Here is a 72,089-nt window from a genome sequence, read left to right on the forward strand (position 1 = left end):
TGTTTGTTTTTTTGTTAATATCAGCAATTAACTTTTAATAAATTTGCAAAATTAATATTTCCTTAAAAATTGGGTTTTGCAAAGTCTATTCTGTTTTTGCAGTGATTGAAATTATTAATCTTGCATTAATAAATGGGGGTGGTTTATTATGCCAACACTTGCCGTGACACAGGGACTGCTAGAGGTTTTTATTAAAGTTTCATCCGAAGGACCCGCAGTTTTCATTTCAAAGTACCGAGCTCTTGGCGAAGGAACAATTGTTTCCATTTTAATTGACATGTCAGTGGCATCCGGGGTTTGTCTTTCTCTATTTACATGATTTACGATCGTACAAGAAAGATATCGTTTAAATACAAGTGAATTGCTTGGAAGAAATATTATAATATAAAAAGTTGAAAATCATAGTGTAAACAAATTATCAAAGAGAAAATTTGCTTACAAAGGGTCCATATTGAATTTTACTTAAGAAGAAAACTGACAAATGGTTCAAATTTTTATAATGGTTTATTGGCGGTTACATGTATGGTCAAGGCTCTACTAATAATTTCAATTGCAAAGATTGGAAACAGTTCCAAGGCTAACGTTTTTTTGGATAAATATGAACTTGTAACTTAATGTAGTATTGTGTTTAAATTAGATCAGAAATTTAATCAGTTCAAGTTTAGTTAGTAAAACAATTCCAAAATAGTCGAAAATATCTTAATGATTATTAAGCTAATATTCTTTAATATTCATTATATCGTTTTTACTGATTTAGCTGAATACAATTTTTTTTCATTTACTTAATATAAATATTGTACAGATTTCTGAACAAATTGAATACTAGTATCCTTTTCCTCTTTTTTTTAAAATTTGCATTGTTCAGTGCAGTATTTGAAAGTATGAAGTTGATCTAGAGGGAAACTGGCTCAATATTTCAGAAATTTAGCAAGGACTTTCATAATTTGCTGATGAGAGAAAACAATTCTCTGTAGGTTATGCCAGGACAAAGATAGATGGATGTAAACAGCTTAAGCAAAACATGACTGTGACCAAATATGAGGTTTGTTTTTTTTACAATGTCTACACGCGTCGTGTGTAACATGGCACATGCCTGAACACACTACATCTTGATTTTTGTTGAAGCTGTAACTACACGATGTCGTTCACGTTTTCTGTGCATGCAGTACATGTAATTGTTACCTCCAATCATGGACTCTACTTATGAACGTGCAGACATTATGAGTCATCGGATTGACGCGGTTTTACGTATAAAGAGCGTAGCACTGGTCAACTACTTAATTAGGTAAGGGGAACATGACATTTTATTTTCCTGTCGGAAAGTATTGAATATTCATTTTAATATCGTTTTGGAAAGAGTTGAATAATTCATTTGTTTTCCTCACATTTCAATATTTTAAGTGTACAAATTGAGTAAAAATGTTTAGTTTCATCACATTTGCATAACCTGTAAGACTTTTGTTATTAGTCTATATAACATTGTAACCTTTAATTTTCAGAATGGGATGTTTTGAGTTTGCCATATCCTGAAAATCAAGCTGATTGGTTAAGGAAAATAACTTATCAATATCTAACAACAACCGATGTTTGTTTGTTTCTAAATACTAGTTATATCTATATGTGATTCCTTGAACATATATTTCTAGACAACTCTGAAAATTGAATGTTCATTTTTTAGTAAAAATTTCATTAATTCAGTATATTTTTAAGTAATTATACTATTATTCTTGTAGTGTGATTTTGAAGGAAGAAGGTGAAGATAACGAAGAAGAACCACTAAACAGTTTACAGGAGGGATCAGGTGCCGAGGAGGAATAAACATGCTTTGTTGTCCGGCCACATCCGCCCTAGGTATGGATCGGGTAGAGGGGAAAGTTGATAGTCAGTTCAGTATAAGGACTAAAAAAATTACAATGATATACATAAAATACCAATATTCTGCCATACTTAACTTAATATTTATTATACCCACCCTGCATGAAAAGTTGGAGGTTATATTAATTCTGATCGGGAAGTCCATCAGTCTGTCTTTACATCCATCTGTGTGTTATGCTTTGGGGTACCCTTCTCCTATCTGCAACTGCTCTCATACCACTGAATGAAATTTAATGAGACTTCCACAGATTCTTTGTTACATACAGCCATTCTTCATCTCTTACTTTACTTTTTGAATAGACACTCATTTCGGGTTTCCAATAGCAAAACATGGACACTGCCATCCTTTCCATAATATTGCAGGGTATCCATCGCTTGTATACAACTCCTTCTGTTCCACTGAATACAATTCAATGATTCTTTCACAGACTATATAAAACATAATGCCATTGTACAACCCCTATTTTACTTTTTGATCTGACACTTATATCGGGTCTCCCAGAGCAAAACATTGAACTTTGTCATTATAATCATATGAGAGGCGGAGGTATCATTTAGCGAGCTCAGTGCTCACAGTACCTCTTAGACTAATTATTTTAGTACTCGTGTCAGTCTACAAAACGTTAAGAAGTGAATGTTACACTTCCCAGCAACCCCTCCCTACCTTCCTTATCGCTCTCCCCCCAGATACAAACACACAACAATAGAATCTATCTTTTTACGATTGGCCAAGCTGTCAACTTACAACTTTTAATCTTTTAAAGCATTTTAAGAAATTCAAGATTTTAATATAAGTAAACACGGACTCCCACCCCCACCATTAAAATAAATCTGGATCCGTGCATACATAATAATATGAGCTGTCACTTTTATGATAGATTTTGGCACATATTGTATTTATAGGTAATATATTCAATATATCTTTTTTGCTTGATGATTAATTATAAGCTCTACTGGGGTCAATGAGAGAAGGGTTAATTCTGCCATCATTAAGTGTGTCAACAGAGAAAAGTTTTTATTATTCCATTACATATCTATCGCTAGGTCTTAAACATCATTTCATTGGAGTTTATGAGTTTTTATTAAAATCATTTTTTCAAAGAACATTTTCATGACTATATCATTATATATCACTGAGGTGAAATATTCAATATGAATAAATTAATAATAAAGTAGCAAGACATCATTATGTTTGTGAGTGGAATCTCTCTCTCTCTCTCTCTCTCTCTCTCTCTCTCTCTCTCTCTCTCTCTTTCTCTCTCTCTGACATTTATGACATATACTCGCAAAAGGAATTCTAATGTGTACATTTTGCAATATCGAATTTTAAAGAATCATTTGGCTATTTAACTAGTCGGCAGGGGATATTCAGTACTCAAGGCACCTGATCCTACCTCTGATATTTTGGAGGTCCATGTTCACTCTGTTCATATTTTGTATTGTCTAATGAGCTTTTGCGTATGTATAATTTTCGTTAACGAGGCTGGGGGGTGGCAGCCATTTTCAGACTATTTCTATCTCCTTTAAAAGAAGAGCTCCATATAAAGATATAGAAAATAGTCAAATTTTAAAAATAATTTTTTTAAAATATTTCTTTGCCAAATGATAGTTGACAGCTTAAGATATCATATCTAAAAAAATAAGTTAAATCTGGTGGTTAATTTGTGATTAATTTTTTGACCTCCCAGCCTCCTTAAGTCAAACCTTTTCATGCAATAGATTCTTGAAACATTAAATATTACTAAATGTACTAGTATGTAAAGAACATATCACTAGAAAGGGGGAAGCCTTGTAATTTATATTTGGAGAGAGAGAGAACATTCCTCAAAAACCGTTAGCTGCGTGAAGATTTTTGTTTTTAGCTGTAATAGTCAAACTTTTCCTGCAATAGATTCTTGAAACATTAAATATTACTACTAGTATGCAAAGAACATAGCACTAGAAAAAGAGAATCCTCGTCGTTTATATTTGGAGAGAGAGAGAACATTCCCCCAAACTGTTTGGCCTCCGGCGTTGGTTCCTGGTGAATCAGAGCCCCATAAACTGGCCCGTGAGACAGATTAGACGGGCTCTGTGTATAACTAAGACAGTTCTGACCTGGCAGGCGACCATTACTGCCGACCGTTTTATGGCCCCGGCTAAGAGAGAAGGTGAGAAGATAAAAGTTGTCAAAGGCAATCCACACAACACTATCCTGTCTGTCCTCTGCAGAGAGTTTTATGTGTGGAGAGTGTCAACTGTATGTCTCTCTGTGTGTATCGGGAATCAAGGAATAATTAACCAAATTTAGGGGTGGTCTCTGTATGGTGCTAATTTGTACTAATTTACCTCAGGATGGAAGAGAAGTGTATTGTTTGTAAAATGCTATAAATCAATGACTGAGAAGTACTTTCTTTTCTTTTTATTGTAAGAACGTACTGTTTGCTTGCTCGGGTTTTTTAAATTTGTCGTTTGTTAAATGTCCTTTTGAGAATTGTTCTGTCGTATGTAGAGGACAACAGTGGTCAAAGGAGGGCTACAAATTTAAACCTGTGCTCGGCACTAAAGGTCTTTTAGCAGTGAAGGATTTTTTTCCTTCTCGTATCTACAAGAGATCAAGGTTGATAAGATTTTATCTGAAAGACCGGTCTCTTCGTCCAGCAGTGCAAACACTTGCATCGTGGTAAAACAAATCATTTTAAACTTAGTCTGCTTTCTATACAATATAGCGCTTTAATATTATTTAAATTTATTCAGAATAAGGTTCAGATCCTTCATTTCCTGCAAGTGAAAATTATTGATACAGCGCTTGCATATATAAAGATAATAAACAGTATATTCAACCTCAAAATTCCATTGAACAATATAGAATAGGAGCAGAGCAAACACGGACATTCAAAACATCAGAGGTGGGATCGGGTGCTATAAAGAAGTAAACGTCTCGGTCACACAAGTTGTGTGCTCCAATGATCGGGAAACAGCGGCGAAATCCATCGCTAATTCAATTGTGTAAATAATGGTCTAACAGAAATGAAAAACGTCAGTCAGCATTTGAATTAATGATAAATTGTATTTGCTGACAAGGCCATCGTATTAACCAAAGAACTTATGAGATGTGACTTTAAATGAGACTGCTGATATTCTTATTTCAGCAATTTGTTTGTCAAAAACTTATACCTCGTTTTAAAAAGTGTTCATGCGTGGTACATGCTCTTGCGTATCGCATCAACTGAGATATAAACCCCCATTGCAGGTGATGAAGGTATATTGCTACATATTAAGTAAGGGAAGTTGACAATTGAAAAGTTAAAAAAAAAAATCATCTTGTTTCTTATAATGCTTGGTTGTTAGAATACATTAACATCCTTTTCAAGTAAAATATCTAATAATGAAAAAGATGCGTCGGAATCTGTGGAATCTTTTGTTTCAAGCTCACCGGATATATCATATCGACGTAGGAATGGAAATTACCATTGTTAATTGACAATACGTCGTCGATATATCTAAATGGCATGTTGAGGCCAAAGGAAGTGTTTTCTTCTTTTCACGCATAAGATTTTGGGCAAATCATGCTTCACACGAATACAAAAATAGCTCTACTAATAACTGTGTGCAATTGGTACCCATGACAATTCCAATAGACTGCTGGAAAACCTGGTCTCCAAACACCACAAAGATATTGTAAATCAGAAACTTATGCATCTTTTTTCAACTTCAGAGTACTTGTATGTACAATCAGAATGTGTTTTAACAAAGTAATTTTGCAAAGTTTCATTTTTATTGAAAAAGCAGCTGTCAATGATATCAAAAAGTCTGGACTTTGATTTAATAGGAATGGCTGTATTTAAAGTTTAAAAGTCGTAAGTTTTAATACTGTTAATTTTGGTGAAATTTTGTGACTTTATAAATTCAAAACTTTCTTCGGATTTTAAGTATCCACATCTGATTCACACCATATCTCAAGGAATTGTCCAATTCATCTGTGGAAGGTAGGATTGTACGTTGATATCTGGAAATGTCCTTCACACGGCGCGGTAAATAGGATTTGATAACTGGAAAGACTTGTACTTCACGAAGCGCTTTGTTCTTGTTCCTTGTTCCTTGTTCTTTTCTTCAAAAAGTGAAGTGGAGGCGTAATATAGTACACAACAGATAGGCCAAATTTTTCATTTTTTAACTTGATATTCTGTTCTAGGATATAAAATCTCCAATATGTAATAAGCTAAAAAATTCGCAGAATGATTCAAATGGACCATAGATTAATACGGTTCAAAAGAAGGAGACCAACACGCGGTTTCAGATAGTTTGAAGACTTAAAAAATATTTGAAAAAAAATGTACTAGTAGGTGGCGTCACAATATTTGACCCTTGACCTTTTAGTACGGACTTGGCCTTTTTTTTACCCAAAGAGTGGAGACCACTTTTACTTATAAATATGTCCAAATATCGATCAGTTTCGCTATCATGCATAATAAATATTCAGTTTGCAATTACTAGCAATAACAGAAGCAAGGCCGTAACTACCATTGAGGCAAGTGAGGCAAATGCCTCACTAATTTTCTTGAGTTTTCTGAAAAGTGAAAAAGTTTTACATTGAACTCATGAGTTATATGTGTCTTAGTGCTAAATTAATATTTCAACTTTTGTTTGAATTTCTGTAAATCTTTCATCACAAGGTGCCTCATTTTCAATTAGAACACATGTAATTTATTATACAAAATGTTTATTTAGTAAATTGTTTGATTGTTTAACATCCCTTCTAAGAATTTCTCATTCATTTTGAGACACCACAACTCGCCGTTTGAGGGCTGCAAGTTTTAAATCCTGTAGTGGGTTTTCAGGGTCACTGAAGATAATTGAACACTGAGGGATCTTTTTTGTGCCATCACTTACTGTGACATAGGAGAAGGACCGGTCTCTACATCCCGCAGTGAGATTCGAACCCGCGATGCAAGGATCACCTCCTTAGTCTGCGATTCTAGAGCATATGCTCTAACTGCTGCGCCATGCGGGCGACAATTCAAAACGTAAAAACTTTCTAAGATTAAGTCTTTTATTTTCTAATACCCAGGTTTCATGATCCCCCTCCCCCTGGAAACACCCACCACTGGCCATCAAGTACTATCCTTGTGCCGTCTGGGACTAGGAATGCCCAGGACCCTAGCCTCACTAAAAAATTGAGCTTAGTTACGGCTTTGAGAAGAACATATTGTATTTTAATGGTATAACCACATTCTAAAATGTAGGCTTCCGAATGACCAATATATAAAATGGGTCTATTTTTTACAAACTGTGGCCAAAACATGTCACAAGTTATTCTTTTTCTTACATATATCATGAATTATTGACATTATAGTGTTGTCATTCTTTTTCTTGCATTCTTCACAAAAAATGAGTGAAAACATGTGACGTCTTCAGTGTGTTGTGCTACCTTAAAAAGCAGTCAAATGAGAATGATATCTGTATGATCACTTATCGATGCTGTTAGCAACATGAGACTACACCTGCTCTCATCTCTGTTGTTTAAGATGCCTAATACTGTTCGTTATCTCCATAAATTTAAATTCAGCAGAAAATATTTACAGTATTTTTTTAATACTGAAGCTTACAAGAAAACACGCGCTATAAATGTTCCATGGGTCTAATAAATAGGCCTAGTTAACAAAAGAAAGTATGATAACCTGTTAGTTTATGAAATATTGGTGGACTGTATGTAGCCCAAATGTAAGGTCAATTATAATATGTAAAAATACGTCTCCCAACTCATTCGGTAATCAAAGGCATGTTTCGAGATCCATTAACTTTTATACCTGTAATTGTTTTGTCTTTCAAACTAATAGAAGAAATAAATTGTCCACATGAGATATGCATGGGAGACCATAAGCTTTAGATAATTTATAAAAACCCTCAATAGATTTTTAAACAAAAAGGCAGCTGTGTGAGAAAAGGTAAAACAACGGAGAGAAATTTGACCTTCTCGAGAAATAGCTTGAAAAGGAATTCAAGAACGCGTATTAAGATAAATTATATATTTTCTACATGTAAAGCAGCTGGGCTTAATCTAAACATCGATATATCAGATATATACTATTATGGCTGTTAAAAATTCATGTTATTTTAAAATGAGAGACATGTGACCAACAAACCAGTAAAAACTCTAGGAATATACAATAAAGGACACAACAAATGAATATGTTTTCAAAAAAAAAATTGCATGATAAAATTATATCGAAAACATCATCAGATATACATGTTATACTTTGACTTTAAAAAAATCAGATGTAAAAAAAGAAATTGTCCTACAGTCATCAAAGCAAGCAATTTTTGTGTTATATAGTTCTTGTTCATTTTGAAAGGCGAGGGACAAAAAATGTCGGTCATAGTTATCTCTCTTAGCAGGATCTCATGCAGGAGTACAATGCCAGGCAGTGCATGTTGGCTTGGTCATTCGAGTAGAATCCATATATGGTCGAATACTGACAGTTGGTTAGTTTAAACCATATTTTATTTGAACATGACAAGCAAGAAATACAGATAGGAAGTACAAAGATCAAAAAGGATTCGGAAACAAGTTTCAAAAACTTATACTAATCCGTTTCCTTATTATTTATGATAAAGATAACAGACCCTTATTAGATAGTTACATACATGTAACACGGTTTAAGCTGCATTACAACAATATTTGAGATTGACATACATATTGAATATGAAATCATGTTAAGTTACAAAAATAAGTGACGTTCTAATTATACGGAAGAAATCTAACTTGGGATCTGTATTACTTAATTTTTACAACAAACAATCAATAATAAATGAAAAAATTAATCGTCCATAGGGAAAATGATTAACCCCGTAAAATATTTTTCCTTTTCTTAAGTGACCCTAGAAAAAAACAGAGTTACATTGTATATTGTTTCGTGATTTCTTACTATTTTTGTAAAAGCTAATGGGTCGGGAAGGCAAACATAAAACTTCTTTTTTTTTCTGCAAGATGGCCTTCATTTATTTTTCTTATTAATTTTAATTGAATTTACTTATTTATTTATTGTCTGGTTGTTTTTCTATTTATTTAATTATTTAATTATTTATTTATGCATTTTATTTATTTATTAATGCATTTTATTTATTTATTTATGCATGTTATTTATTTATATATGCATTTTAGCGAGCGCAGCTAGCGTTACTAACGTGTAAGAACAGAGGAATGAAATCTGTACATATGTTAGCCAAATTTCCCTGTGAAACATTCCCAGAATTCCTGCACTACCCAATGTCCTTTGCGCAAATAAATCAAAAATAGTTAAAAAAAATAAAGGAACATTGTTTCTTACCGAAATCTTAACGAAATGATTTTGCCTTGCCTTATTCAAAAAAATACCCCCATGCCACAACACCGGCTTTCATTTTATGCGAATTTTGACGAAGTCATGTCGGTTGCTTTTATAAATAAATAAACAATTAAAGCATAAAAAGCTTTCAGTTTGTAGAAATTCAAAGAAACAAGAAATTTCAATGTTTTTCGACCAAAATTGTTAGGTCTATAGTTTACGCTCGGCCGTTTTTAGCTCCGTGACGTCGTGTGATAGTCGAGACCTCTCGTGCGATTGATGTTTGAAGTTGATCAATTTTTCAAGTGTTTTGATGGTACAACTGCGCTCGCCTCAACGGTCACACCGTAAAACATATTATTTATTTATTTATTTATTTATTTATTTATTTATTTATTTATGCATTTTATTTATTTATTCATTAATTTCTTCATTTTATTTTATTTTTAACAGGTAATTCGGATTATTTTCATTCTGAATTCATTTCCATCATTTGAGCCCTTCAAAGGAAAAAAATTATCTACATTTACAACGATCGATAATCCGTGCACTTGTCGTGGAACTCTTTTGTGTTTGGAGGAATGCCACGTAACTTTCGCCATATTGGAAATCGACCGGTGTTGTCACAAATAAACACATGTTACATTTGGACTTAATAGAGCAGAAAATTAACCCAGACAAGTGCTTGGACGAAAGAAAAACATGGATCGCTTATATCTTGTGTGTTCCATGATTTTAGTTTTCATTTCCGTGGTTTTCGGGACTGAATTGACATTTGAACTGCCAGACAGTGAAAAACAGTGTTTCTTTGAGAAAATTGAGAAAGGCGTACAATCCACGATAGAATTTCAGGTGAGAATTGTTCTTGCCATATGGCAGGTTTCAAACATTTAAATTATGATATTTATATTGATGCAAATTTGCAGAATTTGGAGGCGATGAATCGTTAGCCCGATTTTCCTCTGTTCACATTCATGTACATGTACATTGGATCTAGCTTTTTATTTGAAGTATTGTTAAATTCCCAGCAGTTACAACATGAAAATTTTACTTATAAGTGTTAGTTCTCTGTAAACAGATACAGTGTCCTTATTAAAGAAGCTGAAGGAAAACATTAATTTATAGGAAGTCCTTTTTTAACCATATGTTTGAGTTTTTGAAATGTTGCAGGAAATTTTTTTTCTTGACAATAATTATGCAACCAAACATATTTGCTAAAAAAGGTGTCATTTGAATGGAAGTATACAAATTTAGAATTACCATGATAAAGAAAAACATATAGGGTGAGTTCACCATGCATCGGACACATACCTTGCTTCGGACAACTTTAGGCAATAAACTCTCTTTCTCCCTAAGAGTTCTGTGTATTTATTTGTTTCTGTCATAAAGACGAAGATTTAAATTTTTTAATGATACCGATTGTGTTTATCATGTTGTGATAAAAATACCCCGCAAATGGCCTTGAAGTTACGTCATATTTTACATCATCAAAGGGGAATAACCCGAAATTTATGATGTTGTAATTTTTAAAGTTATCGTTCTTTTAAATTCGACTTCCACGGAACGAGTCAGACTTTGGTGAATTTTGTCAGGGATTGGTAATTTTACATAAATTATAATTAAATTTCACTTCAATGTTTGTTTAATTCTTATTAGAGCTGGTTTTTACTAGTATGCTATTTTCACCGTACATCGGACACAAATTAACCATGCATCGGACACTTTTCGATGCAAAGGTAAGCACTACCATTTTCATACAGAACCCAGCTGACAGCTGTTTTTTGCGGAAAAAGAAAATAAAAACTCTATATTTTCAGTCAAAATACAAGTTATCGATATATGACGTCTGGAATTTTACTCAATTTATTTCTTCAAACCAGAGTATGATAAACCATGAGAAAAAAGGCGCGAATAACGGCATTATAAGCATTTTAAAGCATTTCTAAGGCAGAGTGAGGTATCGAGAATCGTTCTACATTTGTGCAATAATATCGTCGATTTAATTAAACTTGAGGGTTATTTCTGAGATAAAAGATGAAAATATATCCATATCAAGGATTTTAAAGCACTGTGATAAAGGTATGATATTTTTCCGGTCTCCATACTGTCTGTCCGATGCATGGTGAACAATGTCCGATCCATGGTGAATTTTCAGTTTTTTCTAAAAACTCGATTTTTGGCGATATTTTCTCAATAAACGGCATATAATTGTGTCCTAAATTGTTATTTTAATCACAAACTAAATGTTGAACTCCATTTTGATAATTTTCCGTCCGTAGCGATATTGCTAGAACTTGTTGAAGTACAAGGGTATCCGATGCATGGTGAATTCACCCTAAGGCTATCTAAATTTAATTCCCTGGTTCTCAGGCCAATTTTCTCCAAAACAGATGCGGGAGGGCGGCATTTTATTTTTCATTTTATTGGCAATAAAGTAGATGAGGGAGGAATTTTTTTTAATTTTAATTTCCAAATTTTCTTTAACATAAAGATAATTTTTTAAATCACAGATATACTTTCCATTTCTGGTCAAAATTTCTGCTTTATCCATTGCTTAACAGCGTGTAAACATCGTAGGTAATGTCCTCGAATGTATTTTCAAACGAAGTAGCCAAAATCTCATTGTAAATGGCTACCGGATGTGGTATTTGAATACTAAACTACGAAACAAATGAGGTCGGAAATTTTTTTCCCGGATTGGTCTCCGCAATACCAACTTTTTATTTTATCAAAATTACAATAAAATCGACAATGCGGCTACCTCAAAATGGATGCGCGCGGGCCTGAGAACCAAGATTTCAATTTTATATGGCCTAAGAATGGAATCAATTCAACAAAAGTTGAAATCCTGCCATTTAAGATATATCAGGGAACTGTTATAATACTTTACGGTAACATACATAATTTTCAGGGAGAATAAATGATAAGTTTTGTATAAACTGAAGTGTTATTCCTCTGTTTACAGGTGATAACAGGAGGTCAGTATGATGTGGATATGGAGCTGACCGCCCCTAACGGTCAGACACTGTACAAGGACGTGAAGAAACAGTACGACAGCTTCACCTGGACACCTGACCAGACTGGGATCTACAAGTTCTGCTTCAGTAACGAGTTCTCTACGTTCTCACACAAAGTCGTCTACTTCGACTTCCAGGTTGGAGAAGAGAAGCCTCTGTTTGATTCAGAGAATAAGCAGGCTACAGCGATGACTATGGTAGGTTTGGACTCTTTACTGCTTTCTCTTTTGGATTTGATCATAAGTACCTTATAAGTGGAAATTTTAGCGAGATGCAAATTTTGCGATTTGCCCTAAAGAAAGGGGGCTGAAATGAAGTGAGATGTAATTGTAGCAATTTTATTGTGCAAAGACAGATAATAATAAAAATAACCTTTTAAACAGAATAAATTGTTAGTGATATATAATTTTAGCAATCTCAACACCCTCACTAAATAACTTAATTCAAATTGAATCCTCGCTAAAATTTCTGTGGGGTTGTCTTCTAGCTCTTGGGCCAAAAGAATTCGAAGATTCCACGATTTTCATCTCTGTTTCACTTTTACAAATTAAAGGAATTTAGTTTGGAAAAGTGAAACGAGACCGAATGTCACCATATTAAAGTTTTATGGTCCTATGTAGAACCTGGTTGCACAATGCACATCAGTATGTTAAAATCAGAACACACTTTAGATTTATGACATTTTGATTTTTAAAAAGTTTTAATTAGTATTGAAATGGCAGCTTAGCATGCATGTTATTGTTCAAGCTAAACAAAACATTAAAATACATACTAGAAATTATTTTTTTTAGATTTTCTTTTGTAAGCATGATCCGAATTAACCTTTTCCAATTAACGTGATTAATATAAAGCATATTAAACATGTTAAATATAATAGGCGAGGAATGCAATTTGATTTTTTTTAAAGAAATGATAATCAGTGCCATAAGACCTTGGAATTTAAAGTATGATCTTTTGATCTCCATTGATTTAGCACTTATGTCATTCAGAAAGAGTTTACTTCAATTAAGACTTTCTTTATTCACTGTAAGTCAATGTCTTTGTTTGTAAATTACATTTTCCAAGAAATATGTTCATGCATTCTTCATAATCTTCAATTTCTTGTCACAGTATGATTTTTAACATCAACCACATCTAAATATGAAGGCTGCATACTAAACTTTGCATCCAATACATATATTTGTAAACTGATCCTTTGTAAAAATTAAAAATTCACATCACAAAATGTCAGTAATATTTTGTTTTAACAATTTAAAATTTTGCTTTCCAAATGATTTAAGTGTTAAATCACTGCTTTGTTCCTCTTAAATTAAAGAGTTTATGTGATTCCACTTTTAGGACAGGACACTGGTGAGTTGTTATGTTATAATACCGCAGGGCTTAATTGTCCCTTTCTGCAGCAGGGCCCTGTACCCTTAATGAATCACTTAAATCGCAACATTTCAAGTTTTTCAATGTAAAACCATAAAAAAAAATAATGTTTATCATTTTAATTCATTTTGGCAATTTGCAATTTGTACCTAAGGTTTGTTTTTTTTTTGGGGGGGGGGTATTTTCTCAATTGAGACAGAGTCCATTTTCTGAACTAAGATGTAACGTGTAAGGATGATTAAGCCCTGTATTAGTAGTTTAGCCGTGTTTCATTAATACACTCTCACTCTGACTTTAATAACAGTTACAACAACCACCAGTTTCCTAAAGCTAGTGTGTATACTGCCTGTTAAAAGATTTATATATAATATCCAAACATCCTGCTAAATTTTGGGGGGGGGGGCTATGAGTATGTGAGTTTAATTTGCTATAATTTAAGTAAAACTAAAATGGATATTGTACCTTGGCCATCGATTCAATTTTGTTAATTTTCTAGGCTTTCATAACTATTTCCTAAACTTCTTTCTTATATGTTGATGGGAACATGATGGGATATGCTTGTAAAATATCGAACAATATTATGCAAGGGCATATCTATTATCTTGCATGAGGGAACACTTCAGCATATTATGAATAGTTAGATCTGCTTGGTTACAACAAGTTATAGTTATGAATATGGTTAAAAATCTTTTTGGAATAAAACTAAATGTCCCCACAATAAACAAAACCACAATTTAGTTAGGACAGTGCTTCACTCAAAAGCAGTCTTGACCTTCTTATAGGTTCACCTTTCCCCTATCTACCAACTTTGGTATATTAGGACAAAAATAAAAATAGTCTTTTTTCCTGCTACCCGAGATACCCTATTTTTTGCACCCGACCCTAAAGTTTTTTTAAGTTTTGGGGAAAAAAATCAGGAATTTTTGGAATTTCATGTTCCAAAACTGAGAAAAATATATCTTCAAGTGGTATTTCATAATATTCTATGTTTTAAATAAGGACATTCATAAAATACCACGTGAGTTGTGCATCAAAATGCATGAAATTTAATGTCAAAAGGCAATATTGACCTATGTTTAATTTGATCTTGTATTAAAACATATCCAAAGAAACACCATCAGAAAAAATAAAATAAAAAAGAAAAATAAAATAATTTACCTACCTACCTACCCTATTTTTTTCAGGCTAGTAGCAGGAAACAAGACTATAATTTTTTTGGACTTAGACTATACAATTAACTAATTATCTCATCTGTTTGAATTCCCAATTTGCACACATTTTTCATATGCCTCAGGGCTCTCGATTCTCTTTATTTGGGGCCGATATTCGGCCCCGTTCCCAACTTGAAAAAGGCACCTTTTTTCCCAAATTTTAGTGTAAAAATTCCCAATGTATCATTGCTTGAAATTTATAACTGTTAATAAAAAGCATATCTTTCACAGTCGTAAAAGCGATGATGATGATTCGTTTCAGTTACTATAATTACTCTGTGTTTATTTGATTTTTCCTGTTTTAAGAGCTTAGGTTATGACAGTTTAAAAATTCAGTCTATGCGAAAGGCATCAGACCGTGGGACCTAACCGATTTTTAACGGGACCGGAATGTCCGATGTCTCAGAGTAAGAAATAAATGTTGCCAACATCGCTGACAAAAAATAAAATAGTCACACTTCAATTTTATTACCAAATCCAAGTGCAAAGAACTTAAAGTAATGATGAATGTTTAAAACATCGAAGGAATCACCGCCATGTTTTTATTACCGCCATGACTGAACATAGGGTCAGACTAATAACAGGAAAAGACAATAATACGATGTTTTACTATACAAAGAAAAACATTTTAAGTGTAGACAATATGTAAACGTTATTATAATCAATAATATAACAAGTCTAGTTTGTTGATAACTTTTAAAACTTGTAATCTCAAGAAATAAATGCATGTAATGAAAGGTGGGACTAATACCAGTAATATACCCATTGACTGGAATTGTTAAAGAAATAAATTCCCATTCTGTTTCAATATATTGATTTTGTTTAAAGTTATGAAATATTATATTCCACTTTTTTAAAAAGAAATATTAATTAGGTTATGATATTTTTTTTGTAAAAACCTGACTGAAATTTGAATAAGTTTAACTTTTCTACGATTTTTAATGGATTATGCCCAACCGATTATAACCGATAATAATTTTCCATCACTAATTTTCACATGTTTCATTTGCTTACACAAGTTTTTTTCAGTCTGACAAAATTTGATTCGGTCCTGTGTGGTAAAAAATAACTTTCGCATAGACTGAAAATTCCCAATTTTTTTTTATAAAAACATCGCTGTTTTCCTAATTCCACTGGCCCCGGCCCCAGTACCAAAAATGGGTGTGAGAGCCCTGTGCCTGAAATTCAAATGTGTGCAAAACGGGATCAAACCCTTAAGCTGTAGAAAGCCATGGCTTTTTGAGAAATTTAGACAGACCATTTCTTTGAATTGATATGTTATGGCTTGTGTTTCTGTTAACTTAGATATTGTGTGTCTGATCAGTTATAGTGCAGTATAATATGTTTGATGCTCTCTTGTTATGCATCTAATACAGTTATATTTTGCTATCTCGAACATTGAATCATTGATTTAGATAGTAAGATTTTACATTTAGTTGATTTAGTCTTTATTCACTTTTGACCTTTGACCTGTTTGATTGCAGAGAACTGATTTCAAGTCTTCACATTTAATTCAGTGTTGTGTGTTGTGAAATACATTGTATGCACACTGAACCTAACCTTCTCATTAAACTTACTAATCAACATTTATTGAACAGATTCTGCTTGCAATGGTTACTTTACAATTAAAAAGGGAAGTGAAAGTGAAAATAGAGTAAAAGATTGTTTAGATCATTAAATTCTTTTATTTTAAGGAGAACTGAACTCTTTAACAAGAGAGACAACTCTAATAAAGACAAATGTGTTTCAGTTTATGAATATTTCCTATTTAGAGATGATTTGTCCTTTATTTTCTCTATATAATTAATTGAATAATCTTAATTTTTTCCTCCAAATTCTATCAATTTGACAATTTTCTGTAAGAATACGCTGTCATACTTTTGGGAAATTTCATGACTGGGGTTGGTTGAATTTTTTTTTTCTTTTAATAGTATTTTGTTGACTCACTGCAAGCAGAATTGATGTTTCTTCTTTTTTCTAAGTTTTTAATGCTTGATGTCATTTTGTTATCTCACTGTCCCATACTGCACTAACCGTTGCTTGCTGGTATATTAAAACTTATTTATAATCTCTCACCTCATACATAACACTTTCCTCATCATCATTTAGCTATAATTTTCATCAGCTGCCAAAAAAAAAATTAACTTTGAAATTTGCATGATAAAAGTGATATTTTCTGGTATAATGTTCATTAGAACTTAATCTTTCTTCTTGCTGAACGTGCTATTGGGGATTTAAAAAAAGGATTTTAATCTGAGTTTTGCTGAGCACCAGTTACGGTTGATATTGTACAGCATTTATTGAGCTCTTTTTAATGGCATAAAGTTTGATTACATTACTCAAAAACAAAAAAATGAGCTTGGGTTGCTTGGTTGATTTATTTAGCATAATACTTCTAGAAATATTGTTTTGTAAAGATAGTAACTGAAAGTAAAACTCCAGATTTTGATTCTGGTTAGCTAATTTGCAAATCTCTTCGTGTAAAACTCTAGATTTTGCAAAGATTTTAGAAAACTTGAGGTACTGTAAATATTTTGTTAAAAATCATTCTCTTCTTGTCCAAAAATCATATGGGAAAACTATGATTAGGGTATTCCTGTTTTGAAAAAAAAAAAATAAGCTGCATGACTTGACATAATAAGATTCCTCCTTATTTATACTTCAAATTGTGGATTTTGTTCCTGGTACAAAAGAAAAACTCAGATTTAAAGTTTGTTTTCGTATGAAAATATTCTTGCATGTCACAGAAAAAACGTCTGATTTTCTATTGGTTACCTGTAAATGTCCTTGCATGTCATTGGAAACACATTGTGGTATCAGGCTTTCTTTTTTACTTCAGATGGAAAATTCGGCGGTAAACATTCACGAAGACTTGAAGTCAGTTCTCGACTATCAGACTCATCACAAGTTACGGGAGGCGCAGGGTCGAGCTTTCGCGGAGGATCTCAACGATCGCGTGTTTTACTGGTCGCTAGGACAATCTTTGATTATTCTGATGATAGGCATCGGACAGGTGTTAGTGCTTAGGAGTTTCTTTACAGAAAAACGAGGGTCAAAACCATAAGATGTGTATACTCTTAGTTTATAGATAGGGAGACTGTTTATATAAATTCCATGTATAGGATGTGTATGTCTGTGTGTTTGTCTGTTTATGAGAGGAAATGGAGGAGAAAAAGAGAGAGTTGAGGAAAGACAGTGATCAAAATGACATTTTGAATGTTCAGTGCTCAAACAAGTCAAATAGATTGTTATAAGATTGTTTCATTTTACTTTTTAATATTGATGAAAGTGCTGAGAGAGAGAGAGAGAGAGAGAGAGAGAGAGTTCAGCATGTCAGAATAGAAAGAAATGTCTCAGATCTTCATTTATTTAATATGTTCATTCATTTAGATACATGTATACTAGGTGAAAGAACTTGATGATTCTGTGAGGATACGATGAGTTTGTTAATCTGAATTTCAAATTTTGAAGAATCTGTGTGTATCACTGATTTCATTGAACTATATTGAATAATTTAATAAATTTTTTTTAAATAGCTGTAATTTCATATATGAGTTCTTTTTTAGCTCTACTGGTCAGAGACCAGAAGAGCTTATGCGATAGTAAGGTGTCCGTCGTCCGTCCGTCTGTCTGTCTGTCCGTCTGTAAACAATTTTTCAAAACGCTACTCCTCCTACAGTTTTGGTCTGATTTCAATATAACTTGGCACACAAGTAGACTACACTAAGATACATAAAATAGTGCATCGGTTTTTGATTTCGATGAACGGTGTTGCTATGGTTACTAAAAATAGAATTTTCTTTGAAATTCCTTTAAAACGCTACTCCTCCTACAGTTTTGGTCTGATTTCAATATTACTTGGCACACAAGTAGACTACACTAAGATACATAAAATAGTGCATCGGTTTTTGATTTCGATGAAGGGTGTTGCCATGGTTACTAAAAATAGAATTTTCTTTGAAATTTCTTTAAAACGCTACTCCTCCTACAGTTTTGATTTGATTTCCATATTACTTGGCACACAAGTAGACTACACTAAGATACATAAAATAGTGCATCGGTTTTTGATTTCGATGAACGGTGTTGCCATGGTTACTAAAAATAGAATTTTCTTTGAAATTCCTTTAAAATGCTACTCCTCCTACAGTTTTGATTTGATTTCAATATTACTTGGCACACAAGTAGACTATACTAAGATACATTAAATAGTGCATTGGTTTTTGATTTCGATGAACAGTGTTGCCATGGTTACTAATAATGGAATTTTCTTTGAAATTCCTTTAAAATGCTACTCCTCCTACAGTTTTGATTTGATTTCAATATTACCTGGCACACAAGTAGACTTATACTAAGATACATTAAATGGTGCATCGGTTTTTGATTTCGTTGAACGGTGTTGCCATGGTTACTAAAAATAGAATTTTCTTTGAAATTCCTTTAAAATGCTCCTCCTTTTACAGTTTTGGTCTGATTTCAATATTACGTAACACACAAGTAGACTACACTAAGATACATAAAATAGTGCATTTGTTTTTTATTTTGATGAACGGTGTTGCCATGGTTGCTGAAAATAGAATTTTCTTTGAAATTTCTTTAAAACGCTACTCCTCCTACAGTTTTGATTTGATTTCAATATTACTTGGCACACAAGTAGACTATACTAAGATATATAAAATAGTGCATTGGATTTTACTTTCGATGAACGATGTTGCCATGGTTACTCAAAATTGAATTTTCTTTGAAATTCCTTTAAAACGCTAGTCATCCTACAGTTTTGGTCTGATGGCAATGGCTTCTTTTCTCATCCTTTGTTATAAGTACAAACCAGTAGAGCTACAGTCTCGACAGAGACTTCTGGTTTATATTAATTGTTTGACAATGTCACGTATAAGTTGTTTTAATGTGATTGTATGCAATGATTGTGTACTGTCATTCCAATGAAGTTCTTCATGTCTGTTCTAATAATATTTTTTTTCCTAGTTGACTTAAGTCAGTTAAGTGGTTTGTAAAAGTTCAAAGCTTGTTTTTTTCTCTGAAGGATATAGTTTAGAGCATTTTGATCACAAAATCACATACAATTTAAATCCTATTGGAATGCAGAAATGCTGTAAACGTGCTTTACGCTAAGAATGATACATGCGTTGTTGACAGGCCAGCATTAACCACAGTAGGCAAAATGTTTATGTTCTTTATAATCACATTAAGTCGAGAATTTTGATTTTATGCTTTCTAAGTATACATATGGAGAAACTGTTTGTGGCATGCAACTTACCACATAACATGAGCATCTTCCATGAGTCAGAAACGACTTAAAAGTCTTCTGCAAGAAAACCCTCAACATTATATCCTCAAGGAAACAGTTTTAAGATTTGGTACAAAATAAAGACATTTTTGACATGGAAAAGCGTGTAAGTTTGACAGAATCCTTCATATAATAATTTTGGGGGTTTTAAGTAATATCAATCTCTTGATTGTTAAATTTCCATTAACAGAGGACAGGATTGTTAAAGTTCCATCAGTTGTAGTTGTAATCATTTTCAAATTCTTCAAATTATGAATATAACATTTTTGTGCAAAGTTTTGAAATTTTTCAATTCCATACCCTCTCTGAAGAGGAGATAACTCTAAAAGTTTTCTTATTTAAAATGTGAAGTATCAAATGTTTATCTTGATTATGTTGATTAAGATGCAACTTTTTTTTTTGTAAGGAATGTTGATTTCATTTAATGCAAATTTGACCTGTGTGCTTATTTACTTAAAATAAGCTTATTTTGAATGTGGATAGTAGCAAATGTTATATTCATTCTCACATTTAAAATAACCCAAACGTCTGTAAGGGTTTTCATAAGCACATATGTGTAAGAAGTTTTTGTTTGTAAATTAAAATCCAGATTGTAGAAATTAAGAGTGTTTTCAGGGAACTCAATTTGATGTCCAAAATCCTAGAGTAGTTTTACATTCCCTTGATGAATTTTGTGTTCAGTCCACACCCACACACCCTTACACAACCTTACACTATCCTTATGTTAACATGAGGACCCATTGGCATAATCAATAATATATAAACTATAAATTATCTGGAAATACAATCACACCCAAAGTTTTATTTTAAAAGACCCTTTTCCTACATATTTTCTTTAACCTTTTTTGTTAACAAGACTTTAATTCTTTATGATACTTGCAATTTTAATTGTGAATTTGATTAGTTAGATGTATTTATTTTATATAGAGCCTAACTCATAACTTACATTTTTGTACATATACTGTATTTAAATCAGTTGGTTTCCTTTGAGTGTATTTGTTGTTTTTTTTTTTTTTTTTTTTGCTGTATTATAATATCATGGGAATAAATCACTTCTTATTATTCAATTCTCTTGTTCAATAAAAAAAAAACATTTTGAAAATTCTGAAATTAATTTCAATGTTCATTTTATGGAACGAGCCTTTTACATGGGAAAAGTCTCCTTTTATGTCTCTTGCTTTTTGGAAAACGCAAATCAATGAATTATAATGGAGAAAACGAACAGTATTCAAGCTCAAAAGTAAACTCAACATTACAAATCAGGAGCAGAACAAACACGGACCTCCGAAACATCAGAGGTGGGATCATATGACATGAAGGAGTGAGCATCTCCTCTCAACAGGTCATAGTGCTGTGTGCTCCTTGTTATGATCGGGAAATAACGGAAAAAATCTGTTGACAATTCCATGTGTAACTAACAATTAGTATTTAAACGTCATCTAGTCAGCATTCGACTTAGTTATTGACAGATTATATAAAAATCTCATTCTGTTGTCTGTTCTGAAATTTAAAAATCAGTATAACTTTTAAATGAGGGAAAATTAGAAATTATGTTGAATACCCAAAAATGTTTCATAATTTTCGACTTAATACCCACATTGACCTTGAATTTTGGCCTTTTATTGATTCATTTTGAATAATACTAATCGTTTGAATGAGAAAATTTTTGTTATATTTTGCAGATGGATTTCCGTTTCACGTCTTCCCGATAATTCAATGATTTTTTACTCCATTACTTTGAAGTTTTTCTTTGTTAAGGTCATTGGCAACGAAGGGTTTCCGGAGAAAAAAGGTTTATACCCAGGTTTTTTTACTTATGAAAAAAAGTCATTGAGAGTGATCTTATGAATTCTCTAGGCGCTGAAAACAAAAATTAACAGTTATATAAACAAAAACACGTGTGTTTTTTTATCGGATATATTCAACTCTACAGTAATAAAAGAAAAGCAGCGATGGGTTTGTTTACATTGTGTTGAGGGGGCAGACAGGTCGTCATTTAGAATAGATAAATGATTGCTGGGAAGTGCAAAGGTGTGAAATAATTATGCTGAAAGTGTTGATAGCTAGGTGAACCGAATGAGAACGATTCCATAGGTTATGTAAATGATGCACCATTAAAAAGTTACTATAAATCCTTGCAAAAATGTTTTTTGACAGTTCGTTTCAAATTAAGTAAATTATAGAATAGAAACAAACAACCACTCTCTTGATCATTATGAATATTGATTAGATGTTATTACAGTAAAGGGAAGTAATCAAAATTAAAGAACAGCGCTGGTATTTCTGTGTTTTGTTTCAATATTCGCATTTTCAGCCAAATTATATGCATGTCATCGGAAATAAGGTTTCAACAATGTGTTTTATGTATAAACCTTATGAAATAAATGGGTTTTAGAGAAAACGTATGGTTAAAAATATTATAGGCCCATTTTATCAACATTTTACATAGGAAATGCATTGAAAATTGTAAAAACATTGATTTGACAAAATCGTTAAAGGAAGGCTGGCTTGATGGGTGAAAAGGACCTGAATTGAACATGTTTGGTACCATTAAACCTGTTCAAAAAATCTTGAAAAATTCTATACGAAAGCCAGAAACGTTGCCAATGTCCTTAATTAACACCGACCATGGCCTTTGCACATAAAAAGAACATGTTTTTCAATTTTTATGCCCACCTTCTAAGAAGGGAGGGCATATTGCTTTGCTGCTGTCTGTCGGTCGATCAGTCTTTCTCTCGGTCCACTTAGTTTCCGTTCATTTTCTTCACAACCGTTGCACATACTAAAATGAAATTTGGTATACAGGTATATCAGATGAGTATCTAGGACAAGTTATGTTTAGGGTACGTACAATCGCACCATTTTTGACAGAGTTATGCCCCTTGGACTTAGAAAAATTCCAATTATTTGCAGTTTCCGTTCATTTGCACACATTGAAAAGGAATTTAGTATACAGATTAGTCAGATAGATATCTAGGTCAAGTTCTGTTTTGGGTACGATAGCACCATAATTGACAGAGTTATGCCCCTTGGAAAAATTCCAATTATTTTCAGTTTCCGTTCATTTTCTTCGGAGAGGTTCCACATATTGAAATGGTATTTAGTATACAGATTTGACAGATGAATATCTAGGTCAAGATCTGTTTTGGGTATGACCGCACCATTTTTGACAGAGTTATGCCCTTTTGGACTTAGAAAAATTCCAGTTTTGGGGGGAGGGGGGCATAAGTGTTTTACAAACATCTCTTGTAACTTGTGCATCACCACTGAAATATCCCTTGCGAATGAATTTTGATTCCATGCCCTCCTCTCCTAATTTGACAGTTATACGTTTTTCGTGGCTGTATCTTTTGCATCAAAACACACTACTTCAGAAATACCGATATGAACATTTAGTCAGAGTGATGAACAATTAGATGCAGTGAATCTTTTTATTCCAACCAATTAGATCCAAAAAAGTGAAGAAGTTGAATTTGCTCGTCATACTCAGTTTGCCTAACAACAGTTTGCAAAATATTTTAAGTCTATAACTTATAGTTTTCGCAATTTTAATGACGTAATTGTAGCATTTAATAATGAATATCTATCCCTTGTTATTTGTGCAGAAATTAGTCGTTGCTCGTGTAAATAATCATATTTCGCGATGTACAAAAAATCGGGATCAGGAAGATTTCAATCAATGAATTGACAATATGCATCTTTAAATTCATTCTACATCCTTTATAAATATATTACTTACTAAATTATGTTTATTATTTTTTGATGCTGAATTGCTGGTATGCACACATTTTTATCATGTATATAAATGCCATTAGAAACTGGAATATTATGAACTTAAAACATGTAATTGAAATATTTCGTATAAATACGTGAAACATATAACAGTTTCATTGCAATTGTAATTGATTCTCTTGACAATCATTGCATGTATTTAAATATATATATATTATTGGTGATTTCTTTTTATGGCGTCATACCTTGTAATACATCCTCATATCTATTACCTAATTAAAGACTTCATTAATTTTTCCTCCTTGTAGATGGAAACTGCCACAGAAGATATTCACAAATCCCTAAATGATGTCATAGATTCTCAGACCCACTTCAAGCTCCGCGAAGCAACCGGAAGAATATTTGCGGAGGAGCTCCATTCTCGCGTGAGTTACTGGTCTATCGGCGAGACTTTGATTATTCTACTCATTGGACTCGGGCAGGTGTTTATTTTGAGGAGTTTCTTCACGGAGAAGAAAACGAGTGGTATGCCTATACACTCGTAATCCTCAGGTTATATAGTCCTCAGATGGTTCAACATTTCTCCTCACTCATAAAAAATTTGATTTTATGATAATATTAAAAAAATGAAATCTAATTCTATTTTTGAAACAAAGACATTTTCAGAATACCATGCAGCTGTCTTCCAGTGCAAAACTTACTGGATATATATATATATGGAAATATAAGCAATTACTTTAAATGAGAGATTTGTCTTTTTTTGAGAATGGTTGAACCTTTGGGCCTATTTATGTGCAATTATGAACTGTGTTCATTATTAGACAAAGAGATGTAAAAGAAAAATAGGGTAGGTAAGAAGTCAGATTTCTCATACAAATATATCATGTACGAAAAATTGAGAATGGATTTTCAAAAAAAAAGTCTCGTGATGATCAAAGTTTCTACAGCCACTTTTAACAGATAACATTGTCTGACAGTCTCAATTCATTGAACAAATTAAAGTTATTATACATGAATAACATGGAAATATAAATCATCGTATGGATGATTTCTGCTACTGACGACTATTAGAAAATTTGTAACAGAATTGTTTCAAAAACGATATGATACAAATCAGTAAATCATCCACTAGTTTGTTAGCTAGTAATGTAATTATGTGAACAACACTTTTTATACCAAAACTGTCCTTTTTTCGAAATTTCAGAATTTTTAAGAATATGTTGAGAAATGTTAATATTTTTGCTTCGTTTGCTTGCCAGGTTCCAATGAGATTTTACAAGTCTTGATTTTATATGCTTCATCTTTGCATGTTTAAGAATAAAGAACATTGTGTTTATCCAGCATTGTGTTTTCCTAGTGAAAAATTTTATGACAATACATGCGATTTTAGTATTCATTTTTGTTTCTTTTCTTTTTTTTTGTTCTTAGTAAAAGGAAATATTTTATGAATAGTTCTTTGTAAACCTTCTTTTTTGAGAGTTTAAAAACAATTTATATAACATGTTCCAAATGTAGATGGTTGAATGGCTTAACTATTTATATTGATGAGAGCTTTAATATTGAAGCTTTCATTTTTGCTTGTATTTAAGAAATGAGTAGGGTGTTTGGTTATATTAATATTTATGAAAATCATGCATATATAATAATTATAATCTTTCTTAAAAGTTCAGTATGAGGTATAGAAGTGTACTTTTTTTAGTCTTATCATTTTTCAATTTTGACGTGTGCGAACACTTGAAGGGTTGTGATTTGAATTCAGTGCATACAGTTTATGTCCATGTATCAAATGATGCCTTCTGTCATTTCAAAAAAAGGATTGATTTATTTAATTAACAGAATAAGGTCATAGGATACTCAAACCCTATAAGAAATATAAATTTAATAAAACTTTCTGTTTTGCTTATTTACGCTTCACATTAATTTGTTTCACGGTAAAAAAAAATGATAAGTTTCATTTCTTTTTTAAAAGGGCGAGAGTTACACTTGTTGATGTTTTTTTAAATTTATAGACATAAATTTAAAGAAAAGGGTGGGAAACCAGTACGATAAATAAAATACGTGAAAAAAATTGAACGTGAATAGGTTTGCAAAAAACCGTTTACAGGTATTTTTGACAAACGGATGCAATTTCAGTTCAGTATCCTATGTCTTTATTTATATATGACATGTATTATTATAAGTGAATGTCTGTATGAACAATATGAATTATATTTTAACGTATAGAGACACTTCCTTAAGAAAGAGTGGGTTCTGTACGTATGTTCTAGTGTGTTGATGTTCTAAGATCAAATGAAACGTTGCAATAAAACAGAAAAAAAAGTTTCTTTTTCATCGTGGCAGAATTAAAATATGAAAGATGTGGTTCTTTTTTTTTCATATGATGAAAACCAGTATAAAGCATTTACAATGTTTGGATAAATTGAACAATAACAGAAAATCTCATTCAGCAATTTAATAGCATTAAATAAGTTGTCAAAATGAAGAATCTACAACAGTTTGAACGTATTTTTTTCAATTCTGTTTTTTTTTTCTTAATAATGATCAGATTCCACACTTCTTATTCTAGCAAGAGAAAGACGTGGGTGTTTTGTTTTCAAAGAATACTGGTACCGGTCTTGTGGAGTAGGATATCCCCCCTAAAATCTTTCCGTCCGAAAAACTGGCTCTAGAGTAGACTTTCCCCCCGGAAAACTGGCTCTAAAGTAGGATTTCCCCCGGAAAACCGGCTCTAGAATATGATTTCCCCTACGGAAATCCCACACCAGAGTCAATTTCCGGGGGAAAATCTTACTCTGTATAGAAGTGTGATTTCCCCCAGAGTCAATTTTCCCCGCAATGAAATATGATTTAAGGACAGATGATACAAACAAACCTTGAAAATTACAATTGAATTCCTATTTTAATAAGTAAAATGAAAGTTAAAATTTTCATTAAAACTAAAGTTTCAAAAAAACGGAATCTAAGGAGATTTTATATGACAAAAAAAAAATGTATAGATTAATACATATGGTTACAGAAAGGTGGAAATTTGAACATAGTAAGTTTACAATTTTTATAATATTTTAGAAAGTTTATTATTGTAATCATTTACAACCAAAATAGGTCCAAAAATATATACCAATCTAGACATCCATTTTTGTTTGATTCATTATATTTTGAGAATATTTACATTTCATTTGAAAGCTAAATATTTTGGTTGAGATTCCATGATTTGCCTTACAACAAAAGTAAAAAAAAAACCCACTCATTTACCTTTTAAAAATCAGTTTGTCGTTTGTCTTTTTTTTCACAAAAATATTGCGGCTGTGGTTTGTATATTGACTCTATAACGAGGGGGGAAATCCTACTCTGAGAAAGAAAGAGGGGGAAATTTGGCTCTGGTGTGATATTTCCCCTCGGGGGGAAATCCTACTCTAAGTACGATTTCTGGGGGAAAAGGCGGCTATGGGGGAAATCCTACTCTACAACACCGGTACGTCCGCAAGAGACAAAAACATTGTTTCACATACATTGTTTAAGATGTGAACCTAATTGCATGCATTTTTTTTTCACTGATCAATTATCTATGAAATATATGCAAGCAGTCCGCTCAGGTAGCGTAAATGTCACTGAATGAATTTACATTTTGCAAGGTTAATAAAATTCTAGTATCTCATCAAAATGTTTTCCTTCACTTTACATTTGCACAAAACTTGCAGAAGGCGCGCGTTTGGCAATCTAAGAAAACAATAAATGCAATAGGAAACAAGGTTAATTCTGCTGAATGAATTTACATTTTCAAATGCCTAATGTGATTCTGATAATTGTTTTAAAATCAAATCTTATTTTTACTTGACCTAACATTTGCAAAGACGATATATCTTGCGGTCCCTCAAAAACAACAATAATGCAATAGGAACCAATGTTAACTCTACGGTTTATTTTATCCTGATTTTTTGCATGAGATGCCATTTTGGTGCGATAGCTGTGGTGAGATTCCCCTACTTGTCCGGTCTGTTGACAGATAGCTAAGTATCTGCGCCATAAAGGTATATATTTTGATAAAACTGGATCTAGAGTGCGCTATTTATGATGCGATAAATAATTCAAACCAAGCTCTCTACATGGGAACTTAACGAGGGCACCCGTTTACGACTACTCTAGGGGAATACAAGTCTTAAGTGCCTGTATATGATACTGCAATTATGACATAAAAATCAGTTTTTGGAGTTTGGTTCACGATATAGACTCCTCAGGACGTTTTTTCAATCTTCGCTAAATTGTACTTTTCTTGAAAATGCCCCTTAAGTTGATCGATTTGTGATCAGTGCAAGTAAACTTGTGTTCATTTTTTTTTGTTACAAGAAAAAAGTTTGACAAATTGACAAAAGAAATCTACCATGACATTAATTTATTGCTGTTGAGGGAATTCGTGTCGGTTGTATTTTATGAATGAGGACAAGATTAGCAGGAAGAAAAATAAACTGTGATCATTGAAGTCGGCAAATCCAAGAGTTGACGGATTTTTGGTCGATACAGAAGAGGTAAGAAATTTGATGTATTTCATGCTGGTAATGGAAATCTAGATATTGCGACAAAGCATGGTTCCGTATCTAAGCGGGGAATTCTTCAAAATTATATGCAAATTTGATATATTATTTCAAAACACCAAATAGCAATACTGAATTTGAATTAACTGTGCTTATACTGGTTTTGTAAACTTTATAAAAATATTTACAAACAAATATAAATGACTGACTTTGGTAAATGTTATACCAAAATACTTCTTTTCTTCTTACGAAAATAAAAACAGCAATGAAGAAGAATTTCCTTATTTCTTAATTACTAAATAATTCTAAAAAAATCTAAGGAACTTTAAAATATTTTCTACTCAATTCAAAAAGAAAAAAAAATATCCTGAAAACCTAGATGTACGATCTTTCAATTTGCATACCTTGTTATTATTCAATTGCAAATTCATATATCAACAGCCGCGTTAAAATTCAGCAATCTAAATGCATGGTTGATACAATAAAATTGATTAATTGTGCGTTGTTTAACGTCCCATTTCGCTCTTAAAGAGACGCCATGACATGATTTGCAAATATAATCTGTTGTTAAGTTGAATATTGACATTTCTTTCTTTCCTTGTTCCTTGTCATGGTCGAGATATAATTAAAAAATCCGTTGAAAATTTAGAGACTCTGGGTAATAATGTTTTAACAATTAGTATGAAAAAAGTCACTCGGCATTAGACTAACATGTAGTGATATATTGTGTTTGCTGACAAGGTCATTGTGTGGACCATAGAAATTACGAAATGCTGACTTTAAACGAAATTGTTGATATTCTTGTTTCGTCAACTTGTTCACTGTACCTTAACTTAGCATGCCTTTGCGTATCGAATCAACTGAGAGATATAAACCCCATATGCAGTTGATAAGGGTATATATATAGATGCATAAATAAGGAAAATTGATTTTTGAAACGTTTAGGTCATCAAGTTTATTATAATGCTTTGTTGTAAGGTTACCAATAACGTCTTATTTTAATTAAATATAATTAAATACATGTATTTAGTATGAAAAAGTGTGTCATACTCTGTTGTATCGTGTTGACATAATTTCTTGAAGTTTTCATTTAACCCCTTACATGGCATATACGCATTTCTACGCATCTGACTTGAAAAAACATCCATAACTTCGTACTGCAAATATCAGAATAAATCTTGCGCCCTTGGAAAGAGAAAATAATTACGATACAATAATATACAGAATTTTTTTTATTGGTTGTACCAGTTTTTTGCTAGCTAGCTTGATTAAACTTTGCGCACTATTTGAGCGATTTTGCCATTATCGAATTCAACAATATAGCAGCATATGGTCTCTAATTAGTTTTGCATTCTTCAGTTCTATGTTTTCGTTCCAACTGATTGATTCATTTTTAGGTAAGAATAATAAGATGGTGCAGTCAAAATCAGAATTCGATGTTTGGGACTGGCTACTTTTCGGGGCCATGTTGGCCGTATCGGCAGGCATTGGGATTTTCTATGCTTTCGTGGGTGGACGACAGAAAACAACTAGTGACTTCCTAATGGGAGGCCGGAGTTTGCAAATGATCCCTGTGGCCATTTCCATCCTGGTATCTTTCATGTCGGCCATTTTGATTTTGGGCACTCCCGCAGAAATGTACACCCAGGGGACGCAGTACTTTGTGTATCTGTTCGGACTAATCTTGGCAGTTATCCTAGCCTCCCAGTTGTTTGTCCCATTGTTGTACCCTCTCCAGCTAACAAGCTCATTTGAAGTAAGTTCTGCACATGTGCATTCATTCACCATGAAACAGGGTATAAAAAAGTATTTTAAAAAAATAAGAAAATGTTTTCTAATTAAATTCAGTACTAAAGTTTTATGGAACCCAACATTTAAAACTCTTAACAAATACTTGAAACAATATTCATACACGTTATGGTAAAATTTTATTTTCCAAATCTTTCAAAATTAGAATATATATATATTTTATTATTTCAATGTAAAATAATTGGTTCCTATTTTCGTCACAGTACTTAGAACTGCGGTTTAAATCCAAGGCCGCCAAACTAACAGGGACTATTATGATGATTTTACAACAGGTATAAAATTTAAAATATAATTACTTATTATCTGTCTTTTAAACAGGACAAATCGAGTTTGTTTTCCACATATACATGTATTTGTAAGAATTGGTTAAAGACTTTTTTAAGAACAGCGTAAACCAAGTTATGTTAAAGAAAAAGTTCTTCTTTATTATAAATTCACTATTCAATATTTAATCCAGATCTACATCCCTACGCAGTGACCTGCGAAATATACCAGTTTCATTTTTTAACTTCCCTTTTTGATAATCCATTAATAATGAAGATAACCCTAAATCTAATTTGCATCTCTATCATGCCTTTAGGTGCTGAATTTGAAAAGATGATAAACTGCCATCTCATGTATATGTTCATTGTACATGTACCTTCTGTAAAAAACTCTCTATGGCCTGAACACTAACGAATTCTAATTCTGTTGTATTTTTGAAATTATAATTTTCTCAATTTGTAATAATTTATACATTCAAAGCAAATAAACTATTCAAGATAAATTGACTGAAATTTTTTTTTCCGCCAATTAAGTTCTCAGCGAAGACTTTTGTTGAATAAATACTTAGTTGTCGTTGAACTTTTTTGTCCTTTTTCTTTGGATGAAATATATTATAGATACTCTGTAGTGTTTTGTTGAAAACAAAAATAAAAGGATTAGCTCAGATGATTTCATTTTATATTTTCTTTATATCCAAGAAGAAATATTTTTTATGGCATTTGAGGTCCATAAGCAAAAAAAGTTTATAAATAAAATATATTTGCTGATTTTTATTTTAAGTGACATTGCCACAAAATATTGCATATCACATGTTTCCGTTTCTGAAAGAAAACCGGTGACTGTTCTAGTAAAAATAGAATATCACTATTTCAATTTTATGACTATATATAATGCTCTCTTCTACTAGAATTAGACTAGATATGTTTCCTTTGTAGATTATTTACATGGGTGTGGCTTCCTATGCCCCGTCCACAGCGTTAGAAGCGGGTGAGTGAAGTTTAGTGTCAGGAACAAGAACAACACTAAGGATTTATTTTAATTTTTCAGACAAATTCAATGAACTGAATTATTCCTGATGAAGTAGCCTATTTTAAACATGTTTTTCTTATGGATCAATTATATATATGCACTTTGTATTACGAAGGGCTTAACTGAAACAAAATAAATGACATCATGTAAACTTACATGTATATCGGTGATATTGGAATATCATTTTAGATAATTTTTGTCATAAAAAGGAAAAGGCTTACCGTCTTTTTCTTGGAAATATAATTGATTAAAAATTAAGAGATTTTAAACTTTGACTTTTATTGCCTTTAAATTACTTCTTTATATTTGATATGTCCTTGAAGTAATATTTCAAAGATGAAAATTAGAGATAAAGTTTTCTTAGAATTGCAAATTTCTGAAATTGACCAAGAAAATTAATTACATGTTATTAAAGTCGATCATGCAGATAATGAGAAATCTTGTAGACTGATTTATTGACCCTAGTGTTTTAGATAACTTATTTTTAAAGTTGAGAATTTCGAAAGATTTTACTTTATTTCATCATGTACTAGTAAAATTATATTTGAATTTGAATTTTTAACTGAATTTGATTAAAAACAATTACCCTCTTTTTTTATTTGTAAACAATAAAACAATAGATAGTTTTGTATTTATTTTACGTTTTCCTTTCAATAAAGGTATATATAATATATATGAACAACTTAATCTTACAATCGGACCTATAGCCTTGGTTGGCGATTGGGGCATGAATTTAAGAATGTTGAAATAATTAAAATCATATAACAAGCAATGGAAAGACAAGGTATATAAAGATGTTTATTCAATAAGACCGACGCAACTCCTGTATCGTGTACAATTGATGATTAATGCGATTTAATTCATCTCGTTTAAAGTCATCATTTGTTAACTTCTTTGGTCGATACAATGACCTTGTCAGCAAATACAAATTTATCATTGAGCTAAATGCTGACTGACGTTAAATTTCATACTAATTGTTAGTCCATTATTTATACACTGAATTGAAGACGAATTTTTCCGTTATTTCCCGATCATAACAAGGAGCACACGGCGGTAGTGACCGGTCAGCAGGGGATGCTCACTCCTCCATGACACCTGATCCAACCTCTGTTGTTTTAGAGGTCCGTGTTTGCTCTGCTCCTAATTTGTATTGTTTTATAGACTTTGAGATTGAAAAGTGTTCATTATCTCCATATCCTTCACTAAATGTATTATAAGAAGTTTTTTCTTTCTGTAATTTTAAAGTGACTGGATTTCCAACATGGGCGACAATCATAACCGTCGGAGTTGTGTCTACGTTCTACACCTTCTTGGTTAGTACGCAAAAAATGATGGCGACAATAAAATGATATTCATGTAGATTTGCTTTATCTCAGCGCAGTTTCATCAAAATTATAACATGTATAAAATTATGTAAAAGAATGTAAAAGATATCTATTTCGTAGGGTTTTTTTATTACCTGATATTATATTTTTCCTTGATGATAACTTGTAATCATATCTATAAAAATTCAGATAGTTTTTACACAACCTTAAACTTACTTCCTTCTTTTTCTTCTGTATTAATGTCATCATGCACTATTTTGTTTAGGGCGGAATGAAAGCTGTGATTTGGACTGATGTCTTCCAGTCTGTTATCATGGTTGCTGGACTTCTAGCTGTTGTTATTCAGGTTCTACAATCAAATACATATCAAAGACAATTAAAATTAACATTTTTAAATACTAGAGTTACCAAATATTCTTAACCAATGAGAACAGCTTTCTTCCTGATATTTTACAGGGTACGATATCTGTTGGCGGAATTGACACTGTGTGGAGAATTAACGACGAGTGGCAAAGAATTGAATTTTTTGAGTAATTATGCATGTAATAGAGTATATACAGTATGATATAAATTGATATCCGTTTGTTGTCCCCACTTTTTTTTTATATGAAATAAAGATGAAAATATAAAAAAGAAATGATTAGACTCAAATTTCTCTTTTAACTTGATTTAACAGTAAATACTTACCATGCTAGTTTCAGATTTCTTTAAATACTGTAAAAAATATAAAAAAGAAAGAAGACGTTTCAAATGAAATTTATGCTTAATGTATAGAAATGACGAGGAAGGATCATGTACATGTTTTTAACTAGATTAAGTAAAGTAACCTACCTAACTAGATAACCGACTTTGATTCACTAAGAAAAACATTATACACATGCATATTATTTTCAGTTTTAACCCTGACCCTACCCAGCGCCATTCCTTCTGGTCCCTGATTGTAGGTGGTATGGTCGGGTGGACGGCTACATATGGTGTCAATCAAGCCAGTGTACAGCGATACTGTGCTCTACCTACTCTAGCTAAAGCAAAAACGTAAATATTACATCATTAAAAAAGCCATCAACATATTCTCTAAAAGAATGGCATACAGTCAAGTATTTTCTCTTCACGGATATTCTATATATTGAATAAAGTTTATCTTTGATTCATTGTATTAAGTATGTGTATGTGTGTTTTCAATTATGACTACGAGTGCATTTTTCTTCAGCAATCTAGTTGTTCTGTTGAAAATATAGAAAGTTAAACTAGGGAATAAAGTCAAGACAGTTAATAATTTAAGAAAGTGTCTAAATCTATTTCTATGTACTACCGGTACTATTAAGATTTGCTATTGTCTCTGTTGTTTCAGGGCTGTGTTGAACATCTTAGGCCTGGTCCGTCTTCTCTGTGTTGCTATTGTCTCTGTTGTTTCAGGGCTGTGTTGAACATTTTAGGCCTTGCCTTTCTGTGTTACTATTGTCGTTCTGTTGTATCAGGGCTGTGCTGCTGAACATTCTCAGCATCTCTTTCTGTCTGTATTTTATCAGTGTTGTTCTGTTGTTTCAGGGCTGTGCTTCTGAACATCCTTGGCGTTACCCTTCTCCTCTGTGTGACCTGTGTAGCTGGGATAGTGGTGTTTGCTTATTACGTAGAGCAGGGCTGTGATCCTTACACTAACAAGGACGTCAGCAACTCTAACCAGGTAAAACAGAAATAAAACGAAGATTCTCATTAAGCTTCTGATATAAAAAAAAAAAAACTAGTTGTTGTTGAAATTTTTTTAAAGAATGTCTTTCTTATTCCTATTTTGTACTCCCAAATCAACACAATACAATTAAAACAGAAACCTTTTTCAAAGGGCTTTGTACATCAACATAATATTCAAATTTTAATTTAGGCATATTTTCATTCAAAGAATCAGAAGTGTTAAGTTCGGGCATTATGTTCTTGTCTTGTTGCTTATGGATTTTTGTCCATCAAGATAATATGAGTTTGATCTATACACTCGCTTTCTGAACCTATGTATATATATGTATAAAGCATAAACATATAAAGAGGTTATCTTTCTTGGAACTTGATTTTTTTCTAAACATTGCTTAAGGACTTTGGGTTTATGTATACTTTATTTAAATACCGAATATAATCGAAGTTAACCAGGGATTGAACGAAGTTCGAAGCGCCTTTATAATGCCAAATGTTGCTATACACAATCTCTTAATACATTTTGAGGAAATTAATACCAGCCATAACTTTGTTTAACAAACTATGTCAAGGATTTCCATCGTTTGACGTATTAAGTATTCGAACTTATTGTCTTTGAGCATGTGATTGCGCAAGATTTTAAATAAGAAAATATCATATATTTCTTGACAGATAATTCCATACTTTGTGATGCAGACGCTTGGTTATCCGGGGATTCCTGGTCTGTTTGTGGCTTGTTTATTTAGTGGTGCTCTCAGGTTTGAATGACCAATGACGTTTCCGCATTTATATTAAAACAGATTAGATATTTTTTTTTAATTTTGGGGTATTTATAAGAATATATAAAATGAACTAGTTTTTGATTTATAAAAAAAGGTTATTGATTAAAAAGTTTAAATGGCTGGAATACACTATCACTGTTTCTGGACCAATGCACTGTTTCTTGGACAATTTTATTACAGTACAATGTCCTCGTGCCTGAACGCGTTGTCAGCGGTCACATGGAAGGACATTTTGGAACCTTTCCTCGGAGAGAAGACAGAAACCCAGAAAACCTGGATCACAAGAATTCTGGGTAAATAGACAGAATTTGTGAAGGAAAAAATACATTCTGCAGCGAGTTTCATTCGAGCAATGTTTATCTTTTATTTCTGTTTTGTTCTGTTTCTTTGTTTAATTGATTTTGGTTTGTCTGGTTTATGTTTCTTTTTATGTGCGAGGTTATATTTGGTTGCTTTTTTGTGTAACTGAAACACCAAATGCCATATTCTGGTCTTTATCAAATACGTTCCAAATAAATGTAGACTATAATGGCATATTATTTTTAGTTGCACTGTATGGAGGAGCAGGGATAGGAACTGCATTTATGGCAATGAACTTAGGAGGAACTGTTCTCCAGGTACATTTCTATTTTCAAAATTTATTCAACAATAGAAAATTTTATGCTGTTGAATAGAAAACGTGGACAGAGGTATGTAGTAATTCAATACCTTATATATTTTGTCCTTTTCCAGGCCTCCCTGAGTTTTACCGGGGCTGCCTCTGGACCTCTGCTAGGGATTTTTGTCCTGGGAGCTTTCTTTCCATGGGCTAACTGGATAGTCAGTATTTCTTTCCAATATGGATAGTTTAAATTGAACATCAAATTGTATAGTCAGAATTTTGATAGACAGTTAAAAAGGCTTAGAATTTGTTAAAATTTCAATGCTAAGAATATTAGTCTAATATCTTAAACTCGGTCTTTAATATTCAATAAAATAATTTTTATCTGAATTTGTATTTCTGGACTCTATCACTCGGTCTTAAATATTTGATAAAATAATTATCTGTATCTAAACTCTATCAGGGTGCAATAATTGGCAGTATCTTCGGGTTGGTACTTCCGTTCTGGATCAGTATCGGGGCCTACAGCGTAGTGGGAGCTCCAAATCCTCTTCCATTCCCAACAGAGAACTGCACTAGTCCTGAAAACTCGACCCTCCTTACTAACATGACAACGACGACCACCCCAGTCCCACCAATGTAAGTATACATGATAAAGAACTGCAACGAAAAGAAAAATTAAAGAAATACATTGTGTATATCACAAATTGAATATACATGTATTTTTTGAAAAATTAAGAGAAATCCTTTTGTATATGTAAAGAATATATGCATATTACTATTTGTTTTTTTGTTTTTTTTTCACATTTTTTTTTTGTTTCCATAGAATTTCAATTAATTTCGACTCTTAATTTTATATATTAAATAACTTCAACTTTAACACATAAATCTACCTGTAACCTTTATCAAAATGGGAAAGTTTTTAATTGTTGTTCAACATCTGTTCCACCTTAAATGAATTTATTATGAAATTAAACTTTGGTTTCAGTGAGGGTGTGGATGTCCTTTACACGATCTCCTATCTCTGGTATCCCTCCATTGGGACAGCCACTGTCGTCATTGTTGGTTTGTTTGTCAGTCTGATCACAGGTATGTAGTATATAAAGTGACACAATAAACTCGCGTCCTAAAACTTAGAGTAGCTCACTTATGATTACTTAAGCGGAAAGAATTGTTAGTGGAAAAGTGACACTGAGATTGAAAGTGAGCTCATTGCTATGAAATGCCTTTAGAGTGAGCATTAGCTTTTAAATTGAGAAAATTCGATGTATAGTTTATCATTTCACTTTATCTATTTTAAATGTTCTTTATCAACAATACCTCTTACAGGTATTTAACACATGATGGATTACTCCAATGTTCCATGCGTTATAGATAAATAATTTTTTCTTAAATTTCTTTGCATCTCTAATGTACTTATCTTTAGCAAAAACGAAACTTATTCCTCAATGAACTCTTGGTGTATTTTTCTTAAAGTACAAGCACAATGAATTTTCATGAATCTATAGTAGACTTCAATTTTTTTTAAAAGTAAAGAATTTTAACAGAGTATTAAAAACCAGTTATCAGATCATCACTAAACAGTTACCTTACTGTTTTAAGGCTAACTGTAATCTCTAACATAATAATCATTTTTAAATTACATTTTTTGACATCTCGAAGGTACGTTAAGCTAAAAGTTTCATATGAAAAGAACTTTGAATGTATGCTTTTTTAAAGTGCAAGCAAAATGAAAAGTCATGAGTCTATTTAAAAAATCAATTCAATTGTTTAAAAAAAAATTATGAATTTTTTTTAAAAGCGTTACTTAATAATAACATTGCAATTACCTGGTTATTTTCAGGTTTGACTCCTAAGGATGAAGTAGACAGTAAATACCTGATTCCCTTCTTTGACCGGATCTTCTGCTGTCTGCCCGGGAAGTGTCGCCGATGTCTGCGATGTTACATAGAATATGAAGACCCAGAGGTACACATTAATTATGGAAATCCATTCTTTATTTTCATTTATTATTTAACTAAGCATAATCTTTTTTTTTAATTTTTAAAATGTTTTATATTCTTCTGTGAAATATGTATTGTAATTAAATTTCATGTTTTGTAAAATTGTAAAGTTCCATAATTATACAAATTTTGATATATGAATATCAAAGAAAAGTTGTTAGTTATAGTCAGTATTTAAAAAAAAAACATATATATTTGCGTTGCAAATCAGTTTTATTGTCAAAAAGAAATAACAAATTTCAATTTGGTCATTGAAAATCCTTACATTTTCCCTTTAACTACAACTAAATTTGTTCTGTGTTAATACATTAATATCATCATCATATTTATGTCATTTGTCATTATTAGGACATAAAAGCAGAGAAAGATATAGAATTCTCGGTAGATCCTGACAGACCAGTCATCCTACCGATAAAGTCCGAGAAGTACCGAGAGAAGCACCAGGCTGAACCAATAGGTGGTATATCATACAAGTCCTTCTATGTATCAGAAAACGGGCAAAATAACCCTGGGTTCGATACGAACGATGCACCGCCTTCATATTCAGATGTTCAAGAAAATGATGGTGGAACGGCAAAGACAGAGTTATAATAATTAAAAGATTTCTCTAAACCAATCAAAATATTCTGTGATATTATCCATTAATAAATCCTATGTGTGGATCTCATAGATTATAAATCATTATAAATGTGTTTTTGAAATGTATTGTACAGGTATGTTGCGAAGGGATATATCAATATAATGTCATATTACAGTAACTTCTAATAATCATAAAATTTGCTGATGCAAAAACGTATGCTGATACATAGCTTTTTGGAGATAACTTTACAAACATTGTTATCATTAGAAGAAAATACTTCAATTTCAATCATATCATAATTATATATATTTAGTAAGCATTGATATCTACTTATAATATTCATTAAATATAATGAATGAAGATTGTATTTTAATTGGTAAACTCAGAGATAGTTTTTAATACATTGTAAATGATCAAGTACCTCAGCTAAAGGCAATCTTGGTTGATTGTTGATTTTTATGTCATAAAATTATGTTTTATATCAAAAGTGTTTTCTATGTCCGTGTCAAAACTAATACTAAAACATTCTAATGATACATCTATCAGTATAAGACAAAAACATTATATAATGTTGTTTCTCTTAGTACATAAACGGTTGCAGTTATTGCAAAAATGCATAACCATATTAAGCTTTTGTGTATTTTTCTTAACAGCTGCAACGTTCAATCCTGCAGAACAAAAAAACAGTTTTTATTTTAAGATAATACACTTCTACATCGTTTTCGTGGATAGTATAACATATATGATGACAAAAAAAGATTAATATTTATGGCAGGTCAATCGTCATTCCTTACTTTTTTTATATTGAAAAATCACAGAATTTTCACAGGAGACGAAACATTCAGTTTGAGGAAAGGTTAAAAACTCAAATATAAATTTAGAAATTACTTGGCTGGTAAGAATGCGATTAAAAATTCTACTTTGAACGCAAAACTCATCAAAATATGCAAATGATAAATTCTTAATTGAACATATTTCAAATAAAAAAGAGTTTTACTGCTCCTTTAAAACTTTCATTCTTATATAGAATAATTAACGTCGAAAGTTGAACTCAGTAATTTTTAAAAATGATGCCTAAATAATTTATCCAATACAAATTAATTCATTTTGAGAAAGACTGATAGATCATTTTTTTGATTAGATATCTTTATTTTAGAAAAAATAAAGAAAAAACGGAGATTGGTGATTTTGCAAATTTAAACTGACTGTTTGACACATGTCTTATCTATCGTTATTCTGAGGAAGAAAGGGCAATTATTGTAATAATTAGTAATTCTACACATGAGATGCAATCATTTGTCACATCCGATGCATCACTCAAATATTCAATCATGCGTGACCAACACCCAAAATTATGCAATTATTGAAAGATGTGATTTTTTTTATTAAAAAGAGCTTTTAATATTTGCCTTCGATCAGTTTCCTAAGCCGCGGGTCGGTCTTAAATCGGTGACTTGAATTCTCGCCCAGGGAAGCTAAATTTAGGATAATTTGTCTCCATTAAGAGATGCTGTGAATTTCAATTATCCTGTGCTTCAATTGTGGAAATCTTCTCTCGATCTGGATTTTTTCAAGTTTTATTTTTCCTTCTTTGAAAATTTTAATTTTCTTGGATTGATAGAATAATGACAAGAAGTTTCCAGATATATTTTCAGAAGAGTCCGATATATTACACATAAGGTAAGTCATCTTTTTAGTTATAGGTACCAGAAAAGATGAATCCAGAGATCTGGCCAATATGACGGCAGGTTTTCCCCACTTGTCATTTTAGAATTTGAGAAATATGTATGCTGACTTTTTTTTCATACTAATTACTAGGCTTTTATTTTATATACACACTGAGCAGTTTCCCGTTTCTTCCAAACATGACAAAGAACACACGGCGGGGGGTGACCGAGCGGAGGGAGACCCTTGCTCATCCATTGCACCTGATCTGGTGTTTTACAGGTCCGTATCTGCTCCGCTCCAATTTTGTAATAATCAATGGACTTTGAGCTCGAATACTGTTAGTTAACTCCACGTATTTAATCGAAAAAGCTAAGTTTCTTTAAAACACCTTTTTACTTTAAATATTCACGTTGTAACATGCAAGATACAACACATGCCTAGGCCATGAGAACAAAACCTACTGGACTTTATGATCATTTCATTGCATTCATTTATGTACCTTTCACATTTTAGATTTCTTCAAATTCAATCGACTAGTTCTAATCAATTTTTAAAAAGGTTATTACCATTAAATGGGGATTGAAATGAACCACGCCCTATTTTATGCAAAGTACAAACATTCCTTTGAAAAGTAAGGTGGAATTCTTTTTTCACAATGCAAATTGAATCAAAAAGATAAAAATGTATCAAAAATTCAAGTGAATTCGAATCCTGTTTTACTGTGACGAAGCGTTGAGTTATTGGAGGTAATCAAAATTTATTAATGAATACGAAGGAGGAAGTAGGATCTTTAAAAAAAATTGAAGAACTTCTTCAAGTTATATCATATAAAAATAACTCCATTATATACAGTATAACTCGGTTGTATCGAAGTCACATGGATCTTTGAAATTCATAATTCGTTATATCCGTATAAGGAATTTGTAAAATTCATATAGCCGGGGGATTTAAGATAACTTTGCTATATTCGAGAATTTGCAATGTCTGTATTCATACTAAACGAGTTTTACTGTACAAGTACTTGGGTTGATTGTATGTTTATCATTCAACTCCCACTCGGCAGTATTACAGCCAAGTTTCGGATGATGGTACATTGTTAGAAGATCATTGCGGAAATAAATCATTTAAAGTTTTCTTCGGAAAAATGCAGCTTTGCTACCAGTATATAAAGTAAGGTTTTTACCACTGTAATCAACTCTATCAATTTTTTTTGAAAGAGTAATAAATTATCAAAATTTGAAAAGAAAAATAGACAGACAAATAAACAAACACATTATTTGTTTATGCTTAATTTGCACAAATAATGACAAACATTAACGAGCGGGAAATACTCTAATGACTTTAAAAGTTATATTAATCACAGACATAAATAATACACAATAAGAATCAGCCAACCATGACAAGACACTGGTCTATCCTGTTTAAAAATTATAATTCCCTCGTTAAGTTTTGATAAATAGCTGCTTTGTTGTAAACTTGTAGAACAAATCACCGAAATAAAATGGATTATGATATTCATAAGCTGTGACTTATATTTATCGTTAATTAACATCTTTTTTATGCGGTGATCATCGTTTGATGAATTCACCTTTCACGTTTAATGGGAAAAATTAGATAAAGAAGTAATAGATGTAATAATGGCGTTTTTCCTTGATGTCAGTGAGGTTAAGGAAGAATGCATAAATTACAAATATTTAAAGGTCTGACACTCAAATAGAAAGAAACTGAGTTATGCTACAGCACAAATAACTTCTACGTTAAAAATTTTTATAAAACATTCATTTGTCATTAATGTAACCACTAAATGAAAGGAATCTGTGCAGGATACTTTGTAAAGGATGGAATCCTTCTTTATTATCTTATACATTTAAAAGAACAATTCACTATGAGGAAGACATCGAGTCAAGTCAAATTACAGATCGGAAAGGGGCTGTTCACTCCTCCATGACACCTTATCCCACCTCTGATATCTCCTTGCTCTTAATTTGTATTATTTAAATGGACTTTTGAGCTTTAATATTATCCATGTATGTGCTTAAATTATCAACGTTGAAAGATATAATGAAAATGGAAGATACAATTTACCTTCATATGTCAAGGTAACGAACGTTAATCAGGGTTAAAAGTCCATTGAGATAACAGAAATTTGGGCAGAGCAGACCCGGACATCTAAGCATCAAAACGTTGAATATATGGGATCAAATACCATTGAGGAGCAATTATCCTCGGTTACACCCCCCGTGTGTTTCTTCTCATGATCGGGGCATCAAAAATATCTGTATTTTGTGTGAAAACAATCTTCCATTTTATATAAATTAACATAATTGTTTATGTCGAATTTTGATACTTCCTAACATTCATTCCACAAATACCAATAAATTTTATTTAAAATGCATGTAACATTGGCATTTTACATTACGTTACCTAAAATAAGCAAGATAGAAAAAATTTTCTAAAAGAAAGAACACATTTATATTTTCTTCATGTTAATAATAAGCTGACTTTACGCAATTTCCTTGTATTTTTAGATACAATATGTATTTTATCCCATTATAACTACACTTATTGAAAAAAGGTCATGGTAAGTTTTCATCTGAATATGTACAGTTATTAAAAGAATCAGTGAAAATGATTCTTTATTTGGTCTAAAATATAGTTTCCGGGAAAATTATGTTCTCTGGTCATTAAGGTATTTTTCTTCTTCGAAAATAAATAACCTAATTAAAATACTGTGTATTTGACAAAAGACGCTATTTTTCTCTCTGACATTTCTTATTACAATAATTTCACCGCAAATAATTAAATTAAATGTTTTCCTTAAAAAGAAAAATATTAATAATATGATGTCATTCTGGACTTATGATTAATCTTTTATACTAATATAGCTAGATTAAATAAGAGGGTTAACATTTGTTATTTAAAACCTTTTACAGTTACGAATTATTATGCACTTTCGAGCGAAATGACAAAGCATATTTCTTGTTACTTAAATTACAAATTGGTATTTTTGAAGATATGTAGTCAGTTAGCTTCAGACTAGAATAGTAACTTGATATATGTATGTGATAACTTCTTTTTTTTTGCTTTTGTTGTTTTCTTTTCCTTTTTTGTAAAGTTTGAAAGTCAAACGTCTTATAATAAATAACAATCACTTTTACATTTTGTGTGTGTATTCGACAATAATGTTTTTATGATGTTTATATATTTTTTTTTTTTAATTTACTTGTTTAGTTCTTTGATGCAGTTTCTCATGTTCTTTTATACTTGTACAGTACCTATAATAGATATAAAATTTGCAATATTTGGTTGTCATTTATCTTAAGCTGATAGCATACATTGTGTTACAAAGACCTAAAAATATGGTAAAATTTTACATTCTAAGAGTTAATCTGGGGTTTTATGAGCATATGAGTAACAAGATACACCTCTCTTCGAATATTAAAATTGAATTTTGAAGGATATCCGATGTTAACGAACCCAGGTGTTATAATGTTATATTGTATCACAAAATGTATCAATCATTTTTAAAAGTCGAATCATCTATTACAAAACTATCAATCTACAAGAAAATGATAATACATAATGTAATCCTTATTCCGTATTTCAAATTTTAATTTTGAACTTTTGAACTTTTGTTAAGTTTGGTATTCATGTTTCTTTATGTCTTAGGTCATACCTCCCTAGAGCAAATAAAAACAGAATACACTGAAATATATGTATTCTGAAGACAAGTTGTTTATATGACTTCAAATTATTGGAACATGAACTGACATTTATGATAAGAAATTCATATTTTAAGCTTACGGGTTTCTGTTTATTGGGGACTTGAGAGCAATATAATTTTAATTTTTACAGTTTTTTACAGTGTGCCTATTTAAAAAGTAGTCAAAGCAGTTTTTGCTTTAATTGCAATCGCAAAATTTATGTTACCTAGGTAGAGGTTTAGTTAAAACAATTTTGAATTCTTTTAAGAGGCTAACAGCCTGCTTTAAAATGATAAATGAACCTCTATTGAATGATAAAATCATATTCCCCAAGAAAATGATTCAAGTCACAGGATGTGGTTGCTTTTGAAAAAGTATTTAAAATATTCAAAATCCCTTCTTCTTTGTTTAAAAAAGACATTTTGTAAAACAAAATTTAGCTGTAACATTCGAAATGATAATTGTTATAATTACTGGCAAAATCGATGGAATGTCTCTTAACCCTGGGATAAATTTAAGAATGGGCAAAATAATTTGATTGCTATTTCTGTCCTGAAATTTGAAGAAAAATCAACAACATTCAAATTGTTTTTTTTTAAATCCTATTTGCATGAAAAATAATTTTCAAAAGATATATTGAGATATTTCTGTCTCTGCAATGATTGCTTTCTTTTAAAAAAAACATACTTTGAATTTGACCAAATACACTTATAATTTGACCAAATATACTTATATATAAATCTCATTCAGATCTTTGTATACAAACTTGACATATTAGTGTGTTACTGTCATAATGCTTAATGACTTAATATCGTCTGATTGAAATACTGTATATAATTGCAAGTCGGTTTTCTGAAGAAAACATACTACTGCAATATTGTTGATTTTCTATAAAAACCTTTTTGATAAGAATTTAGTCCAAATTATCTGATGGCTTATGATAATGGAATAAATTGAAAAAGAAAAGTGATAAAACAGATTAAGCTTAATTAATATATTAGCAGACATTCTGAAAAGAAATTCTAAGACAATGAGTCTAGAGATATTTTTCATAGCTTAACTTTAAAATGCTAAGTGTACTTTTAAATTGCTCTGAGAATGATGACAAAACTTTGACTTTTACGCATAAATTGACGCTTGTAAAACATCTAATGGCAAATAAAATTATCATAAACCTCCCTGAGAGCGGACAGCGTCAATCATCTAATGAGACTTAAAACTATGAATATGTTTAATAATTCTCAGAATTAAGTTCTTGCAATTTCTTTTCAAAGACTATTATACTGAATGCTCGCGCATACCTTTTTTATCATTGAGTCAAATGTATACTGACGTTTTTCTTTTTTATTGTTAGTCCATTACTTATACACTGAAATGACGACAGATTTTCCCATTTTTTCCCGATCACGACAAAGAGCACACGGCGAGTGTGACCGGGGACAGGGGACAGGGGATGCTCACTCCTTCATGGCACCTGATCCCACCTTGATGTTTCGGAGGTCCGTGTTTGCTCTGCTCCTATTTTGTATTGTTTTATGGACTTTTGATCTTGAAAATGCTGTTCGTTATCTCCATATGTTTCACGGTACATATATAGCAACGTCTCTATACGAGTGAAAAATTCTCAAATGTGACTTAAAACTATGAACATGTTCAATAATTTTGCGGAGTTAGTTCTTGCAATCTCTTTTCAAAGATTATTATACTGAATGCGCGCGTTTATCTTTTTTATGTGGTAGGTGGATATCGGACAAAAACAACATTATTTTAAAAGTGTCTTTTATCATTGTTTGATAAAGACTAAGCTGAAAATTTATTTGCTTTGAAAAAAAAATAGATTTAAAAAATAGAGCAGTTGATAAGCGCCGTTTTGTAGTGTAAGCTGCAAGTGATATATCAAAAAAATAAATAACATGTAAACGTTTCTTTGAAGCCTTATGTGCGAGTAATTGTTTTGTGATAAACCACATTATTATTATTTAATTCCATAATTTTTTTTAAAAAAGCTCTTTAAAAATTCATTGTACTGTATTGTATATTTTTTTCTTACAAATTTACTCTTACCAACATGGTGAGAGGAAAGCTACTGCATTTTTTAAAATGGACACTTTATATCTATGTGTATGAAGCAATCATTAAAAAAGTTAATATTTTATTTTTAATTCATAAATCGATATGACAGTCATCACTCCTCTCTTTTAGTATTGGATGATTTCTGTCTCCTATACATAATTCATATATATCTATTTTTAATGAATGTCATATATAGCATTAAATTTCACATGCATTTAAAAGTTTTTGCAACTTCGAATAATTATATATATTTTAACATAACCTAGCATTGCGATTTGATCATTCTGTAGGCAAACGCTAATAAACACATTGACATTAACTTTTCTCTTATGAGTAGGTAAGTACCTTACATGCTTCAAGTGTTTACCTTTGTAATTTTTCTCTTTAATCTGTAATGAATTAAACTGTTACTTATAACGAACTTTAAAACGAAATATATAGGGGGATCAGGTGCCAAGGAGAAGTGACCAACCGTTCACAACAAAAATAATTTGCAAGCGTTAAAACATTTAAGGGTTCATTTTCTGAGAAACTTTTGATTTTTTTTTAACGTTATGCTTTTTAAATAATTATATGTACTCGATTAAGGTTGTTTATTTTTAAATTCTTTTAATGGCAAATATTTTGTAGGAAATCTTAAATATTTTGCTGATAATGATTAACAGTGGTGTTAAATATTAAAATTTGATGTAATGGAATATGAATGTATAGTAAATATTGCATAAAATATCATTTTGCTAAATATAACAACTATAAATGCTACATTTTAAGATAATATATTTGCATGGCAAAAAAGTTTTATTGAAGTAAAATCAGCTTGTCTTAAGTTTAATATATTCAGATTATGCCACCACAGACCTTTACACAAAACATTTTTTTTTCAACGTAATTGCAATAATTATGTCTTATGAAGATAAAGATCGCCTGTTTTTTAATATCTTTTATTTTGATATTTAAAACATACATTTTCATTTCAATTTTCATTTTTATGTGGGTATAATTACCATCTTATTTAAAGCATTGTCTTTTAAAGGATTTTCTTCCACCGGAAACATTAATTTTTCTAACATAAGTAAAAATAAATTTAAATGGCTATGGTTTCTCACTTATATTCTGGTTTCGTGATTAGATGTTGACAAATAATTCTCTTTGGACGACTTGTGTGTTAATCACATGTTAAAATTATTTAATGAATTAAAATGAGCACATTAGGTTTATGATACGTCAAAACCTGTAAAAAGTATGACAATAATACTAGTCGTAAATTTAACCATATTTCACTACAAGACAACTCGTATCTCATAGAGAAATAGAAGAAATATGCCTTAAAACATTCCAATATGCCTGCTACTCTGTCAGACTTGTCATTTTATGTTAAACTAAAAAGGGATATACATATCTCTGAAAATAATATCGTCATTTCTGAATGCTTAAAACTTCATAATAAAGTCATAAAAAAGGAATTTTACATTGCATGTATATAGCTATCTGCACAATAATAATGACATTTTGAGTGATTTAAACTTTAAATATATAAAAATATATGAAATAAATTTTACACAGCGATATTCAATGACACTTTTGGGTATCATTTAGTGCTATTCTTCCTCGATCATCGACAAAAACATTTTGTTCAGTGATTTAAAATGAATGTAATTCAGTAAAAACATATTGTGATATAAAAACTTGTCAAAACTTCTCTTAATAGTGCTAGTTTAACTTAAGATGAATTTAAGATATATTTTCAGCAGTATTCGTTTAAATAGGGCATACATTCTCTTTTACTGTACTCATTAGGTGTGGTTTATTCGTTTCTGCACTATGTGGAAATCAACCCATCATTTATCATTCCTTATTTAATTTTACTTGTTTATTAAGTTTGAAATTTAAGGCAAGAAAATATTTTTTTAATTTAAAAACTTAAGTCTCTAAAAGTAAAAAAAAATGTCATGAACATACATTTGTTATGCTTTGCTTTTTCAAAGATATCATTGAAAAGTACATTTTTGCACAAAGGAAAATTTATATGAGCACTACAAGTGTGAAACTGGACTGAAAAAGCTTCAATTGCCGAGTTGCTGGGAGATTAGTATAAATGACACGATATCGCATCCCTCAACTAGATCTTGAAACTACAAAACAATTACTTTGTCATGATTGTTTTAAATTGAATTCTATTTCTGCAACAATGAAATTTTATAGGCTAATGCACTTCAATTTTTTAGCTGAATGCATGTTCATTTAAGGCAAAAAAACAACATGTTTTGTTCAGAAATCATCAATTCATCAGATAGATTTCGAGTCATATATATAAACTGTACTATGTATGTCATGATTATATTAAGGAAATTGATAAATTTCTTTTACAGATGAACAAAGAAAAAGCATAAGATTACAATTTCTTTATATCAGTGGAATTTATTTGTAATAATACCATTCAAAATTAATTTTTTTTTCAAGTTTTTTGTCTCACTGAATATTTCACACAGTAAGTCCAGTTTCAGTCCCAAAAAAAGAGTTTTTAACTTAAGTATTTTTTTCAAATAAAAGAATTAAAAAGGCATAATTTACTATCAAATGGTACCAGTTCTTTAAAGTCATAAAAAGGGTCTTCTTTATCACTCTTTTTAAAAAGATGCCTTGACATTTAAGACCTCTACCATAAAAATGCGTTGTTCGTATGACATCTACATATGTCAGGACTAATTACTCAATTGTGTGAAAGATGCAGAGAGCTGAACTATAATTATTATTTAAATGTGGTACTTTAAGCCCCATGTACTTTTTATTGTACATTTCAGGTATTTATTATTTATTTATAAGTAGCTCAAGTTTTTCAACTATCTTTTTGCTTCTATGACTTTTTTAAATGATGAATGAATGTATAAAAGATCTTTACATTTCCTAATAAACGATTTCTTCCTTAAAGTGCTGCTGGGAAAACATAGTCTTGATAATACCATTGTTTAGTCTAATTTTGTAAATATGCAAGTAAATGTCGTTTATTTTTAAAGAATTTTGTAATTTGATTAAGCTACATTATTTGAGTGTTAAACCCTTGAAATGAAATATACGGAGATAACGAACATTAGTCAACATTAAACAAATCCATAAAACAACATAAAAATATCAAAGTGAGTGTCGTTTTCTTTCCTTGTTCTTTCCCCTCTTATGATGCTTATGATTTTTTCTTCTTTTTTAAAAACATGTTCGTGGTAAAATAGTCAAAACTCGTGTGTCGAATTTTTACAGAAGTAAAAAAAAAATTAGTGCAGAATTCCAGTACACTGAAGTTTGTATAATCAGTTTATGTCTTTTTGTTAAGAATATGTTAGAAACATTTTGTTTTTCTTTCACAATTTTTATTTTAAGTCATATTGACCATCCTTCAGATAATGTTCTTGAAAAATAATAATCATTAAGTTACTTTACACATGAAAATACGAGGGGTGTTAGAAAAGTTCGCGGACAAGTTCTATTGTGAGCGCGCTATTTCCATGAAACCGGTCAAACTTTCCAGATAAAATCTTTACCTTTTTTCCAACAAATATACAAGAATTTGGTGCTCTCCGGTGATTATTGAAAAATATACAGCATTTTTATTTTGATAAAACTTGCTTCACGGAGCATGCTACATTTTGGCACGTTTACATCACAAAGACTCTTTATTAAAATTCAAAATTGCACAATTGTAGCGCAAAGAGATTGATGATATTTTACCTGCCGCTAAAATATGCAGGAAACGTCTCTGGGAGAAATTTTGAACTAAATTTTATAAATGATCAACGCGTAAAAAGACAGCCAAAAATCGGAACGTCATTGAGCGTCATGAAGCACTGCACTACGTAAAAATTATGTGTGCAGACAGGAAAATGTCTAAAGATGCCGCCGGGAATTTCCTACACATACAAAGAACAAGTTTTCAAATGGTTATAGCTTCATAAGAATGGAAGGAGTGACATTTTGAATGATTAACTCCATCGATACTTCAATACCCCCTTATGGCATGGACGTTGCGTTGCACCTATATGGTTTTGCATAGTTTCCATACCTGATCGATTAACTGCATAGACTTTTTTTCTTATTTTTAAGATCTCAGTAATGTAGGAATCAGTACAAAAGACATTATAGTAGAAAAGTAACATGTCTTGATATAGATATTCAATTTTAAAGTAGAAAAAAGATAAGAAAAATCTAAGAAATGAAAGATTTATAAATATAACGGCGACAAAGCTTAACGGGTTGAAATCTGGTTGTCACGTCCTTACGTCAAGTGATTGCTCCGTGAATCCCATGACCCCATAGTAAAAACAGTTATAAAATTTCAAGATTTTATTATATGGACCTGATTTTTTACATACCAATAACCAAAATGTAGGAATTCATTCAGACATAGGTCATACTACACAGTACACAATAGATTTTCCGTAATTCAATGTGTCCGCGAATTTTTCTAACAACCCTCGTACATATTCAAAAAAGTGACTTAGCTGTAAAAACACATTATAAGTACATTGGGTTTTTCATATCTTTCATGGAGAAATGCTGTCGAATCAAATCATACCTTTAAACCATTTTTAGTCACCTTCTGTAAAAAGTGACACCCTTGTTTGACATTTTTTATATTCTGACACAGATCAACCCGGTCAAAACTTTGACATTTCCATGAACTGAAAGTTAGATAAATTACAGTATACTGCCTAATACCACACCAATCTGTTTCTGGTGTGATTGATTACAAATGAAGAGCAATTAGGTTTAAACTAAACGCATATAACAAGAAAATGAAATTTTACCCCAGAATGTTCGTGGCTTTTCCCCGCCTTATTCCGAGTAAGAGATAACTACGTGATTTGTCTCTCTGGAATGTAGTTTGGCTGCTTGAGCTCTTTTCTCCATCTTATGCCCCCCTTCCACTAATTCTTGCTTTGTTTTGGGATTCTTTTAAAACGATTTTTTATACTAATTAACAATGGTCCTTTGAGCTTGAATACTGTTCCTCATCGTCATACAGGTATTTCATGTTCTTCAAGGTGTGCTGCCAGCAAATCGGAGCTATAACATATCAAGTCATTGACGACTTGTAAAACACTATTAGAAGTAATATCATCTATAAGAGAGGTTTTGAATTGAATAACTGGTTTTTTTTTAAATCTCTTTTTAAAAATCTTTTACTCATATTGAGACTTGCTGACAATTTAGACATGTCGTCGACACTTAAAACCATAGACCATTGAACAGTAATGGTATCTTTTTGGTGTCAGCATTAAAAGTGACTTCGAGACTTTTCTGTTAAGCTTTTTTCATACTTATTTAAATAGTAAAAGCTCACTAATGCTGAAGACTTAAGAATCCAAATTGAATTCTATAAGACAGTTTTGTACTTATTTTAATGCAGTTGTATGTTCTTCAAACATACTTACATTATTGACTTAATAGTAAAAATGCTTTCATTTGGATTCATTTATAGGAGGAAGAAATCACTTACATTTATTGATTTTAATTATTCTGAGAATTAATTGTAACTTCATTGGAAATACCAATATAACCACTGTCATGAAGACAGAATGTTATTGATGTATGATTGTGAACCTTTTTTTCGTACAATTCAACCACAGCAAAGTTATTAAAATGGAATCAGATCAAAACAATTTTAATTAACTTTTCAATTCATTGAAACGACTGTTTGTTTCTAGGAAAAAAACACCTATTATAATGAACTTCTCAATGACAATTAACACATATTTGTTTTGATTTCCCGTCACAAAAAATTTCGTTTGTCGTAAATATATTTGATGATTTTTATGTGAATTTTGACAGCACAGGTATTGAGTCAAATTTCTTGTAATAGGACTGTTAGAGAAGACACTCTATCATCAATAAAGAGATTTGAATATTTTTGGCAAATAAAAAAGATTTACTCAGTGACACCAAAGGAGCAATCTGTGTTTGTTTCCTCATTCCATTTAATAATTAAAATACATATAAAGTAAGAAAGATCTACTTAAAGGTCTGATTGACTAAGCATGATTCTTGTGTGCAAAGGCCAGGAAGATTTGTAAAGTTAGCTACTAGAGACTGGCTACAGCAGGTGGGTTAAGCTGATAGTTGCTAGTAACGTGCTACAATAAACTGAGTAAAATGTGAGTAAAGAAACGTAGGTATTAGACATTTATTTAGTCATTTTCTAGTAGCTAGGCAATAGTAGCTAGCTTTACTCACATATCGTAGCCAGTTATAAGTAGCTACTTTAACTCACATATCGTAGACAGTTTTTTGTAGCTAGCTACATTTTGAGTCAGTTATGAGGCACTACTCACATGTCAGTTACTAAGCTAACTTTACATATCTAGGCCCGAGACTACCTCCTGAGGCGAATATATAACTAGTAGCTGAAATGACAAGTCATAGAATGTGTTATTATTAAAATCTAACGATCTCATGTACAGAAGGAAGGATTGTAATATATATAATAAATAAACAAGAAAACATTGATGTAACCATCAATTATCGCCCTGGAAATAAAGTAAAACAATGGAAATGAGTCTTCATTCAGAATTTGATCATCAAACTGCTTCGATATGTAAGAAAAATACATGCGTCTTAATGATGGAGACGATAGTGGAGAATATTTTGAAAACTTAATTATAGTCGGATGAAAATCGAGCAAAAACGATACCCTTTTAAACTTAATCAATTCCTCAAGTAGGCCTAAATGTTGGCTGCATAAAATATGAATTAAAATCAGACACATGCATCATCTACATTTGTAAATTAAAAAATATATTTCACTTTAAGAATATAAAACACGAACTGAGTAAAGTACGTTTTTATGCGATAAGTAGAATTCGATGTTTAAAAAAAAAAAGGGACCTGTCGTTTGTTCGATAGTAAATGATAAGCAACTTTATATATTAAATATGAAAATTTTTTATGTTTTTAAAGATTCACTTTATGGAAGTAAATATGTCGTGTACCTCGTAATTTATAAAGGGAAAGAACATTCTGATTTATAATCTTTTTAATGTTTAGAAAACCTTTAATTCTGAATAACTTTTCCCACCTTAATCCCCATACACCAACACTTAAACTTATATGTATAGAGCAGCCCGGTCCCCCGGGCTGCAATAAGTAATCAATGTAGAACTAAATGTTGATAATACGGGGATGCTTACTCCTCCTCAGTACCACAATGGAGTTTTCTACGTTTATTCAATACGCAAGAGCATGTCCTACAGATGAATATTTTCTTAAACGAGGTAAATCATTGACAAAAATTGTTGATGAAACAAGAATATCAGCAGCAGTTTAAAGTCATCATTTAGTAAGTTCTATGGTCGATACAAGCAAACACAGTTTATTATTGAGTCAATACCTGACGGACTGAAGTGACGATTTTCCCGTTATTTCCCGATCATGACAAGGAGCACACGGCGGGTGTGACAGGTCGGCAGGGTATTTTCACTCCTCCATGGCACCTGATCCCACTTATTTTATTTTGGATGTCCGTGTTTGCTCTTTTCCTATTTTGTATTGTTTAATGGACGTTTGAACATGGACATTCTTCGTCATCTCCGTATATTTCATCTAGCCCCTTGTTGCAGATTTGCAAGTTTTGTAAATGTTTAATGTAGATCCATCTCTTTTTGTTGTCGTGACCTTTTCCATTGAGAAAAAAGAATAGGTCTTAAAATAGGTTACTTTGCAGTGCAACTAAAATTAACTTCTTCAATTAATTACCATAAATGACAGTAAAATCCTTAAGTGTTTGTTTTTTAATGATTTAAAGTCTTAAATCCACTTGTCCAATGAAAGTATCTGTATGCAGTATAATGCCGTGACTGGATAATCTAGGACTTACTAAGCTTATATGTTTACATAAAGGTGCATTTAAATACAACAACATTAAATTTTAACTTGATTATACTTCTGTTTATAACGTTGAACGAATTCAACATCTAAAGCACGGATGATATTACGCATGCGTGGAATCATCATTTATACTTTTTCAAATAAATATTTCTAGTCATAATGGATTGGAATATTTTAAAATCTAAACTTGTTTACTTAACTAATGTGCCTTGTCCCGAAATGGTCAATTGAGGCTTTTGAAAAGTTGTTCATATAAACAAATATTGCAAACAACGTCATTTAAGTATGTTTGATTTTGGATATGAAAAGGTTTAGCGATAACGCTACATGCTCCAAAACATTATAACTGTATTGCAAAGAGGGTACCATCCAATGGTATCATTGACAAAAAAATTATTAATCTAAAATGCGGTATGGAATTTTAGAAATTAAATTCCTCTTATTTGATTTATAAAGATTTCATGCAGCATTTGGATTATGACTAGCTCTTAGTTCCTCTGGATCTGATGCTGCCTTAGTAGTAATACATATCGCCATATGGGAATAAAAATGATTCACACTCTCTCCCCTATTTATTTTCGACATGGTATTAAAAAAAGTAAGAGATTCACTTGTTTGTTTGATTCATTTTGTTACTGGTCATTATTCAACATAGTTAGGTATGATTAATAAGCTCTTTAAAATTTCTAGTCACAAAAAGCAATTTAAAAATTTTACTATTTTTCGGAGGGGGTCCATTTTTTCAAATCATGATTCCCAAGTGAAGGTTGGGGCTAAAGTAAGATGATTTAAAGTACCTGTTTTACAAAGATATGTATGAGAAGAAAAAAATGCTAAAGAAAAACAGGAAGGTTTATACTCATTTAAATGAGCGTTGTTGTCCATGGGTCTCTTTTCCATTTTTATATTCCCTAGCTATTTGTGTCATTTAACACCTCTAAAATTTGTCCCATGCTCTATAATTTTAAACAGAATTCAGCTTAATTTTCAATAAAATTTCAATTACAATTACCCTATATTAAAATCAAATACGCAGTATTTACTCTTGTTCATATTCTTACATTCATTCCTAATGGTTATGCATAAATTTGAGAGAGAAAAAATACAATAAAATGTTCATTAAGGTTTTAAAGTTTTTTCTCTCAACGTCTCAAGACTGTATATTTTGTATTTCAGTCGTTATTTGGTGATAGGGCTACTTCTAATTATGTTCCCCAAACGAAGTTGGGGAACATATTGTTTTTACTCTGTTTCTTATTATTATGTTCCCCAAACGGAGTTTGGGAACATATTGTTTTTACTCTGTTTCTTATTATGTTCCCCAAACGGAGTTGGGGAACATATTGTTTTTACTCTGTTTCTTATTATTATTATTCTTATTATTATTATTATTTTTCTTCCTGGGAAAATTTTGTCCGCGAGTGATCTTGTAAACTACACATTCGACTTAGGTGAAACCTTTTTAGGGTAAGTAGGCATGTTATGTAGATTTGCGGAATCAAGGTCATTTTGCGCGCACGTGCTTGCAAGAGCGCGCACGTGCAAATCTTGAAATGACCAATATATAATGGATATAACCGTAACTTTTCTATTTTTAGGCGAAATGTTTTGAAACTCATAATGTAAGGATATATGAGTAGTATGCACAAGAAGACATGGTCAAAATAGCAAGATCGCACGTGCAAGCACGTGCGCTTCGCTCTGATTGGCTGAAACTAAAGTCTCAATATCTTTTTTGTTTTTTGATAAAATCATTTGAAATGTTGAACATAGTCATACATTAGGGAGATCTACAGCCCGTAGTAAAAGAAATATCATGAAAGCATGTGCATGCACGTGTGATTGCAAGAGCTCGCACGTGCAACACGAGAAATGTCCAATATAATTGATACAGACGTAACTATTTAAATTATTGATGATATGCTTTAAAACTCATATTAGAAGTATATATTAGAAGCATAGACAAGATGACATGGTCAAAAAAGCAAGATCTCACGCGCATGCACGTGCGCTTCGCTTTGATTGGCTGAAACTGAAGTCTCAACATCTTTCTTGTTTTTTGACGAAATCCTTTGAAATTTTAAATATAGGCATGTATTAGGATATCCTACAATAAGATATATAGCAATTATCATGAAAACGCGTGCATGCACGTGCGCTGCAATCTGATTGGCTTATGCTTTAAATAGCTATAACTCCCTTGGTTTTCAACCAAACAGGATGGGATTTGGAACATGGATAGATATAATGGACTTCTACAAGAAAATGTGGTCACCAGGCACATGCATGCACGTGCATGTACCTGCGCTGCATTCTGATTGGCTGAAACTTTGAACAGCTATAACTCCCTTGGTTTTCAACCAAACGGGGTGGGATTTAGAGCATAGATAGATGTAATGGACTTCTACAAGAAAGTATGGTCGCCATGCTCATGTGAGCACGTGCGTGCACGTGAAATGAGTAAAATCAAAAATACACTTGAATTAGCGTATTTTTTAATACTTTTGGATTGGTATATTAAAATCTATAGACTGTGAAGACAAGATTATATGGTCATTACGCACGTGCATGCACATGCGCACGCGTGCAATGCTAAAATTTGAATGAAATTGGTACACTTCTGGGTAAATGTTGTTAAAGTCTCAAATGCATAGAGTTTGTCTTATTTAATGAAGCTTAGAGGGAATATGGCACCAAAAGGGAGTTGGGGAGCGTTTGGGGAACATCTGTAACGGTCCCCGTTACAATTAGCACTAGTTATTATTATTATTATTATTTTTTTTCAAAAAATTATTTGTTCTCCGGTACTTTTTTGTCCGCGAGTGTTCTCAGAAACTGTTCACCCAACTGACCTAAAACCTTTCTAGGGTTAATAGGTGTGTAGTGTAGGTGTGCGGAACGAAGGTCATTTTGCGCGCATACGCCTGCACGTGCGTGCGCGTGAAATGAGTGAATTGACTGATATACTTAATATAGTTATAACTTTTACATTTTTTGATGAAATGCTTTGAAACTCATTACATAAGGATATATTAATAGTGTCAATAATATCACACTGTCAAATTAGCACGAACTCACGTGCATGCACGTGCGCCTTGCTCTGATTGGCTGAAACAAAATTCTCAATATCTCTTTTGTTTTCCGACGAAATGCTTTGAAATTTTTAACATTGTCATGAATTAGGATATCCTACAATATGATATGGAAAAAAATTCATGAAATCACGCGCATGCACGTGCGCTGCAATCTGATTGGCTGAAACTTTAAATGGCTATATCTCCTTTGTTTTCAGAATAAATGCTTTGAAATTTAAAACATAGTCATGCATTAGGACATACTGCAATATGATATATAAAAAATTTCAAGAAATCACGCGCATGCACGTGTGCTGCAATCTGATTGGCTGAAACTTTAAATGGCTATATCTCCTTTGATTTTTGATGAAATGCTTTGAAATTTAAAACATAGTCATGCATTAGGATATTCTACAATATGATTTAGAAAAAAATTCTTGAAATCACGTGGATGCACGTGTGCTGCAATCTGATTGGCTGAAACTTGAAATGGCTATAATTCCCTTGGCTTTCAACCAAACAGGATGGGATTTAGAACATAGATAAATATAAAAAACTCCTACAAGAAGGTATGGTCATCATGCACGTGCACGCACGTGCGTGCATTGGGAACAGGTGAAATTAAAAATACACTTAAATGAGTGTTTTTTTTTTTATACTTTTGGACTGAATGCTTTAATATATAGTATATCGATATATATATATATATATAGTGTAGACAAGATGATATGGTCATAACGCACATGCATTTACATGCGATGCTAAAATTTGAATATAATTGATATCCTTCTGGGAAAACGTTGTTAAAATCTAAAATGCATAGATTGTCTTTTTTAATGAAGCTTACAGGGAATATGGCACCAAAAGGGAGTTGGGGAGCGTTTGGGGAACATCTGTAACGGTTCCCGTTACAATTAGCACTAGTTATTATTATTTTTCTTCTTCTTCTTCTTCTTCTTCTTCTTCTTCCTGTGTACTTTTTTGTCCAGGAGTGATCTTGTAAACTACACATCCAACTTAGGTAAAACCTTTTTAGGGTCAGTAGGCATGTTATGTAGATTTGCGGAACGAAGGTCATTTTGCGTGCACGTGCTTGCAAGAGCGTGCACGTGCAACGTGTGAAATGACCGATTTAATTGATATAGGCGTAACTTTTTATGTTTTTGATGAAATGCTTTGAAACTCATAATATAAGGATATATTAGTAGCATAGACATTATGACATGGTCAAAATAGCAAGATCTCACGCGCATGCACGTGCGCTTCGCTCTGATTGGCTGAAACTAAAGTCTCAATATCTTTCTTGTTTTTTGACGAAATCCTTTGAAATTTTGAACATAACCATGCATTAGGATATCCTACAACATGATATATAGCAATTATCATCAAAACACGTGCATGCACGTGCGCTGCAATCTGATTGGCTTAAACTTTAAATAGCTATAACTCCCTTGGTTTTCAACCAAACAGGATGGGATTTGGAACTTAGATAGATATAATGGACTTCTTCAAGAAAGTATGGTCACCATGCAAATGCATACACGTGCGTGTACGTGCGTTGCAATCTGATTGGCTGAAACTTTAAACAGCTATAACTCTCTTGGTTTTCAACCAAACGGGATGGGATTTAGAACATAGATAGATGTAATGGACTTCTACAAGAAGGTATGGTCACCATGCTCATGTATGCACGTGCGTGCACGTGAAATGAGTAAAATCAAATAGACACTTGAATAAGCGTATTTTTTAATACTTTTGGATTAAATACTTTAATATTTAGTATATTTATATGTATAGATTGTGTAGACAAGATGATATGGTCATTACACAGATGCATTCACATGCACACGCGTGCAATGGTAAAATTTAAGTGAACTTGGTACACTTCTGGGTAAATGTTGTTAAAGTCTCAAATGCATAGAGTTTATCTTATTTAATGAGGCTTACAGGGGATATGGCACCAAAAGGGAGTTGGGGAGCGTTTGGGGAACATCTGTAACGGTCCCCGTTACAATTAGCACTAGTTAGTATTGTTTTTCCCGTCATAATCTTTGTAGCGATTGAAAGGTAGGTACATTTTAGCAACGTGTGTGATAACAGAAAGAATACAAGTATATTTGCAAAATTCAAGTCAAATTTAAGCCCAATTTTGTCTTCTTTCACGGCGGGTGTGGACGCTTGGCAGGGGGTGCTTATTCCTTCATGGCACCCGATCCATCTCTTATGTTTTGGAGGTCCGTGTTTTGCCCTGCTCCTGTTTTGTATTGTTTTATGAACTTTTGATCTTGAATACTGTTCGTTATCTCAAAATGTTTCATTTTTCCCGTTTATTCTTCCCTGATGAACCAAAAAAAACCCACACAAAAACAAGTTTGACACGTTATGTCAATCTTCCTTCTTTAGAAATTTATGCGTATAATGTGAAAATAAACTGAATTATTGACAGCTACACTACCGGTGTTTGACAGACTCTTTCAAAACAATTAAGTTGTGTTTTGATTTTCAATTAGCAGAAAATTATACATGCGCGTGTGTGTCGTTCGAAGATACTTGGATTTAAATATTCTATTGATGTAATAAATTCTTCAACCATTAACAAGGGGAAACATTGTTTCTATACTCACAAAGTATTCATTGTCTGCACTTTGGCTCATTTTTTGGTATAATTTTTTTTCCCTTTCTTTTTTGCTAATTTGAAACCATTCTATTTCTTATCTTTCAATGAGTATTTTGAATTAGGTCAGAACTTTACTGTTTTTGAAACTGTTTTCCTCTAACTGGCACTTTTCTTGTGTACAGAATGAAGTTGAAACAGTTTTAGTTAAATTTCATATAAGATTTCCAAATACCAACAGAATTGCAATAGAAAATAGCTGTTCTAGAACAAAAGGCTATTTGTTATTTTAAGAAAGCTAGAAAACAAATAGTTAAGAAATTTTCAAAGCGAACTATATTTATCCCTGTCCAATTTTTCTGGATATTTCTGGATATCCAGGGTTTTTGAGAGAATACTAAATTATGGAAGAAACGTAAAACAAGCAAAAAAAATCTGCATTAGAAAGAGAAAAATACTTGTTGTGGCCTTCAACTTGACATTTAGATTCATCGCCAACGGATAATCAACTCATAATAGTTACTTACGAGGGGCATTTTAAAAGTACTGGGAACTGTTTAATAAAAAATTAACCGTTTTACGGAAACTATTGAGTTTGACATCATTGGAAAGATCAGAAAAATATACACATATTGTGACGTCACTATAATTTTTATGACGTAATAACTCCAAAAATGACGTCAGAATATAGAATGTTCAGCATACTGAAAAGTCAAGTTTTTATCCACATGAGACGATTGTAAAAGTTCTGTCAAAGGCTTATTTAAAAAAATATTTCAAAGAAAATTTTAATTTGAAAAGAGGTAGAGTAGGACTATGATACTGTTTATCAGCAATTCTATTATTCATTGTATGGTTTGTTTACGAGAACGGTTTATGTCCGGTTATGCTATCATAGACATTCATTTAAGACTTTTATTTACATGATACGGCTGGCTTTTCGGTCTTTTATATAGCTCTCCATTGTTTGGAATAAAGCATGTTCTGTATTAAACTGAAGTATATTGATGCAGTTTTCATCAAATATATTTTGAGTAACAGGACTCTTACCGTTTACGAACAAAATGTACTAAATCTTGTCCCCGACTGGATTCTGTGCGTATTTTTTCATATTAATTCAACTTCGGCGCCCCAAAACTCACTACTGCTTTTGCCTTTTGAATCCAAATAATGAATATAAGTTACTCAGACATGTAAAGTCTTATTTATTTTCCATGCATTAAAATTTGCGGATATGTGGAGGTACGGTGGGGTTACAACTGCGCTGCCGCCATTTTGGATTTTACGAGAAAATATGGGGCACACTAAACTTAACTTCTCTTGAGCCTTCATCGATCCCACAAATCTGGTTAAAACATCTGACGAATTTATGCCATCAAATTTTGTAACACGATTGCCTATTTTTCTTTGATTGTCAACTTTGTCTTTTTCTCACATTTAGGTCTCTGTTACGCAGAAGTTTGAGCGAGATTCGATAAAATCATGCTAAGTTTGACACTCGCTAAAACCATTTCAGAACAAGAAGATCTCCAAAATAAAATACCACATGACAGACTGTAGTCTATGTAAACATTCCACCAACTGGCATTTACATCCGTTAGCTTGCGTCCGAGTAATGAGCAAAAGTTGTCTTGAAAATTTTAATTTGATCAAGTTGTGTCTTTTGTTACGTCATTTTTATGTTCAGTATGCTAAACATTCTTTATTCTGACGTCATTTTCAGAGTTATTGCGTCATGAAATTTACAAAGTGACGTCACAATATGTATATATTTTTCTTATCTTTCCAATGATATCAAACTCAATAATTTCCGTAAAGCGGTTTATCTTTTATTAAACAGTTGCCAGAACTTTGGAAATGCCCCTCGTACTTCCATTCAAACTACGACTCGATTTATTTCAGAGAACGGTATCCTACAAATCATTTTCATGTTTAGATAGATATTCTAGTAGAGAAAGACGTAAATGGTAAAGATATTTTCTACTTTTTCCACAATTCTTTATTACAATCATCAAAAAATTAGAAATTAAAGGTACTGTGAGCACGGAGCCCACCAAAGGATACCTCCACCTCTTACATGATTATAATGACAAAGTCAATGTTTTGCATTGGAAGAACAAGTTGCAGATCAAAACGTATAATTGGAGATGCACAATGATATAATGTAGTTAAGAATCTGTGAAAGTATCATTAGATTGAAATTAATTCAGTGGTATAAGGGGAGTTGCGAATAAGAGATGGATATCCTTCAATATTATAAAAAGAAATGTCCGTATCCAAGTTTTGGCATAAGAAACCCTAATTATGTATCCTATCAAAAAAGTAAAATAGGAGGTGCCCAATAGCACTTTGTAGCAAATTCTGTGAAAATCTCATTAAATTTCAGTCAGTGGTATAAGAGGAGTTTATCATTTACCTTTAAAAGCTTATAAAGTTGTATATGTAAATAAATTATTTGATATACTATACTTTTCATAATGTGTCATTCCAATTAATTCCTGTCCTGTTTACGTGTAAAATTATAATGAACTTGACATGTTTAATAATTTTCCTCCTCAAATCCAAATAAATAGTATATATACAAGTGAAAAATTAACGAAAAATCATTCGAGCGTGGTAGATGACGAAAAATTTATTTCAATAAATCACACTATAAATAAATTCATATATCACCTCCGCCTTCTAAATATCCTAGCAGAAATAAACTATAACTGACGACTCTGTGACGAGAGACAAATGAGTGCAGTTCCCGCCAGTTGTATCACAATTAGCTTAACGAGAAGAGCTAATTAAAATTTACAGATTATAAAAAGGGCCGGGAGTTGTACGTGATTGATAAATCTAGTGAAACACCACGCAGAATCCATCCATATCATTTGTTTAAGAAGTTTTGGTTGCTTCGGTCAGAAGAACTCATTTTTATATAAATATATTGGAATTCCCTGTCATTATTTCAAAGGACAACTTCCCCTTTTTGGATTCTTCATGTGGACTGTGTTGAATGGTTGTGGATACGTAAAATGTAAAAGTGAAATCTAATAATTACCATTAAGGGATATTTTGACGTCGTTGCATTACATTTACCTACAAAATACAAATCGAAATCCATCTTTCAAATCACTTTTATTTGCCAAAAATATTACTATCCAAAGATTGCAATATTGTGATTTTTGTTCTTCTGCTTGATATTCTTTGAGACAGTGCATTTGATTTTAATCCGTCCAGTCTTATTCTTATACCAGGAAGTGAAAGATTCAGTGAAAAGTTTTCATCGTGCTTGTCTGTAATGTTACTTTATTTCCCTGTGAATGGAAATTAGAATTATACTCGAACACGAGTTTCGCCGACGCCCATTTTCGTTGCCAAAGTTAGGAATCGTCAGACAGGCTTGATAAATTTCCACGTCAAAAACTAGACATTAATCTGCTAAATAGGAACACGTTCCTTATAAGGATGGATTCCGCTAGTGTTTACATGTAGATTTGAGTGGGTCTTAATTATTTTTCCTGTCTTGGAGTTAAGAGGTAATTTGTTCCTTCATTTTTTTTGTCTTTGAAATTTTGCAGAAACGGAAGTTATTTTTTTTTTCGTTTTGCATTAAAGTACATACAATGTAAATATTCTGCCTCCCCCTGTTTCCCTAATTCTCTTTTATTTGGTGCAATAAATAAGACTCAGTCCACTTAAACACGGGTTTTCCTGTATGTTTTACTTGTAATTATAATGCTATAGTATTATACTATATTCGTATGTGTTTGGAACATGCCATCACGTACATGTAAGATGTTAATTGTCTGCATTTTAAAATTTAGCTGCAAGGTAAAGAAACTATGCCATTTTGGCATGAGATATTAAATGACCTTCACATTGCAAGACTCTTTTTTTTAAGGTTTGAAAAAGTATGCAAATTAGCATTATATGTTTGACAAAAATATTATAATGGATTGTTAAGTTTAAAAACCATCTTAGATTATTAAATGGTGATCAAAAATAAATGCCTAGGCCCTGGGACTAGATTGAAAGTTTAATGCTAAATACAGTCATTCAAAGTGAAACTTTCTCTTCTTTTCAGAGTAAAGCAATAGAAGTAAGGAAGAGATGGGGAGAGTCATCACCACTGTAGCTTGCGTAATCTTCCAGGTAAGCTACTAAATACATTTGTACAGATTTAGAGGTTGTTAGCTTTATGCAATCAAGTCATTGCAATGCAAAGGTGAAGAAAACAATTTGTGATCGATCTAAAACCAATCTTTAAATAATAATCTGTGAAAAGGGCATAAAACACAGAGATTTCAGATGTAGGATCAGTGGCCCAGAAGGAGAAAGCTTTCCAAGTTGACCGGTCACACCGACTGTGAACCCTATGTATTGAATAGGAAAAAGGAAATTAAGAGATAAAAAATTATGTGCATAACCATGAATGTATACTGTGAAATCACATTCTCATGGGAGTTTATGCAGTTTTTCACAGATAATTATTACTACTGATCAATTCTTCAACCATGAAATCAAATTCCCATGATCCAATATATTTTTCTCAAACCACGAAAACGTGACCCCTTGAAAATATGTGATTTTACAGTAAATGTTCTGAGGCATGCATCCTTATATTAAAACATTTTTTGATTACTTGATACATGTTCTACATTTTGACTCGTTTTCTACATTAAACGGCTGTTGAACACCCTAGCTGACAAAGCCTGGTTATTGCTCTTCCAGAAAATGTTTCTATTCCTGTTCAGGGTTAACCGAGTCTATTTGTCATGCCAAGGACCAAGACCGCAGCTTCTTGGTTATTTTTCTTTCACTGCAAAATATGATGTTGGTTAACTTTAAACTATAATACAACGATGAAAGAAAAGTCAGAAAATCTCCATACGGTTTATTTATGGTTCAAGTATGTTTATTTAATAGTTATGTGGACAAACTTCTATATGACTACATTTATCTGAAGAAAGTAATTACTTTCACTTGTACCTGGTTTTACATTGCTTACGAACATGGTTAATCTTGTGGTATAATGTTAAATGACAAAGGCGAAACAAACAATAAAAGAAATATACAAGGATATTTTTCAATAGTATTATAAATTTTCCTAATTTAGTAAATGGTGGAATTGTATAAAACTTTCCTTTGATAGAGATATTCCTGACTCCATTCGTGATAAAGTTTCAAGTAACTTGTTCCGTTTCTCAATTGTCAATTCATTACAATTTGCATGTACTATGAGAACGTTTAATGTCTTTTACCTGCTGCAGATTTCTAATAAATGAAATTTATGCAAATGACAAATACAACAGTCCTTTATAAGCATCACTTGTATAAACTTTGCGAGTCTTTTTAATATCGTCATCATGCCCTATTGGTCTGAAAATGAAAGGGATAAAAATTGTACATCTTCCATCGAGTATAATATCCATGGTCTTCCTTTTATAAAGTATTTTGCATATACATATAGCACTGTATTTTAATCACATTGAAGGACAGATGACAGGACGTGATGTGTGGAAGAAGTTAATGTTGACAAAAAAGTTATATTTAGAAAAGAAAAAACACTTTTTCCTTCGTTTCTTTCATGGTTTAAATTTATCTTTAGATGTAAATTTTGCCCTTCCTCTATAGACGGTGAAAAATGGGTGGAAACGAAATAACCCAATCCTCATTATGTCTAGGAAGAATTTAAATTTGTATTCACTTGAAAGCTTGTCATTCTTCAAAAAGAGTTTTACAAAAATAATATTTTTACACGGTAGGAATTTCTTGAGTTAATGCGTGGTCTATTGTGCATTTTAGTGTGATTATGAAATCATTAAGGGCTGTAAAATTGTTTTTTGATATATTGAATTTTATTTGGATGCATTGAATTTTATTCTGAAACATTAAATATTGTCTTGAAACAATAAATCTTCTTTGGATAATTCGGAAAATGTCAAGAAAAATGTTCCAAAATTGACTCAAACTAATTTGTGGGTGACTTGATTAACCTTTATTTTAACCTTATGTTTAAATGCATAACTTATGTAAACCTCTAATATCATAATGACACCATAAGGTCTTTATTGATATGATAATGAAAGAAATATATGTTTTAGGTGGTCCTTTATAATTACATAAACTTCGTTGATGTCTTAATGGATCTTAATTACTTTTTAAAGTACTGACAATACCTCTAAGATTTCTCAGCATTCATAAGAGATGAGTAAATGCATGGAAATCATTTCTGGCTTCAAGTTCTTCTTCAAGTTTTTATTTGAAAATAACGATTGAAATAGATCTTTGCATTCTTGTCGTAATAATCCTCCATATCATTAAGGTTTAGTTTATGTTATGTACCAGAAAAGGAAAATAAAATTCTCAGTTCATCAATGGTCAATTTAAATCCTGCCTTATGATTTTTGGTGTGTAGAAGAAACGTATGCTTTTGAATTTGCCATTGAAACAAAATGAAATATATTCATTTTTTATTTATTTCAGATAAGTTATGCAATTGGTAAGTAGAAATGCACTTTTATTTTTAAGAATGAAACATCACCTGTATATACATTAAATGGTTGTACCTCATCGACAAAATATTTCAAATATAATGCAAAGATAACGAACAGGGAATTAAGCTCAAATGACCGTGAAACACACAAATTTTGATATGGAATCAGGTGCAATAAAACAGTAAACATCCCATGTTGACTGGTTACACACCTCTTTGTCATAACAATCCCTATACAATTAAGTGCAAAATTTCAGAGACATTCAAATTCAGGATAAAAATTAATGTAGATGAAAAAAAGGGAGAAGGTAACGAACAATAATGGATTTCAAAATAAAGTTTTATAAATAATATAAATCATATACGGCATAAACACAAGAGAAAAGATCAGGTGCCCGTTTCACCGGTCACTCCAAAAAAGTTTTAAAGAAACTTAAAAAGGACCCAATATCTTTCATTGAATTGCTTATCTCCTTTTGTATTCACATTTCTTTTATCATAATTGAGTTTTAAACGAAAAAAAAACAGGTTGTAACAAGCGTGACAAAAACCTATCTTTAATAATCAGAATTGTAATTGATCAGATGTCAGAGGATGTTCTGGCATCAAATAATACGGTACGTCGTGGTCTAACCACCTGTCACGAGTTCTCACCCCTTTTCTTACACATAGCTGACTTGCTAAGGAACAAAACGATACACGGTGTAAAATTTGCAGAGGTCATAACAGATTGAATAATTAAATTAAGAGTGCTAATCAATCAATATCATTCGATCACACACTTAATAAGCATAATCTATATGTATTAAAGATAATAAATTCATCCCAATGACGTCTTTGATTAAATAATCTTTCAACGTTGTAATCAAAATGATAGAATACGACATCTTTTTATCCACATTCATAAAACTCTCTCTCTCTCTCACACTATATCCATCATATACATATTGTTACAATGTACATTAGGAATACATATGATTGAAAGATGGTTTCGTCCAGGAATTAGAAGTAAAAATAAATGACATATCGCAAGGTGTATTTTAATCCTTAAAACGTTTCATTTTTGACAGTAACACACTTTGAATTGAAATAATAAGATAAATTAATTGTCTACATCTGAAAATTCTACTTTAAATTTGTTGTTAACTAATTAAATACCTCATTTTGGTACAAGTTACGATAGAATTCAACTGGAAATAAGATTGAGGGCAGAAAAATTCATAAGAAAATGATCGATGAATCGAAGCTATATACCGAATATTTTACGTTTCTCTGGTTCAATATACGATGGATAAAGTCTTTTGCTTAAATCCATTTCTAATAAAGAAAACATTAATTTTCCGAAAGGGTGTGACATTCCACAGAATGGCATATCGTTTGACATTAAAACTTTTCCCTATTTTTATTTTATTTCGTACAAAACGAGTAATTGAAGGTTTACCAAATATAGGTCGCTCCTAATGAGTTCACCTATTTCTAGGAACTATCATATTATAAATAGTATTACCTTCTATCTAATGAAAAATTCAAACATACAATTTGAGTTTTTTTTTTGTGTGTTCTATTCATAAAGGTCGATATTACTTTTCATTAAGTTTACCATTATATTAAGGAACAGCAAATTTGTTAAACATTTTAAATTTATAATGAAATATATTCATAAGTTCTCTGCACTTCCTTCAGAGGATGAAATCTGTTTTATTCTCCTTATCAACCAATGCATGTACATATTTTGATTACATAAAACCAACATCCCATAAATATAAAACAAAATGACATCTCTGACAGTCAAATAAGTTTCCTCTTAGATTTTCGAGTTTGCAAAACATTTAATTCAGAGAACTGATTAATGGTTCCATGTTAAAAGTCATGCATTTAACAAGTAAAGATGGGCGATTTACACAGGTAATGCACATGTTTAATTTACATCGTTTCAACATGAGGTTGTCACCAAGCTAGGCTACTGAGGAAATCTGAAGCAGTGATAGCTACAGTTACTCCGATTTTAAATTGCAAAGAGATTTTTTATGAGTTTAAAAATTCATATATACGTTTCCTGTAGACATTATATTTCAATAGAGGTTATAAAAAGTAGAAAACAGTTGTCATAAGGTGTTCATCTGCTGCAATAAACATAATATATTTCAAATTAAATTTCAGTACGTTCAGTACATTTTATACGAGCATTACAAATAAATGATATGCATGTTATCCTTTACCACCGGTTGTAGTTCCATTGTTAATTTACGGGCGGGTCTTTCATTTAAAAAAAAACAAATACGGATGGTTGTACATTCAAGACTTTGTATCTAGTCAAAATGCACAGATTGATCGATTGTACACTGTTTAATGTCCTTCTCCAGAATTTTTCACTCATATGGAGACGCCACCACTTGCCATTGGAGATCTGCAAATTTTCTCCTTTACTCGGAACTTTGGGCCATTGAGCAGTGAGGGGTCTTTTTCGTGCAAGCATCTACCCAGGTACTGAAACACGGGACCTCGGTTTATACGGTGTCATTCGAAGGACTGGTTTCTACTTCCCACCATCAGATTCAAACCCGCGATGTAAGGATCGACTGCTTACTTCGGGACTCTAGAGCAGACGCTCTATCCACTGCGCCAAGCGGACTACCAAAATGAACTGAAGCAGTAGTCAAATACAGACTTAAATCTGATCATTTAGATAGTATTCCATGAAATTGTCTTCTAGGCGCAGTAAATAAAGCGTTTGCTCTAAAAGTGTGTAGTGAGAGGTTGATCTAAAGATCGAAGGTTCGAATTCCACTGCGGGACGAGAAGACCGGTCCTTCTGATACACCGCATAAAATAAGGTCCCTTGTCAAAGTACGTGCGGACAAGAAAAAGGTCCAGCAGTGCATGCTCAGGGCCATAAGGAGTACCAAGTATAGGTCAAACATTTATAATTTAAGTGAAAAAAAAAAATCGAAAGTGACGTTAAACAAATAGAAATACAAACTAAAGTTTATAAGAAAACGTAATAAATTTATAAATTTATACTCGCTTTGTTGTGTAGAATTTTAAAAGAAATGCAAAATATTTTTCCTTTACATTTCATCAAAATGATATATCAAAATGTCTGCAAAACATGCAGATAATAATCTAGTGCAAAATGACTTTCTCTTCATTAGATTCCTTTTAAAAACCACAAAATCGTGCTTTGCATTATGTATTGATATAAAATTAAGGACATACCATATTTTGTCGTTAAATAGATATGGTATGTTCGTCATCCAACCTCAATAAGCTTTTAGCAGATTTTCTATCTGTGTGCACTTATAACCTTCTTCATTGTATTAAAATGAAACAATGCTCAGTGTACTTCTTTATTCCTTTATACATTACCTATTAATTTATGCAAGGGCAAATCTGTTATTGCTGAACAAATTTAGGAAATAATACAAAAAAGCGGAAGGCCAATATGCCAATTCTGAATTCATTTTGTAAATATAACAATGTTGATTTCTAATTCAAATTCCCAATCTAGGACTTCAAATCTCGCAACTGAATACAGAAAGAACTTTTTAAAGCTTTTGAAGATATAGGTAAACAGTGACAATATAGATTTGATGGATATGTGAAATAAACATACTACATCTGTATGTAATCAACTTTCTGTAAAGGTCAAAGACCTTTGTGACCTCTGTGGCCTCCAATAAGGTTACACTGAATGTTTTTATCCTTATTGAATGCATTACAGCCATGGAAAAATATCTAAAATTATATATAATACAATCAAATCTACCCTAGTTTTGCTTCACGTAGAGCTTTTACAATAAAAATTAGGAACCGAGTTGAAATACAAAATCAGGACCAATAAGAAATAAAAGAAGAAACAATCTGCTACCTAAGTAAAGTTAAGATGGCCAAGACATACTATTTAATGGGAGTCTATTGTTTATAACTTTTTTTATTTCTTGGTAAATTCATATTTTGTGTGGTACTGTCCATTGAAAACACAAGTCAAATTTCTTGTTGTCTTGCTCCCGTTTTATGAGCACTGTTTTTACTTATTAATTGTGGAGACGTGACTAGAATAATTAAGTTTCTCTTGTTAATGAATTTAATTTATGTAAAATGCAGAGACCTTGCATAATGTCATTAACTTAATGGTGCACTGATGCTTTTTTGTTGGCAACGTCAAAATGTTAACGACTCGATATTATATTTGTGCTTCCAAGAGAAATGATTTTGTTGTTTTTATTAAACGGTGTGGTGAAATAATTTGTTACATTTTTTTCTTTTAAAAAAACTTTTTTGTTGAATGTGTTTCGCTTTAACATTTTGCTCTATTAAACATTTAACACAGAATTCTTCCTAATTATTAGAATTTAAAATACTTTAACCAAATTAATTGTTGTTTTTTTATATAAAAAATTCTAATACAAATGATTCTTTAATCAGATAATCAGATTACATAAGGCATGTTACTGTTTCATTAACCTCCCGTGGTGAAGGATGCTTTTCTGTTAACCACCCTTGTACATTTGTAGGACAGTTGCAGCCATTTTGTGAAGATCCTGCGGACAGAGGGCACTGTAACAAGTTAGAACTGCGATACCGATTTAACGAGGACAGTGAATACTGCGAGACGTTCTTGTATGGAGGTTGTGGCGGAAATAAAAATAATTTCAAAACCGTCGGCGAATGCGCAAAAGCATGCGTGGATGGTAAGTGCGCATGTGTAGAACTCAGTGATGTACTTAAACATGTTTATATGATTTTAAATACAAAAATTATGTTTTCTCAAACCGATGAATAAAAGATAATTCATTGGGCTTTAAATTTATCTAGTTCATAAATTAATAATACAGAAAGGTGTTAAATTGACAAGCAAAACATTTAACTTTGTTAAATCTTAACTTTATTTAATTCTGTTGTGTAAGAATTTTTTGGTTAAATCTCGCTAAAATTCATCTAAAAATCACTTAGTACCTTTAAAATATCTATTCAAAAAATGGGTGGTGCTATTTCATTAAGATTCATATGTAAGAAAAAAAAATTAGAATAAGAATTCTAACAGATATTTATAAATTTAGATAATGATAAACGTCCGTGTGTGTATTCCTGCATCGAACCATAAAACTATTAATTTACATTAAAGATAGAAATTCGTAAGAATAAAACTGTCATATTTTCATAGGAAGCCTTTAATTCAGGAATTTATATTTGAAATTTATTTCAAAAATACAAGAATTCCATAAATAAAGAAAGTCGTCAATCTTAACACCGAGACATGGATATATCAAAAAAGTACACGAAAATCTCATATATTTTCATTATTGCATAAAATAGACTCCATTGTTGACGAAATTCCATAAGAAAAGTTTTGCACTGCATTTTCGCTAGTGATTTATGGGGAAAATGACAACAATTTACAAAAATAAGTATTTCGTATGTGACTTAGATAATATACATAATGCCAATTTTATTGCAATTAGATATTTATTAAAATTTTAAGATACAATATATACAGCATATTAAAGGGGATTCTTTTAACATATTATGACCACCTAATATATAACCAACTAAAAGATGTATAAAAACCAATTCATTTTTGCACCCATAATTTATTCATTATCAGTCAACATGGTCAAGAACCACATATTCAAAAAAATATCTAATGGAATTTTCAAATATGTTTTATACAGAATCCTTTTTAAATGACGTTCATATAGTCTAAAAATCGCATAACCATTCAAAGCTTCTTTTATATAAACATGTTCTTACAACAATATATCCATTACTCCAACAAGTAGATTCTGTAAGAAATCATGAACCTTTACAAAAACATCACGAATTGTCTCCCTGCGCGTGTCTTATGCATGTCTCGACCAATGAAATTGACAGTAACATTTTGAATATTATGGCCCTTTTCAGAACCAAAGGGATCAATATGCGAGTTCCCACCTGATGCCGGCTCGTGTTTCCACGCCACTCTCCTGCGCTATTATTATGACGAAGAGACGGAAAGTTGCAAGATATTTTATTACAGTGGTTGTCAAGGAAACGAAAATAATTTCTTGACGGGAGAGGCCTGCAAGACAAAATGCGAGGCGTTAACCAGTAAGCATAGCACGTAGAGTAGACAACAATGCGCACTTGAGATTCACGATTTTCATTTCAGATGTTGGTGGCAACTATAAATTCACTGAAGAA

The 72,089-nt window shown here is 31.7% G+C and overlaps 3 protein-coding genes across 4 annotated transcripts in view; all 3 read left to right on the plus strand.

The window, feature by feature from the left end:
* The first annotated feature begins 9,751 nt into the window (after nucleotides 1–9,751).
* LOC134274624 (transmembrane emp24 domain-containing protein 7-like) lies at nucleotides 9,752–26,176 on the plus strand. 2 transcript variants are annotated; one of them, XR_009993653.1, is made up of 4 exons: nucleotides 9,755–10,034; nucleotides 12,148–12,396; nucleotides 17,621–18,335; nucleotides 19,632–20,710. XR_009993653.1 is itself a non-coding variant. In XM_062756901.1 (3 exons), the coding sequence occupies exons 1-3, from the start codon at nucleotides 9,885–9,887 to the stop codon at nucleotides 24,358–24,360; spliced, it is 636 nt and encodes a 211-aa protein (XP_062612885.1). In that variant the 5' UTR covers nucleotides 9,752–9,884; the 3' UTR covers nucleotides 24,361–26,176. The 2 variants fall into 2 exon arrangements, 1 of the variants encoding a protein (XP_062612885.1); XM_062756901.1 differs by lacking the exons at nucleotides 17,621–18,335; nucleotides 19,632–20,710 and adding an exon at nucleotides 24,124–26,176 and having other exon boundaries at nucleotides 9,752–10,034.
* Nucleotides 26,177–29,755: 3,579 nt separating this feature from the next.
* On the plus strand, nucleotides 29,756–38,507 carry LOC134274612 (sodium-coupled monocarboxylate transporter 1-like). The gene is made up of 16 exons (XM_062756890.1): nucleotides 29,756–30,100; nucleotides 30,357–30,425; nucleotides 31,353–31,404; nucleotides 32,692–32,759; nucleotides 33,037–33,117; nucleotides 33,228–33,301; nucleotides 33,666–33,806; nucleotides 34,320–34,455; nucleotides 35,127–35,212; nucleotides 35,417–35,529; nucleotides 35,783–35,853; nucleotides 35,969–36,055; nucleotides 36,301–36,476; nucleotides 36,826–36,926; nucleotides 37,681–37,805; nucleotides 38,189–38,507. Exons 1-16 carry the CDS (start codon nucleotides 29,756–29,758, stop codon nucleotides 38,429–38,431), a joined length of 1,968 nt encoding a protein of 655 aa, XP_062612874.1. The 3' UTR covers nucleotides 38,432–38,507.
* A 24,190-nt stretch (nucleotides 38,508–62,697) lies between these two features.
* The window catches only part of LOC134274621 (homeobox protein 5-like), an 18,522-nt gene continuing 9,130 nt past the window's right edge, over nucleotides 62,698–72,089 (plus strand). The window contains exons 1-5 of the mRNA XM_062756899.1: nucleotides 62,698–62,949; nucleotides 63,498–63,565; nucleotides 65,900–65,915; nucleotides 70,424–70,600; nucleotides 71,811–71,996. Of these exons, the coding sequence (XP_062612883.1) occupies nucleotides 63,524–63,565; nucleotides 65,900–65,915; nucleotides 70,424–70,600; nucleotides 71,811–71,996 (421 nt within the window). The 5' untranslated portion in view covers nucleotides 62,698–62,949; nucleotides 63,498–63,523. The remainder of the gene's footprint in view (nucleotides 62,950–63,497; nucleotides 63,566–65,899; nucleotides 65,916–70,423; nucleotides 70,601–71,810; nucleotides 71,997–72,089) is intronic.

Source organism: Saccostrea cucullata, unplaced genomic scaffold, assembly GCF_032062105.1.
Source record: "Saccostrea cucullata isolate Sc308-1 unplaced genomic scaffold, CSIRO_AGI_Scuc_v1 ctg132, whole genome shotgun sequence".
Lineage (NCBI taxonomy): Eukaryota > Metazoa > Mollusca > Bivalvia > Ostreida > Ostreidae > Saccostrea > Saccostrea cuccullata.

What these genes read in the sequence shown, in the direction of transcription:
- LOC134274624 (XM_062756901.1), top strand. Translation starts at nt 9,885, where the DNA reads ATGGATCGCTTATATCTTGTGTGTTCCATGATTTTAGTTTTCATTTCC. An exon ending in AATCCACGATAGAATTTCAG is followed by an intron (nt 10,035 to 12,147) that starts GTGAGAATTGTT and finishes CTCTGTTTACAG; the next exon opens with GTGATAACAGGAGGTCAGTA. An exon ending in AGGCTACAGCGATGACTATG is followed by an intron (nt 12,397 to 24,123) that starts GTAGGTTTGGAC and finishes TCCTCCTTGTAG; the next exon opens with ATGGAAACTGCCACAGAAGA.
- LOC134274612 (XM_062756890.1), top strand. Translation starts at nt 29,756, where the DNA reads ATGGTGCAGTCAAAATCAGAATTCGATGTTTGGGACTGGCTACTTTTC. An exon ending in ACGTCAGCAACTCTAACCAG is followed by an intron (nt 34,456 to 35,126) that starts GTAAAACAGAAA and finishes ATTTCTTGACAG; the next exon opens with ATAATTCCATACTTTGTGAT. An exon ending in CTGGATCACAAGAATTCTGG is followed by an intron (nt 35,530 to 35,782) that starts GTAAATAGACAG and finishes TATTATTTTTAG; the next exon opens with TTGCACTGTATGGAGGAGCA.